The sequence below is a fragment of the Pleurodeles waltl genome, chromosome 5 (assembly GCF_031143425.1).
Source record: "Pleurodeles waltl isolate 20211129_DDA chromosome 5, aPleWal1.hap1.20221129, whole genome shotgun sequence".
Classification (NCBI taxonomy): domain Eukaryota; kingdom Metazoa; phylum Chordata; class Amphibia; order Caudata; family Salamandridae; genus Pleurodeles; species Pleurodeles waltl.
This window is the reverse complement of record NC_090444.1, coordinates 8,606,559-8,678,647: the sequence shown is the minus strand read 5'-3', so window position 1 is coordinate 8,678,647 and position 72,089 is coordinate 8,606,559. Positions and strand designations below refer to the sequence as shown.

Below are 72,089 nucleotides of genomic sequence, written 5' to 3'. Positions count from 1 at the left end.
TTAGAAACGTTCACCAAACATTTGTGAGTGTATTTTGTACCTTCATGTTTATTATTCACATTAGAAATCTTCACCAAACCTCTGAGTGCATCCTGTACCTTCATGTTTATTATTCAGTTTAGAAATGTTCACCAAACCTCTGAGTGTATCTTGTACCTTCATGTTTATTATTCAGATTAGAAATGTTCACCGAACCTCTACGAGTGCATCTTGTACCTTCATGTTTATTATTCAGATTAGAAATGCTCACCGAACCTCTACGAGTGCATCTTGTACCTTCATGTTTATTATTCAGTTTAGAAATATTTACCAAACCTCTGTGAGTGCGTCTGGTACCTTCATGTTTATTATTCAGTTTAGAAATGTTCACCGAACCTCTGTGAGTGCGTCTGGTACCTTCATGTTTATTATTCAGTTTAGAAAGGTTCACTGAACCTCTGCGAGTGCATCTTGTACCTTCATGTTTATTATTCAGATTAGAAATGTTCACCGAACCTCTGCGAGTGCGTCTTGTACCTTCATGTTTATTATTCAGATTAGAAACGATCATCAAACCTCCGCGAGTGCGTCTTGTACCTTCATGTTTATTATTCAGTTTAGAAACGTTAACCGAACCTCTACGAGTGCATCTTGTACCTTCATGTTTATTATTCAGTTTAGAAACGTTCACCAAACTTTTGTGAGTGTATTTTGTACCTTCATGTTTATTATTCAGATTAGAAATGCTCACCGAACCTCTGCGACTGCATCTTGTACCTTCATGTTTATTATTCAGATTAGAAATCTTCACCAAACCTCTGAGTGCATCGTGTACCTTCATGTTTATTATTCAGATTAGAAATGTTCACCAAACCTCTGAGTGCATCTTGCACCTTCATGTTTATTATTCAGTTTAGAAATATTTACCAAACCTCTGTGAGTGCGTCTGGTACCTTCATGTTTATTATTCAGTTTAGAAATGTTCACTGAACCTCTGCGACTACATCTTGTACCTTCATGTTTATTATTCAGTTTAGAAATATTCACTGAACTTCTGAGTGCATCTTGTACCTTCATGTTTATTATTCAGTTTAGAAATATTCACTGAACTTCTGAGTGCATCTTGTACCTTCATGTTTATTATTCAGTTTAGAAATATTTACCAAACCTCTGTGAGTGCGTCTGGTACTTTCATGTTTATTATTCAGTTTAGAAATGTTCACTGAACCTCTGCGAGAACATCTTGTACCTTCATGTTTATTATTCAGTTTAGAAACGTTCACCAGAACTCTGCCAGTGCATCTTGTACCTTCATGTTTATCATTCAGATTAGAAATGTTCATCGAACATCTGAGTGTATCTTGTACCTTCATGTTTATTATTCGGTTTAGAAATGTTCACCGAACCTCTGCGAGTGCATCTTGTACCTTCATGTTTATTATTCAGTTTAGAAATGTTCACCGAACCTCTGAATGTATCTTGTACCTTCATGTTTATTATTCGGTTTAGAAATTTTCACCGAACATCTGCGAGTGCATCTTGTGCCTTCATGTTGATAATACGGTTTAGAAATGTTCACCGAACCTCTGCGTGCAATTTGTACCTTCATGTTTATTATTCAGTTTAGAAACGTTTACCAAACTTTTGTGAGTGTATTTTGTACCTTCATGTTTATTATTCAGATTAGAAATGTTCACCGAACCTCTGAGTGCATCTTGTACCTTCATGTTTATTATTCAGATTAGAAACGTTCACCAAACCTCTATGAGTGCATCTTGTACCTTCATGTTTATTATTCAGTTTAGAAACGTTTACCAAACTTTTGTGAGTGTATTTTGTACCTTCATGTTTATTATTCCGATTAGAAATGTTCACCGAACCTCTGTGAGTGCATCTTGTACCTTTATGTTTATTATTCAGATTAGAAACGTTCACCAAACCTCTGCGACTTCATCTTGTACCTTTATGTTTATTATTCAGATTAGAAATGTTCACCGAACCTCTGCGAGTGCATCTTGTACCTTCATGTTTATTATTCAGTTTAGAAACGTTTACCAAACCTCCGCGAGTGCATCTTGTACCTTCATGTTTATTATTCAGATTAGAAATGTTCATCAAACCTCTCTGGGTGCATCTTGTACCTTAATGTTTATTATTCAGTTTAGAAACGTTCACCAAACATTTGTGAGTGTATTTTGTACCTTCATGTTTATTATTCACATTAGAAATCTTCACCAAACCTCTGAGTGCATCCTGTACCTTCATGTTTATTATTCAGTTTAGAAATTTTCACCAAACCTCTGAGTGTATCTTGTACCTTCATGTTTATTATTCAGATTAGAAATGTTCACCGAACCTCTACGAGTGCATCTTGTACCTTCATGTTTATTATTCAGATTAGAAATGCTCACCGAACCTCTACGAGTGCCTCTTGTACCTTCATGTTTATTATTCAGTTTAGAAATATTTACCAAACCTCTGTGAGTGCGTCTGGTACCTTCATGTTTATTATTCAGTTTAGAAATGTTCACCGAACCTCTGTGAGTGCGTCTGGTACCTTCATGTTTATTATTCAGTTTAGAAAGGTTCACTGAACCTCTGCGAGTGCATCTTGTACCTTCATGTTTATTATTCAGATTAGAAATGTTCACCGAACCTCTGCGAGTGCGTCTTGTACCTTCATGTTTATTATTCAGATTAGAAACGATCATCAAACCTCCGCGAGTGCGTCTTGTACCTTCATGTTTATTATTCAGTTTAGAAATATTTACCAAACCTCTGTGAGTGCGTCTGGTACCTTCATGTTTATTATTCAGTTTAGAAATGTTCACCGAACCTCTGTGAGTGCGTCTGGTACCTTCATGTTTATTATTCAGTTTAGAAAGGTTCACTGAACCTCTGCGAGTGCATCTTGTACCTTCATGTTTATTATTCAGATTAGAAATGTTCACCGAACCTCTGCGAGTGCGTCTTGTACCTTCATGTTTATTATTCAGATTAGAAACGATCATCAAACCTCCGCGAGTGCGTCTTGTACCTTCATGTTTATTATTCAGTTTAGAAACGTTAACCGAACCTCTACGAGTGCATCTTGTACCTTCATGTTTATTATTCAGTTTAGAAACGTTCACCAAACTTTTGTGAGTGTATTTTGTACCTTCATGTTTATTATTCAGATTAGAAATGCTCACCGAACCTCTGCGACTGCATCTTGTACCTTCATGTTTATTATTCAGATTAGAAATCTTCACCAAACCTCTGAGTGCATCGTGTACCTTCATGTTTATTATTCAGATTAGAAATGTTCACCAAACCTCTGAGTGCATCTTGCACCTTCATGTTTATTATTCAGTTTAGAAATATTTACCAAACCTCTGTGAGTGCGTCTGGTACCTTCATGTTTATTATTCAGTTTAGAAATGTTCACTGAACCTCTGCGACTACATCTTGTACCTTCATGTTTATTATTCAGTTTAGAAATATTCACTGAACTTCTGAGTGCATCTTGTACCTTCATGTTTATTATTCAGTTTAGAAATATTCACTGAACTTCTGAGTGCATCTTGTACCTTCATGTTTATTATTCAGTTTAGAAATATTTACCAAACCTCTGTGAGTGCGTCTGGTACTTTCATGTTTATTATTCAGTTTAGAAATGTTCACTGAACCTCTGCGAGAACATCTTGTACCTTCATGTTTATTATTCAGTTTAGAAACGTTCACCAGAACTCTGCCAGTGCATCTTGTACCTTCATGTTTATCATTCAGATTAGAAATGTTCATCGAACATCTGAGTGTATCTTGTACCTTCATGTTTATTATTCGGTTTAGAAATGTTCACCGAACCTCTGCGAGTGCATCTTGTACCTTCATGTTTATTATTCAGTTTAGAAATGTTCACCGAACCTCTGAATGTATCTTGTACCTTCATGTTTATTATTCGGTTTAGAAATTTTCACCGAACATCTGCGAGTGCATCTTGTGCCTTCATGTTGATAATACGGTTTAGAAATGTTCACCGAACCTCTGCGTGCAATTTGTACCTTCATGTTTATTATTCAGTTTAGAAACGTTTACCAAACTTTTGTGAGTGTATTTTGTACCTTCATGTTTATTATTCAGATTAGAAATGTTCACCGAACCTCTGAGTGCATCTTGTACCTTCATGTTTATTATTCAGATTAGAAACGTTCACCAAACCTCTATGAGTGCATCTTGTACCTTCATGTTTATTATTCAGTTTAGAAACGTTTACCAAACTTTTGTGAGTGTATTTTGTACCTTCATGTTTATTATTCCGATTAGAAATGTTCACCGAACCTCTGTGAGTGCATCTTGTACCTTTATGTTTATTATTCAGATTAGAAACGTTCACCAAACCTCTGCGACAGCATCTTGTACCTTTATGTTTATTATTCAGATTAGAAATGTTCACCGAACCTCTGCGAGTGCATCTTGTACCTTCATGTTTATTATTCAGTTTAGAAACGTTTATCAAACCTCCGCGAGTGCATCTTGTACCTTCATGTTTATTATTCAGATTAGAAATGTTCATCAAACCTCTCTGGGTGCATCTTGTACCTTAATGTTTATTATTCAGTTTAGAAACGTTCACCAAACATTTGTGAGTGTATTTTGTACCTTCATGTTTATTATTCACATTAGAAATCTTCACCAAACCTCTGAGTGCATCCTGTACCTTCATGTTTATTATTCAGTTTAGAAATGTTCACCAAACCTCTGAGTGTATCTTGTACCTTCATGTTTATTATTCAGATTAGAAATGTTCACCGAACCTCTACGAGTGCATCTTGTACCTTCATGTTTATTATTCAGATTAGAAATGCTCACCGAACCTCTACGAGTGCATCTTGTACCTTCATGTTTATTATTCAGTTTAGAAATATTTACCAAACCTCTGTGAGTGCGTCTGGTACCTTCATGTTTATTATTCAGTTTAGAAATGTTCACCGAACCTCTGTGAGTGCGTCTGGTACCTTCATGTTTATTATTCAGTTTAGAAAGGTTCACTGAACCTCTGCGAGTGCATCTTGTACCTTCATGTTTATTATTCAGATTAGAAATGTTCACCGAACCTCTGCGAGTGCGTCTTGTACCTTCATGTTTATTATTCAGATTAGAAACGATCATCAAACCTCCGCGAGTGCGTCTTGTACCTTCATGTTTATTATTCAGTTTAGAAACGTTAACCGAACCTCTACGAGTGCATCTTGTACCTTCATGTTTATTATTCAGTTTAGAAACGTTCACCAAACTTTTGTGAGTGTATTTTGTACCTTCATGTTTATTATTCAGATTAGAAATGCTCACCGAACCTCTGCGACTGCATCTTGTACCTTCATGTTTATTATTCAGATTAGAAATCTTCACCAAACCTCTGAGTGCATCGTGTACCTTCATGTTTATTATTCAGATTAGAAATGTTCACCAAACCTCTGAGTGCATCTTGCACCTTCATGTTTATTATTCAGTTTAGAAATATTTACCAAACCTCTGTGAGTGCGTCTGGTACCTTCATGTTTATTATTCAGTTTAGAAATGTTCACTGAACCTCTGCGACTACATCTTGTACCTTCATGTTTATTATTCAGTTTAGAAATATTCACTGAACTTCTGAGTGCATCTTGTACCTTCATGTTTATTATTCAGTTTAGAAATATTCACTGAACTTCTGAGTGCATCTTGTACCTTCATGTTTATTATTCAGTTTAGAAATATTTACCAAACCTCTGTGAGTGCGTCTGGTACTTTCATGTTTATTATTCAGTTTAGAAATGTTCACTGAACCTCTGCGAGAACATCTTGTACCTTCATGTTTATTATTCAGTTTAGAAACGTTCACCAGAACTCTGCCAGTGCATCTTGTACCTTCATGTTTATCATTCAGATTAGAAATGTTCATCGAACATCTGAGTGTATCTTGTACCTTCATGTTTATTATTCGGTTTAGAAATGTTCACCGAACCTCTGCGAGTGCATCTTGTACCTTCATGTTTATTATTCAGTTTAGAAATGTTCACCGAACCTCTGAATGTATCTTGTACCTTCATGTTTATTATTCGGTTTAGAAATTTTCACCGAACATCTGCGAGTGCATCTTGTGCCTTCATGTTGATAATACGGTTTAGAAATGTTCACCGAACCTCTGCGTGCAATTTGTACCTTCATGTTTATTATTCAGTTTAGAAACGTTTACCAAACTTTTGTGAATGTATTTTGTACCTTCATGTTTATTATTCAGATTAGAAATGTTCACCGAACCTCTGAGTGCATCTTGTACCTTCATGTTTATTATTCAGATTAGAAACGTTCACCAAACCTCTATGAGTGCATCTTGTACCTTCATGTTTATTATTCAGTTTAGAAACGTTTACCAAACTTTTGTGAGTGTATTTTGTACCTTCATGTTTATTATTCCGATTAGAAATGTTCACCGAACCTCTGTGAGTGCATCTTGTACCTTTATGTTTATTATTCAGATTAGAAACGTTCACCAAACCTCTGCGACTTCATCTTGTACCTTTATGTTTATTATTCAGATTAGAAATGTTCACCGAACCTCTGCGAGTGCATCTTGTACCTTCATGTTTATTATTCAGTTTAGAAACGTTTACCAAACCTCCGCGAGTGCATCTTGTACCTTCATGTTTATTATTCAGATTAGAAATGTTCATCAAACCTCTCTGGGTGCATCTTGTACCTTAATGTTTATTATTCAGTTTAGAAACGTTCACCAAACATTTGTGAGTGTATTTTGTACCTTCATGTTTATTATTCACATTAGAAATCTTCACCAAACCTCTGAGTGCATCCTGTACCTTCATGTTTATTATTCAGTTTAGAAATGTTCACCAAACCTCTGAGTGTATCTTGTACCTTCATGTTTATTATTCAGATTAGAAATGTTCACCGAACCTCTACGAGTGCATCTTGTACCTTCATGTTTATTATTCAGATTAGAAATGCTCACCGAACCTCTACGAGTGCCTCTTGTACCTTCATGTTTATTATTCAGTTTAGAAATATTTACCAAACCTCTGAGTGCGTCTGGTACCTTCATGTTTATTATTCAGTTTAGAAATGTTCACCGAACCTCTGTGAGTGCGTCTGGTACCTTCATGTTTATTATTCAGTTTAGAAAGGTTCACTGAACCTCTGCGAGTGCATCTTGTACCTTCATGTTTATTATTCAGATTAGAAATGTTCACCGAACCTCTGCGAGTGCGTCTTGTACCTTCATGTTTATTATTCAGATTAGAAACGATCATCAAACCTCCGCGAGTGCGTCTTGTACCTTCATGTTTATTATTCAGTTTAGAAATATTTACCAAACCTCTGTGAGTGCGTCTGGTACCTTCATGTTTATTATTCAGTTTAGAAATGTTCACCGAACCTCTGTGAGTGCGTCTGGTACCTTCATGTTTATTATTCAGTTTAGAAAGGTTCACTGAACCTCTGCGAGTGCATCTTGTACCTTCATGTTTATTATTCAGATTAGAAATGTTCACCGAACCTCTGCGAGTGCGTCTTGTACCTTCATGTTTATTATTCAGATTAGAAACGATCATCAAACCTCCGCGAATGCGTCTTGTACCTTCATGTTTATTATTCAGTTTAGAAACGTTAACCGAACCTCTACGAGTGCATCTTGTACCTTCATGTTTATTATTCAGTTTAGAAACGTTCACCAAACTTTTGTGAGTGTATTTTGTACCTTCATGTTTATTATTCAGATTAGAAATGCTCACCGAACCTCTGCGACTGCATCTTGTACCTTCATGTTTATTATTCAGATTAGAAATCTTCACCAAACCTCTGAGTGCATCGTGTACCTTCATGTTTATTATTCAGATTAGAAATGTTCACCAAACCTCTGAGTGCATCTTGCACCTTCATGTTTATTATTCAGTTTAGAAATATTTACCAAACCTCTGTGAGTGCGTCTGGTACCTTCATGTTTATTATTCAGTTTAGAAATGTTCACTGAACCTCTGCGACTACATCTTGTACCTTCATGTTTATTATTCAGTTTAGAAATATTCACTGAACTTCTGAGTGCATCTTGTACCTTCATGTTTATTATTCAGTTTAGAAATATTCACTGAACTTCTGAGTGCATCTTGTACCTTCATGTTTATTATTCAGTTTAGAAATATTTACCAAACCTCTGTGAGTGCGTCTGGTACTTTCATGTTTATTATTCAGTTTAGAAATGTTCACTGAACCTCTGCGAGAACATCTTGTACCTTCATGTTTATTATTCAGTTTAGAAACGTTCACCAGAACTCTGCCAGTGCATCTTGTACCTTCATGTTTATCATTCAGATTAGAAATGTTCATCGAACATCTGAGTGTATCTTGTACCTTCATGTTTATTATTCGGTTTAGAAATGTTCACCGAACCTCTGCGAGTGCATCTTGTACCTTCATGTTTATTATTCAGTTTAGAAATGTTCACCGAACCTCTGAATGTATCTTGTACCTTCATGTTTATTATTCGGTTTAGAAATTTTCACCGAACATCTGCGAGTGCATCTTGTGCCTTCATGTTGATAATACGGTTTAGAAATGTTCACCGAACCTCTGCGTGCAATTTGTACCTTCATGTTTATTATTCAGTTTAGAAACGTTTACCAAACTTTTGTGAGTGTATTTTGTACCTTCATGTTTATTATTCGGATTAGAAATGTTCACCGAACCTCTGAGTGCATCTTGTACCTTCATGTTTATTATTCAGATTAGAAACGTTCACCAAACCTCTATGAGTGCATCTTGTACCTTCATGTTTATTATTCAGTTTAGAAACGTTTACCAAACTTTTGTGAGTGTATTTTGTACCTTCATGTTTATTATTCCGATTAGAAATGTTCACCGAACCTCTGTGAGTGCATCTTGTACCTTTATGTTTATTATTCAGATTAGAAACGTTCACCAAACCTCTGCGACAGCATCTTGTACCTTTATGTTTATTATTCAGATTAGAAATGTTCACCGAACCTCTGCGAGTGCATCTTGTACCTTCATGTTTATTATTCAGTTTAGAAACGTTTATCAAACCTCCGCGAGTGCATCTTGTACCTTCATGTTTATTATTCAGATTAGAAATGTTCATCAAACCTCTCTGGGTGCATCTTGTACCTTAATGTTTATTATTCAGTTTAGAAACGTTCACCAAACATTTGTGAGTGTATTTTGTACCTTCATGTTTATTATTCACATTAGAAATCTTCACCAAACCTCTGAGTGCATCCTGTACCTTCATGTTTATTATTCAGTTTAGAAATGTTCACCAAACCTCTGAGTGTATCTTGTACCTTCATGTTTATTATTCAGATTAGAAATGTTCACCGAACCTCTACGAGTGCATCTTGTACCTTCATGTTTATTATTCAGATTAGAAATGCTCACCGAACCTCTACGAGTGCATCTTGTACCTTCATGTTTATTATTCAGTTTAGAAATATTTACCAAACCTCTGTGAGTGTGTCTGGTACCTTCATGTTTATTATTCAGTTTAGAAATGTTCACCGAACCTCTGTGAGTGCGTCTGGTACCTTCATGTTTATTATTCAGTTTAGAAAGGTTCACTGAACCTCTGCGAGTGCATCTTGTACCTTCATGTTTATTATTCAGATTAGAAATGTTCACCGAACCTCTGCGAGTGCGTCTTGTACCTTCATGTTTATTATTCAGATTAGAAACGATCATCAAACCTCCGCGAGTGCGTCTTGTACCTTCATGTTTATTATTCAGTTTAGAAACGTTAACCGAACCTCTACGAGTGCATCTTGTACCTTCATGTTTATTATTCAGTTTAGAAACGTTCACCAAACTTTTGTGAGTGTATTTTGTACCTTCATGTTTATTATTCAGATTAGAAATGCTCACCGAACCTCTGCGACTGCATCTTGTACCTTCATGTTTATTATTCAGATTAGAAATCTTCACCAAACCTCTGAGTGCATCGTGTACCTTCATGTTTATTATTCAGATTAGAAATGTTCACCAAACCTCTGAGTGCATCTTGCACCTTCATGTTTATTATTCAGTTTAGAAATATTTACCAAACCTCTGTGAGTGCGTCTGGTACCTTCATGTTTATTATTCAGTTTAGAAATGTTCACTGAACCTCTGCGACTACATCTTGTACCTTCATGTTTATTATTCAGTTTAGAAATATTCACTGAACTTCTGAGTGCATCTTGTACCTTCATGTTTATTATTCAGTTTAGAAATATTCACTGAACTTCTGAGTGCATCTTGTACCTTCATGTTTATTATTCAGTTTAGAAATATTTACCAAACCTCTGTGAGTGCGTCTGGTACTTTCATGTTTATTATTCAGTTTAGAAATGTTCACTGAACCTCTGCGAGAACATCTTGTACCTTCATGTTTATTATTCAGTTTAGAAACGTTCACCAGAACTCTGCCAGTGCATCTTGTACCTTCATGTTTATCATTCAGATTAGAAATGTTCATCGAACATCTGAGTGTATCTTGTACCTTCATGTTTATTATTCGGTTTAGAAATGTTCACCGAACCTCTGCGAGTGCATCTTGTACCTTCATGTTTATTATTCAGTTTAGAAATGTTCACCGAACCTCTGAATGTATCTTGTACCTTCATGTTTATTATTCGGTTTAGAAATTTTCACCGAACATCTGCGAGTGCATCTTGTGCCTTCATGTTGATAATACGGTTTAGAAATGTTCACCGAACCTCTGCGTGCAATTTGTACCTTCATGTTTATTATTCAGTTTAGAAACGTTTACCAAACTTTTGTGAGTGTATTTTGTACCTTCATGTTTATTATTCAGATTAGAAATGTTCACCGAACCTCTGAGTGCATCTTGTACCTTCATGTTTATTATTCAGATTAGAAACGTTCACCAAACCTCTATGAGTGCATCTTGTACCTTCATGTTTATTATTCAGTTTAGAAACGTTTACCAAACTTTTGTGAGTGTATTTTGTACCTTCATGTTTATTATTCCGATTAGAAATGTTCACCGAACCTCTGTGAGTGCATCTTGTACCTTTATGTTTATTATTCAGATTAGAAACGTTCACCAAACCTCTGCGACTTCATCTTGTACCTTTATGTTTATTATTCAGATTAGAAATGTTCACCGAACCTCTGCGAGTGCATCTTGTACCTTCATGTTTATTATTCAGTTTAGAAACGTTTACCAAACCTCCGCGAGTGCATCTTGTACCTTCATGTTTATTATTCAGATTAGAAATGTTCATCAAACCTCTCTGGGTGCATCTTGTACCTTAATGTTTATTATTCAGTTTAGAAACGTTCACCAAACATTTGTGAGTGTATTTTGTACCTTCATGTTTATTATTCACATTAGAAATCTTCACCAAACCTCTGAGTGCATCCTGTACCTTCATGTTTATTATTCAGTTTAGAAATGTTCACCAAACCTCTGAGTGTATCTTGTACCTTCATGTTTATTATTCAGATTAGAAATGTTCACCGAACCTCTACGAGTGCATCTTGTACCTTCATGTTTATTATTCAGATTAGAAATGCTCACCGAACCTCTACGAGTGCCTCTTGTACCTTCATGTTTATTATTCAGTTTAGAAATATTTACCAAACCTCTGTGAGTGCGTCTGGTACCTTCATGTTTATTATTCAGTTTAGAAATGTTCACCGAACCTCTGTGAGTGCGTCTGGTACCTTCATGTTTATTATTCAGTTTAGAAAGGTTCACTGAACCTCTGCGAGTGCATCTTGTACCTTCATGTTTATTATTCAGATTAGAAATGTTCACCGAACCTCTGCGAGTGCGTCTTGTACCTTCATGTTTATTATTCAGATTAGAAACGATCATCAAACCTCCGCGAGTGCGTCTTGTACCTTCATGTTTATTATTCAGTTTAGAAATATTTACCAAACCTCTGTGAGTGCGTCTGGTACCTTCATGTTTAATATTCAGTTTAGAAATGTTCACCGAACCTCTGTGAGTGCGTCTGGTACCTTCATGTTTATTATTCAGTTTAGAAAGGTTCACTGAACCTCTGCGAGTGCATCTTGTACCTTCATGTTTATTATTCAGATTAGAAATGTTCACCGAACCTCTGCGAGTGCGTCTTGTACCTTCATGTTTATTATTCAGATTAGAAACGATCATCAAACCTCCGCGAGTGCGTCTTGTACCTTCATGTTTATTATTCAGTTTAGAAACGTTAACCGAACCTCTACGAGTGCATCTTGTACCTTCATGTTTATTATTCAGTTTAGAAACGTTCACCAAACTTTTGTGAGTGTATTTTGTACCTTCATGTTTATTATTCAGATTAGAAATGCTCACCGAACCTCTGCGACTGCATCTTGTACCTTCATGTTTATTATTCAGATTAGAAATCTTCACCAAACCTCTGAGTGCATCGTGTACCTTCATGTTTATTATTCAGATTAGAAATGTTCACCAAACCTCTGAGTGCATCTTGCACCTTCATGTTTATTATTCAGTTTAGAAATATTTACCAAACCTCTGTGAGTGCGTCTGGTACCTTCATGTTTATTATTCAGTTTAGAAATGTTCACTGAACCTCTGCGACTACATCTTGTACCTTCATGTTTATTATTCAGTTTAGAAATATTCACTGAACTTCTGAGTGCATCTTGTACCTTCATGTTTATTATTCAGTTTAGAAATATTCACTGAACTTCTGAGTGCATCTTGTACCTTCATGTTTATTATTCAGTTTAGAAATATTTACCAAACCTCTGTGAGTGCGTCTGGTACTTTCATGTTTATTATTCAGTTTAGAAATGTTCACTGAACCTCTGCGAGAACATCTTGTACCTTCATGTTTATTATTCAGTTTAGAAACGTTCACCAGAACTCTGCCAGTGCATCTTGTACCTTCATGTTTATCATTCAGATTAGAAATGTTCATCGAACATCTGAGTGTATCTTGTACCTTCATGTTTATTATTCGGTTTAGAAATGTTCACCGAACCTCTGCGAGTGCATCTTGTACCTTCATGTTTATTATTCAGTTTAGAAATGTTCACCGAACCTCTGAATGTATCTTGTACCTTCATGTTTATTATTCGGTTTAGAAATTTTCACCGAACATCTGCGAGTGCATCTTGTGCCTTCATGTTGATAATACGGTTTAGAAATGTTCACCGAACCTCTGCGTGCAATTTGTACCTTCATGTTTATTATTCAGTTTAGAAACGTTTACCAAACTTTTGTGAGTGTATTTTGTACCTTCATGTTTATTATTCAGATTAGAAATGTTCACCGAACCTCTGAGTGCATCTTGTACCTTCATGTTTATTATTCAGATTAGAAACGTTCACCAAACCTCTATGAGTGCATCTTGTACCTTCATGTTTATTATTCAGTTTAGAAACGTTTACCAAACTTTTGTGAGTGTATTTTGTACCTTCATGTTTATTATTCCGATTAGAAATGTTCACCGAACCTCTGTGAGTGCATCTTGTACCTTTATGTTTATTATTCAGATTAGAAACGTTCACCAAACCTCTGCGACAGCATCTTGTACCTTTATGTTTATTATTCAGATTAGAAATGTTCACCGAACCTCTGCGAGTGCATCTTGTACCTTCATGTTTATTATTCAGTTTAGAAACGTTTATCAAACCTCCGCGAGTGCATCTTGTACCTTCATGTTTATTATTCAGATTAGAAATGTTCATCAAACCTCTCTGGGTGCATCTTGTACCTTAATGTTTATTATTCAGTTTAGAAACGTTCACCAAACATTTGTGAGTGTATTTTGTACCTTCATGTTTATTATTCACATTAGAAATCTTCACCAAACCTCTGAGTGCATCCTGTACCTTCATGTTTATTATTCAGTTTAGAAATGTTCACCAAACCTCTGAGTGTATCTTGTACCTTCATGTTTATTATTCAGATTAGAAATGTTCACCGAACCTCTACGAGTGCATCTTGTACCTTCATGTTTATTATTCAGATTAGAAATGCTCACCGAACCTCTACGAGTGCATCTTGTACCTTCATGTTTATTATTCAGTTTAGAAATATTTACCAAACCTCTGTGAGTGCGTCTGGTACCTTCATGTTTATTATTCAGTTTAGAAATGTTCACCGAACCTCTGTGAGTGCGTCTGGTACCTTCATGTTTATTATTCAGTTTAGAAAGGTTCACTGAACCTCTGCGAGTGCATCTTGTACCTTCATGTTTATTATTCAGATTAGAAATGTTCACCGAACCTCTGCGAGTGCGTCTTGTACCTTCATGTTTATTATTCAGATTAGAAACGATCATCAAACCTCCGCGAGTGCGTCTTGTACCTTCATGTTTATTATTCAGTTTAGAAACGTTAACCGAACCTCTACGAGTGCATCTTGTACCTTCATGTTTATTATTCAGTTTAGAAACGTTCACCAAACTTTTGTGAGTGTATTTTGTACCTTCATGTTTATTATTCAGATTAGAAATGCTCACCGAACCTCTGCGACTGCATCTTGTACCTTCATGTTTATTATTCAGATTAGAAATCTTCACCAAACCTCTGAGTGCATCGTGTACCTTCATGTTTATTATTCAGATTAGAAATGTTCACCAAACCTCTGAGTGCATCTTGCACCTTCATGTTTATTATTCAGTTTAGAAATATTTACCAAACCTCTGTGAGTGCGTCTGGTACCTTCATGTTTATTATTCAGTTTAGAAATGTTCACTGAACCTCTGCGACTACATCTTGTACCTTCATGTTTATTATTCAGTTTAGAAATATTCACTGAACTTCTGAGTGCATCTTGTACCTTCATGTTTATTATTCAGTTTAGAAATATTCACTGAACTTCTGAGTGCATCTTGTACCTTCATGTTTATTATTCAGTTTAGAAATATTTACCAAACCTCTGTGAGTGCGTCTGGTACTTTCATGTTTATTATTCAGTTTAGAAATGTTCACTGAACCTCTGCGAGAACATCTTGTACCTTCATGTTTATTATTCAGTTTAGAAACGTTCACCAGAACTCTGCCAGTGCATCTTGTACCTTCATGTTTATCATTCAGATTAGAAATGTTCATCGAACATCTGAGTGTATCTTGTACCTTCATGTTTATTATTCGGTTTAGAAATGTTCACCGAACCTCTGCGAGTGCATCTTGTACCTTCATGTTTATTATTCAGTTTAGAAATGTTCACCGAACCTCTGAATGTATCTTGTACCTTCATGTTTATTATTCGGTTTAGAAATTTTCACCGAACATCTGCGAGTGCATCTTGTGCCTTCATGTTGATAATACGGTTTAGAAATGTTCACCGAACCTCTGCGTGCAATTTGTACCTTCATGTTTATTATTCAGTTTAGAAACGTTTACCAAACTTTTGTGAGTGTATTTTGTACCTTCATGTTTATTATTCAGATTAGAAATGTTCACCGAACCTCTGAGTGCATCTTGTACCTTCATGTTTATTATTCAGATTAGAAACGTTCACCAAACCTCTATGAGTGCATCTTGTACCTTCATGTTTATTATTCAGTTTAGAAACGTTTACCAAACTTTTGTGAGTGTATTTTGTACCTTCATGTTTATTATTCCGATTAGAAATGTTCACCGAACCTCTGTGAGTGCATCTTGTACCTTTATGTTTATTATTCAGATTAGAAACGTTCACCAAACCTCTGCGACTTCATCTTGTACCTTTATGTTTATTATTCAGATTAGAAATGTTCACCGAACCTCTGCGAGTGCATCTTGTACCTTCATGTTTATTATTCAGTTTAGAAACGTTTACCAAACCTCCGCGAGTGCATCTTGTACCTTCATGTTTATTATTCAGATTAGAAATGTTCATCAAACCTCTCTGGGTGCATCTTGTACCTTAATGTTTATTATTCAGTTTAGAAACGTTCACCAAACATTTGTGAGTGTATTTTGTACCTTCATGTTTATTATTCACATTAGAAATCTTCACCAAACCTCTGAGTGCATCCTGTACCTTCATGTTTATTATTCAGTTTAGAAATGTTCACCAAACCTCTGAGTGTATCTTGTACCTTCATGTTTATTATTCAGATTAGAAATGTTCACCGAACCTCTACGAGTGCATCTTGTACCTTCATGTTTATTATTCAGATTAGAAATGCTCACCGAACCTCTACGAGTGCCTCTTGTACCTTCATGTTTATTATTCAGTTTAGAAATATTTACCAAACCTCTGTGAGTGCGTCTGGTACCTTCATGTTTATTATTCAGTTTAGAAATGTTCACCGAACCTCTGTGAGTGCGTCTGGTACCTTCATGTTTATTATTCAGTTTAGAAAGGTTCACTGAACCTCTGCGAGTGCATCTTGTACCTTCATGTTTATTATTCAGATTAGAAATGTTCACCGAACCTCTGCGAGTGCGTCTTGTACCTTCATGTTTATTATTCAGATTAGAAACGATCATCAAACCTCCGCGAGTGCGTCTTGTACCTTCATGTTTATTATTCAGTTTAGAAATATTTACCAAACCTCTGTGAGTGCGTCTGGTACCTTCATGTTTATTATTCAGTTTAGAAATGTTCACCGAACCTCTGTGAGTGCGTCTGGTACCTTCATGTTTATTATTCAGTTTAGAAAGGTTCACTGAACCTCTGCGAGTGCATCTTGTACCTTCATGTTTATTATTCAGATTAGAAATGTTCACCGAACCTCTGCGAGTGCGTCTTGTACCTTCATGTTTATTATTCAGATTAGAAACGATCATCAAACCTCCGCGAGTGCGTCTTGTACCTTCATGTTTATTATTCAGTTTAGAAACGTTAACCGAACCTCTACGAGTGCATCTTGTACCTTCATGTTTATTATTCAGTTTAGAAACGTTCACCAAACTTTTGTGAGTGTATTTTGTACCTTCATGTTTATTATTCAGATTAGAAATGCTCACCGAACCTCTGCGACTGCATCTTGTACCTTCATGTTTATTATTCAGATTAGAAATCTTCACCAAACCTCTGAGTGCATCGTGTACCTTCATGTTTATTATTCAGATTAGAAATGTTCACCAAACCTCTGAGTGCATCTTGCAACTTCATGTTTATTATTCAGTTTAGAAATATTTACCAAACCTCTGTGAGTGCGTCTGGTACCTTCATGTTTATTATTCAGTTTAGAAATGTTCACTGAACCTCTGCGACTACATCTTGTACCTTCATGTTTATTATTCAGTTTAGAAATATTCACTGAACTTCTGAGTGCATCTTGTACCTTCATGTTTATTATTCAGTTTAGAAATATTCACTGAACTTCTGAGTGCATCTTGTACCTTCATGTTTATTATTCAGTTTAGAAATATTTACCAAACCTCTGTGAGTGCGTCTGGTACTTTCATGTTTATTATTCAGTTTAGAAATGTTCACTGAACCTCTGCGAGAACATCTTGTACCTTCATGTTTATTATTCAGTTTAGAAACGTTCACCAGAACTCTGCCAGTGCATCTTGTACCTTCATGTTTATCATTCAGATTAGAAATGTTCATCGAACATCTGAGTGTATCTTGTACCTTCATGTTTATTATTCGGTTTAGAAATGTTCACCGAACCTCTGCGAGTGCATCTTGTACCTTCATGTTTATTATTCAGTTTAGAAATGTTCACCGAACCTCTGAATGTATCTTGTACCTTCATGTTTATTATTCGGTTTAGAAATTTTCACCGAACATCTGCGAGTGCATCTTGTGCCTTCATGTTGATAATACGGTTTAGAAATGTTCACCGAACCTCTGCGTGCAATTTGTACCTTCATGTTTATTATTCAGTTTAGAAACGTTTACCAAACTTTTGTGAGTGTATTTTGTACCTTCATGTTTATTATTCAGATTAGAAATGTTCACCGAACCTCTGAGTGCATCTTGTACCTTCATGTTTATTATTCAGATTAGAAACGTTCACCAAACCTCTATGAGTGCATCTTGTACCTTCATGTTTATTATTCAGTTTAGAAACGTTTACCAAACTTTTGTGAGTGTATTTTGTACCTTCATGTTTATTATTCCGATTAGAAATGTTCACCGAACCTCTGTGAGTGCATCTTGTACCTTTATGTTTATTATTCAGATTAGAAACGTTCACCAAACCTCTGCGACAGCATCTTGTACCTTTATGTTTATTATTCAGATTAGAAATGTTCACCGAACCTCTGCGAGTGCATCTTGTACCTTCATGTTTATTATTCAGTTTAGAAACGTTTATCAAACCTCCGCGAGTGCATCTTGTACCTTCATGTTTATTATTCAGATTAGAAATGTTCATCAAACCTCTCTGGGTGCATCTTGTACCTTAATGTTTATTATTCAGTTTAGAAACGTTCACCAAACATTTGTGAGTGTATTTTGTACCTTCATGTTTATTATTCACATTAGAAATCTTCACCAAACCTCTGAGTGCATCCTGTACCTTCATGTTTATTATTCAGTTTAGAAATGTTCACCAAACCTCTGAGTGTATCTTGTACCTTCATGTTTATTATTCAGATTAGAAATGTTCACCGAACCTCTACGAGTGCATCTTGTACCTTCATGTTTATTATTCAGATTAGAAATGCTCACCGAACCTCTACGAGTGCATCTTGTACCTTCATGTTTATTATTCAGTTTAGAAATATTTACCAAACCTCTGTGAGTGCGTCTGGTACCTTCATGTTTATTATTCAGTTTAGAAATGTTCACCGAACCTCTGTGAGTGCGTCTGGTACCTTCATGTTTATTATTCAGTTTAGAAAGGTTCACTGAACCTCTGCGAGTGCATCTTGTACCTTCATGTTTATTATTCAGATTAGAAATGTTCACCGAACCTCTGCGAGTGCGTCTTGTACCTTCATGTTTATTATTCAGATTAGAAACGATCATCAAACCTCCGCGAGTGCGTCTTGTACCTTCATGTTTATTATTCAGTTTAGAAACGTTAACCGAACCTCTACGAGTGCATCTTGTACCTTCATGTTTATTATTCAGTTTAGAAACGTTCACCAAACTTTTGTGAGTGTATTTTGTACCTTCATGTTTATTATTCAGATTAGAAATGCTCACCGAACCTCTGCGACTGCATCTTGTACCTTCATGTTTATTATTCAGATTAGAAATCTTCACCAAACCTCTGAGTGCATCGTGTACCTTCATGTTTATTATTCAGATTAGAAATGTTCACCAAACCTCTGAGTGCATCTTGCACCTTCATGTTTATTATTCAGTTTAGAAATATTTACCAAACCTCTGTGAGTGCGTCTGGTACCTTCATGTTTATTATTCAGTTTAGAAATGTTCACTGAACCTCTGCGACTACATCTTGTACCTTCATGTTTATTATTCAGTTTAGAAATATTCACTGAACTTCTGAGTGCATCTTGTACCTTCATGTTTATTATTCAGTTTAGAAATATTCACTGAACTTCTGAGTGCATCTTGTACCTTCATGTTTATTATTCAGTTTAGAAATATTTACCAAACCTCTGTGAGTGCGTCTGGTACTTTCATGTTTATTATTCAGTTTAGAAATGTTCACTGAACCTCTGCGAGAACATCTTGTACCTTCATGTTTATTATTCAGTTTAGAAACGTTCACCAGAACTCTGCCAGTGCATCTTGTACCTTCATGTTTATCATTCAGATTAGAAATGTTCATCGAACATCTGAGTGTATCTTGTACCTTCATGTTTATTATTCGGTTTAGAAATGTTCACCGAACCTCTGCGAGTGCATCTTGTACCTTCATGTTTATTATTCAGTTTAGAAATGTTCACCGAACCTCTGAATGTATCTTGTACCTTCATGTTTATTATTCGGTTTAGAAATTTTCACCGAACATCTGCGAGTGCATCTTGTGCCTTCATGTTGATAATACGGTTTAGAAATGTTCACCGAACCTCTGCGTGCAATTTGTACCTTCATGTTTATTATTCAGTTTAGAAACGTTTACCAAACTTTTGTGAGTGTATTTTGTACCTTCATGTTTATTATTCAGATTAGAAATGTTCACCGAACCTCTGAGTGCATCTTGTACCTTCATGTTTATTATTCAGATTAGAAACGTTCACCAAACCTCTATGAGTGCATCTTGTACCTTCATGTTTATTATTCAGTTTAGAAACGTTTACCAAACTTTTGTGAGTGTATTTTGTACCTTCATGTTTATTATTCCGATTAGAAATGTTCACCGAACCTCTGTGAGTGCATCTTGTACCTTTATGTTTATTATTCAGATTAGAAACGTTCACCAAACCTCTGCGACTTCATCTTGTACCTTTATGTTTATTATTCAGATTAGAAATGTTCACCGAACCTCTGCGAGTGCATCTTGTACCTTCATGTTTATTATTCAGTTTAGAAACGTTTACCAAACCTCCGCGAGTGCATCTTGTACCTTCATGTTTATTATTCAGATTAGAAATGTTCATCAAACCTCTCTGGGTGCATCTTGTACCTTAATGTTTATTATTCAGTTTAGAAACGTTCACCAAACATTTGTGAGTGTATTTTGTACCTTCATGTTTATTATTCACATTAGAAATCTTCACCAAACCTCTGAGTGCATCCTGTACCTTCATGTTTATTATTCAGTTTAGAAATGTTCACCAAACCTCTGAGTGTATCTTGTACCTTCATGTTTATTATTCAGATTAGAAATGTTCACCGAACCTCTACGAGTGCATCTTGTACCTTCATGTTTATTATTCAGATTAGAAATGCTCACCGAACCTCTACGAGTGCCTCTTGTACCTTCATGTTTATTATTCAGTTTAGAAATATTTACCAAACCTCTGTGAGTGCGTCTGGTACCTTCATGTTTATTATTCAGTTTAGAAATGTTCACCGAACCTCTGTGAGTGCGTCTGGTACCTTCATGTTTATTATTCAGTTTAGAAAGGTTCACTGAACCTCTGCGAGTGCATCTTGTACCTTCATGTTTATTATTCAGATTAGAAATGTTCACCGAACCTCTGCGAGTGCGTCTTGTACCTTCATGTTTATTATTCAGATTAGAAACGATCATCAAACCTCTGCGAGTGCGTCTTGTACCTTCATGTTTATTATTCAGATTAGAAATGTTCACCGAACCTCTGCGAGTTCATCTTGTACCTTCATGTTTATTATTCAGATTAGAAATGTTCACCGAACCTCTGCGAGTGCATCTCATACCTTAATGTTTATTATTCAGATTAGAAATGTTCATCAACTCTGCGAGTGCATCTTGTACCTTCATGTTTATTATTGAGATAAGAAACGTTCACCGAACCTCTACGAGTGCATCTAGTACCTTCATGTTTATTATTCACATTAGAAATGTTCACCGAACCTCTGCGAGTGCATCTTGTACCTTCATGTTTATTATTCAGATTAGAAATGTTCACCAAACCTCTGCGAGTGCGTCTTGTACCTTCATGTTTATTATTCAGTTTAGAAATGTTCACTGAAACTCTGCGAGTGCATCTAGTACCTTCATGTTTATTATTCAGATAAGAAACGTTCACCGAACCTCTACAAGTGCATCTTGTACCTTCATGTTTATTATTCAGTTTAGAAATGTTCACTGAACCTCTGCGACTACATCTTGTACCTTCATGTTTATTATTCAGTTTAGAAAGGTTCACCAAACCTCTGAGTGCATCTTGTACCTTCATGTTTATAATTCAGTTTAGAAATATTTACCAAACCTCTGTGAGTGCGTCTGGTACTTTCATGTTTATTATTCAGTTTAGAAATGTTCACTGAACCTCTGCGAGTACATCTTGTACCTTCATGTTTATTATTCAGTTTAGAAAGGTTCACCAGACCTCCGAGTGTATCTTGTACCTTCATGTTTATTATTCAATTTAGAAATGTTCATCGAACATCTGAGTGTATCTTGTACCTTCATGTTTATTATTTGGTTTAGAAATGTTCACTGAACCTCTGCGAGTGCGTCTTGTACCATCATGTTTATTATTCAGTTTAGAAATGTTCACCGAACCTCTGAATGTATCTTGTACCTTCATGTTTATTATTCGGTTTAGAAATTTTCACCGAACATCTGCGAGTGCATCTTGTACCTTCATGTTTATTATTCAGATTAGAAACGTTCACCGAACATCTACGAGTGCATCTTGTACCTTCATGTTTATTATTCAGATTAGAAACGTTCACCGAACATCTACGAGTGCATCTTGTGCCTTCATGTTGATAATACGGTTTAGAAATGTTCACCAAACCTCTGCGAGAGCGTCTTGTACCATCATGGTTATTCAGATTAGAAATTTTCACCAAACCTCTGCGAGTGCATCTTGTACCTTCATGTTTATTATTCAGTTTAGAAAGGTTCACCAAACCTCTGAGTGTATCTTGTACCTTCATGTTTATTATTCAGATTAGAAATGTTGACCGAACCTCTGCGAGTGCATCTTGTACCTTCATGTCTATTATTCAGTTTAGAAACGTTCACCGAACCTCTGCGAGTGCATCTTGTACCTTCATGTTTTATTGTTCAGTTTTGAAACGTTCACCAAACCTCTGAGTGCATCTTGTACCTTCATGTTTATTATTCAGTTTAGAAATGTTCATCGAACCTCTGAATGCATCTTGTACCTTCATGTTTATTATTCAGTTTAGAAATGTTCACCAAACCTCCGCGAGTGCGTCTTGTACCTTCATGTTTATTTTTCAGACTAGAAATGTTCACCGAACCTCTACGAGTGCATCTTGTACCTTCATGTTTATTATTCAGATTAGAAATGTTCACCAAACTCTGCGAGTGCATCTTGTACCTTCATGTTTATTATTCAGATTAGAAACGTTCATCAAACCTCTGCGAGTGCATCTTGTACCTTCATGTTTATTATTCAGATTAGAAATGTTCACCAAACTCTGCGAGTGCATCTTGTACCTTCATGTTTATTATTCACATTAGAAATGTTCACCAAACTCTGCGAGTGCATCTTGTACCTTCATGTTTATTATTCAGATTAGAAATGTTCACCAAACTCTGCGAGTGCATCTTGTACCTTCATGTTTATTATTCAGATTAGAAATGTTCACCAAACCTCTGCGAGTGCATCTTGTACCTTCATGTTTATTATTCAGTTTAGAAATGTTCACTGAACCTCTGCGACTACATCTTGTACCTTCATGTTTATTATTCAGATTAGAAACGTTCATCAAACCTCTGCGAGTGCATCTTGTACCTTCATGTTTATTATTCAGTCTAGAAACATTCACCGAACCTCTGAGTGCATCTTGTACCTTCATGTTTATTATTCAGTTTAGAAACGTTCACCGAACCTCTACGAGTGCATCTTGTACTTTCATGTTTATTATTCACATTAGAAATGTTCACCAAACTCTGCGAGTGCATCATGTACCTTCATGTTTATTATTCAGTTTAGAAATGTTCACCAAACCTCTGCGAGTGCATCTTGTACCTTCATGTTTATTATTCAGATTAGAAATGTTCCCCGAACCTCTGCGAGTGCATCTTGTACCTTCATGTTTATTATTCAGATTAGAAACGTTCACCGAACCTCTGCGAGTGCATCTAGTACCTTCATGTTTATTATTCAGATTAGAAACGTTCACCGAACCTCTGCGAGTGCATCTTGTACCTTCATGTTTATTATTCACATTAGAAATGTTCACCAAACTCTGCGAGTGCATCTTGTACCTTGATGCTCATTATTCACATTAGAAATGTTCACCAAACTCTGCGAGTGCATCATGTACCTTCATGTTTATTATTCAGTTTAGAAACGTTCACCGAACCTCTGCGAGTGCATCTTGTACCTTCATGTTTATTATTCAGTTTAGAAACGTTCACCGAACCTCTGAGTGCATCTTGCCTTCTTGTGTTTATTATTTGGTTTAACAATATTCAACAAATCTGTGGGATCAGTACACCCACTCATGTTTAATATTTATTTAAAAAAATATTCCACAAGACCTCTGACCAGTGATATAAAATCCAGACTCAGAAAGCCACAGCACAGAGAGGACCTTCGTCTGTGATATCCAGAGGCACAAATGCAGCACCGACCCTAACAGAACTTTTTGTGCAATGGGTAGCCTTTGCAAGGTGACAGTGGGTGGCCTTCGCAAGGTGACAATGGGTGGTCTTCATAAGATAACAATGGGTGGCCTTCGCAAGGTGACAATGGGTGGCCTTCGCAAGGTGACTCATGGGCTGCATTTTTCAGCTGTTGACCAAGATAGCAGGCTTGTTATCTAGATGGAAGAATAGGGACTTATTGTTCTGGTAAAGGAAACGTTTCACATTTATGTCCTGGTTCTTACTACTTTCTGAACACTTTTTGATTGAGAGGAAATAGGACACCACCTCTATGATGGATCTCAGGACCCCCAGGCAACTCTACAAGGTGCTGCATGCCAATCGCCTCAAACCACACTTTGAGAGGTCTGAACTCACCATGCTGTTGGTGACAGACAGAGATAAGGAAGAGAAGAGGGAACCTCGCATTGACCTCTTGGACTCCAAGGAGAAGGATGGGTCTGTGGAAGGAGTAATCCTTTCCCCAACTCTAACTCCTGAGCAGCAGAGAAACTGCCACCAAGTGTTGAGACAGTACTCTGTTCTCTGTTATCCCTGGGACTATTCACAGGATGTGGACACAAGGGACAACCTCCCTGTTAAGAATAAGGGCCTGATAATCATCTTGGCAGATGGGATACTCCAGTACAAAAATGACATGTCCGCCGTATTACATGTTTCGTTGTTTACTATGGAACTTGTAATACGGTGGATGTGATACCCGTCATGTTAGTGGCGGAGTATATTATCCGCCAATATCGCAATCAGGCCCTAAGTCTTACAGGTTGTCGCATAAGGTGAGGTCCAGCATCAAGGCTGAAGTGTCTACGATGCTGCATGTGGGGGTGATAGAACCCTCCACTAGCCCTGGTCCAGTATTTTGGTTCTGGTACCAAAAGCTGCCCCAACAGGCACCACACCTGAACCAAGGTTCTTTGTGGATTACAGAGGGCTGAACTCAGTAACAAAGACAGATGCTCATTCCATCCCCGGGGGGTGAGCTGATTGACATGTTGGGGGCTGCCAAGTATTTAAGTAACTTTGATCTTACATAAGGGTAATCACATATCACCCTAACAGAACGAGCCAAGGAGAGGTCAGCCTTCTGAGGGTAATGCCTTTTGGTCTGCCACCTTTCAGAGGTTGGTGAACCAGGTACTTGCTGATATGGTGGCCTTCTCAGCTGCCTATCTGGATGACATAGCTGTCTAGAGTAGCTGCTAGAAGGACCACCTCTTTCACCTTCAGGAAGAACTTCAGGCCCTGCAAAAGGCAGGCCTGACTATCAAGGCAAGTAAGTGCCAGATAGGACATGGGTCTGCGTTGTACTTGGGACACCCGGTGGGCTGGGGTAAGGTGACGCCCTCCAGACCAAGATCAAAACACTTATGGCCTGGGAGCCACCCAAAACTTAGATTGAAGTCAGAGCATTCTTGAGCCTCATTGGGTAGTATATGAGGCTTATCAAGGAATATATCACCAATGCTGCCCCCTTGGCTGCACTGACTTCTAAGAAGCAGCACAGAAATGCGATGATTTGAACAGAGGTGTGCCAAACTGCATTTAACTCCCTCATACAGGCCATGTGCACAGCTCCTGTGCTCAGGGCCTCTGACTTCTCCGAGGAGTTTATCATTCAGACAGATGCCTTAGAACATGGCATAGAGGTAGTACTCTCTCATCTTAATGAGGAGGGCCTACACCAGTCTGTAGCCTTCATCTCCAGGAAGTTACTCCCTAGGAAACAAAGGTGGAGTGCTATTGGAAGAGAAACGTTTTCTGTGGTCTAGGCTTTGAAGAAGTTGAGGCCATACCTGTTTGGCACGCACTTCCTGATTCAGCCAGACCACAGTCCATTCAGGGGTGAAAATCCAAAATTGTTGAGGTGGTCCATTTTCCTACAGGGTGTGGACTTCAGGGTTAAACATACACCAGGGGTAAACCATGCCAATGCTGATGGTCTATTAGCTTCTTCCGCTCTAGTGATCAAAACTCCCTAGAGGTTGAGTAGTCGCCCCACTTTCAGCTGGGGGTACATGTGGTAGACCTGGCATCCTTAGGGTGGTGTTTCCCCAGACGTTTTGCCCTTTACCCCGTTTTTCTGATTCTCTTTTTGTTGGCCTTTTAACTCTGTATACTTTACCACTGCTACCCAGGTCTAAGGTGCATGCACTTCTCCCTATACATGATGACATTGGTGCATACCTGGCATATATCAGTGGTTCTCAACCTGTAGTCCAGGGACATTGTGGGTCCACGAATGCTTAGAAAACTTAATAATATTAACAGATTAGGTCCCCAGCTTTCAGTAGTGACTCAGAGGAGGGTCCCCAGATTCCAATAATGATTCAGTGGGGGTCTCCGGGTTCCAGTATTGATAAAGTGGGGGTCCACAGAAGTCAAAAGGATCAGAACCATTGGCATATATGATTACCTGGAATGCCCCTTGTAGACTGGTATACCATATACCCAGGGCTTGTATTTCAAATGCTACTGGAGGGTTGCAGCACTGTTTGTGCCACCCACATAAGTAGCCTTTCACACCTGTCTCAGGCCTGTCATTGCAGGGCCTATCTGTGCACTTTACTGCCACTTCGACTTGGTATTTAAAACTCCCCTTTTATTACATATAAGCCCCACCTTAGGTAGGCCCTAAGTGACCCTAAAATAGGTACCAAGCCCCTCAATCAGGAGACCACTGTGCTTGCAGCACCCGTTGGCCACGCCAGTGCAGCCAGTGCCAGTAACGCCACAACTATTAATCCTCACACTCCAACAAGTGTGACAATACATACAAATCCATGTTTCCAAAGCTATAAGAACAGCTTAGGCAGCATTTACAAGTTGTTTTTAATGTATGTTGAACTAATAAACAACTGTTGTTGTTCTCATCTCCAAATTACACAAACAGCTCCACCATGTGGCAGGCTATCATAAGAGTCATGTTTGACAATTAACATTGGTGCTAAGTACCGGAAACCACTGTCTCAAATTTAAGCACTGGTGCTATGTAAGCTAAAGGTAGGAGATTCACCTGAATGTTTTACATGTCCTGGTAACGAAAAACAGCCAAAGTCGTTTTTCACTACTGTGAGGCCTGCTCCTCTCATAGGCTAACATTGGGAATTCCTTAATACACTTTTAAGCTGTAATTTTCGATTGAAGAGGAGTAGCTGAATTATGTTTTATATTCTTGGATTGGAAATGACAAATTCTCTTTAATGGTAAAGTTGGATTTGATATTACTCGTTTAGGAGTGCCACTTTTAGAAAGTGGGCATTTCTCTGCTCTTAGCTCTTTGTGTGCCTTACAGGCTGTCTCCAGTACACGCCTGGGGGTGGATGACAGCTACACTATGTGCATTCCCTCTAGACAGCCACAAACACAGGAAACTCAGCTGCATCTACATATATGCGCATACTGATGGGTCTTCCTGGGCAGGAGGCAAGGGCGGAGCTGACACCTACAATTCAATAGGTAGGGTCCTGTCCTCACACTGAGAACTGGTTTACCCCCAACAGATAGACTGGCAGACAAGACTGGGGTGAAAGGGGGGCTGTGCACTTCAAACAGTTTGCTTTGAAGACGCCTCCACTTCAAAGTCACTTTTGGTTATAAGTACTGGGTTTCTGACCCCTTCAAATCAGACACTTTTTGGACCTGTAATCAGACACTGCTGAATTACATCTGCAGAAGGACTGCTGTTCTACCTAAATTACTCATCTTTGGAATGCTGACCTGCAAGGCCAGCCTTTCTCTGTTGTTGCCCTGCTACCTGCTGCTCGCTGCCTGTGCTGAAGTAGAGCTGGACTCTGACTTTTACTCCAAGTTACTCCAAGGGCTTGTTGGCTTGCCTCCTGTTGCTTGAGACTCAGGGAAATCAAAGTCTCTATCCCTGCTTCTGTGCCTGGTTCACTGGAAGTAGACCCAGATACATGCAACACAGATTTTGCCACATCTACTGTCTGCATGTAGCAGAACTGGCACATCTACCCAGTTGCAGGAGTAAAATTAGTGCATCACTCTCTGAACCAATTTGACACGATTAGAGCGATATGCATCAAAACCTTGCATCCCCACTGCAGCAGCTCGTCGAGAGCGATGCATCCCTCAACTGCGTGGAGAAAACAAGTGCATCACTTTCACTGAACCAAAGCATCACGGCTCCAGCTTCTCATCTATGGAGCTGATGCGTCGTCTCCCCTACGGGCCTGGCACTGACGCATCTCTTGACTGTGCCCGCATCTCACAACGCATCTCGGAATTCCGACCAGGAAAATACTTTGTTCACCAGTGCCTGTGTGGGTCCTGTAGCTGGCCTGTGCTCCATTGCGGTCAGCCTGAACCTTGAATTTGTCCCAGTCCAGCATGATCTAAAGTAACCCTTTTTAGAGCTACTTGCTTCTAAACGTTTTCCAGCATTTTATTTGTTTTAATTCAATAGCTCAAGTTCTACTTGTTGGATTTTTGTTGTTTTGGTCTTGTTTTGTTTATAATAACCTAATTTTATAAACCTGTGTGAAGTCTTTTTGTGGTGTATTCATTGTGTTACTGTGTGTGAGTTGCACAAATTCTTTACACATTGCCTTTGTAGATACGTCTGACTGCTCTGTGTCAAGCTACCAGAGGGTGAGTACGGATTATCTTATTGTGTATCTAGCTTACCCTGACTAGAGTGGTGGTTCCTGCCTGGCCTGGATGCATACGTCAGACAACCAAGAATCCCATTTCTAACACTTGTATAATGCATTCAGTTGTTATAGGAAACCTCAGGACTACTGAGACATGGAGTCACTTGGTACCCTTATCCCAGTAGCAGGCATCTCTCGAGGTTGGCATATATTTGGTGATCATATATAAGTGCCGCAGTGAGGGTGTTATTGTACTCGTGAGCAGGGGGACTTGTGACCAGTTACGCCTTTTAGTGCTACCGGCTGTTTCTTATGATCATAGTCCACTTAGCTAGTTACTGTAGTATTGGGGATCGCACTAAGAGATGGAGCAGGGCGGCGGGAGGTAACTGCGACCCTGCATGGTGGTGCCACATGGAGGCATCCCAGGTGACGCAGTTAAACAAATAAAGGACCTGTCAGACAGGAGTTACTGAAACAGAGACCTTACTGTTGCCCCGTCGCCTGTGACCTGGTCTCATGTGCACCTTCTCCAGTGCCCTTGCCTTCAGTTCCCTCTCTGTTGTGTTCTGCCTCCTGTGCTATCCTTCCCTGCCCTCCCCTGTGCCCTCCTCTCCTGCCTTCTGTGCCCCTGACTCCAATGGCCCAGCCATGTGCTCCTTTCTCTTGTATCAGTTCTAGTGTACCCTGCCTCCTATGCCCTCCTCTCCTGTGCCCCTCCGTGCTGTGCCCTGACTCCTGTGCACTGCTTCTGCGCCTTATTCTCCTGTGTCCTGTGCCCTGCCCTCTATGCCTTTGCTTTCCGTGCTCTTGTGCTCAGTGCTCCTCTCTGCTGTGTTTCTCCTTCTGGGTCCGTGTCTCGTATGCCCTTTCTCATGTGCCCTTCCCAGCTGTGCCATCTTCTCCTGCCCCCACTTCCTTCTCTCCTCATGTACAGCACATAGAACAGCAGAATGTCTGTGGTTCAGTGCTGCACACTCACTGCACAGTGTCTTCCTCAAGTCACACTACCTCAATTTCAAGTTGTGGAGGGTCCCTTTCTCCCTCCTCACTTGAGCTGTCCTGATCCTGAGTTACAGGATCATTGGCCCCATCAGAAGGATGGGCCTGATCATACTGTGCCAGTAGCTCCTGGAGCCTGGAGCCTTGCACTGGTAGGGGTTGAGACTGTTTTTATCCTTTAGAAAGGGTCCTGAACTGCTTGTGGGAAAGCTGCAGGTAGGAGGTGATGTTGAGCTCCGCCGCCCTGTCCTCTGAGGTACTCATTATTTTACTAAAGTGGGGAACTTTTTAAACTAGAGAAAAAAATCCTAACAAAAGTTTTTGCAGTCCTAATACAGTAAGTTTTTACGTTTTACTGTTAAGCTGCAGGGCCCTAACCCTGGCCCTAACAGTACTTTTAGGAATTTAGAAAAATTACCCAATTCCAAAAATGCAATTTAACTAAAGGCAAATGTTGGATTTACCCGTGTAATCACTTATTGACCAAGTGGTAGCAACAAATGCAAAGTCACAGATTCCACCCGTGCCACCAATGTAGGAAGCCAGCTCTCTATATCGAGCACTAGAATGAAGTGCACTGTGCAGAGTCCAGTGGATCCCCAGAGGCTTGCAGAGGCAGAAATAGATAGATCTTGTGCTCTTTTTGTGGTTGTGTGGGCAAGCAGTTAAGCTTATCAAGGAGTCGTGTTAAGCATTTGTTGTTCTCACAGAGGTAATAAATGAGACACTCAAAGAATAAATCCGAGACCAACTTAGAAAAATAAGTTGCTTTTAGAAATGGTTTGAAACACAGAACTTCGTTATAAGTTTTTAAATTAAAAATACTTTGCTGTTTCAAAAATCGACGCTGCAATTTTCAGAGTCTTCAATATTAACCTATGAGAGGATAACAAGAATGCAGTTTAGCAGGTAAGTACACAACTTACAATCCCAGTCTTCAGGGTTTTAGACTAGCACCGGGCAAGGTTCGGGTTGGTAGCATAAGAGCACCCACAGCGGCACAGGGGCGACTGGGTGCAGAGGTCAAAGTTGGAGTCAGGTACCCAATGTTAATCAATAAAGACTGGGGTGAATGATGACGCGCTGCTCACAGGTAAGTAGAAGTGGTGTCAGAGGTTGGTCTCTGGGGGTTGGGGTAAGCACTGGGGGGTCCAGATGGCAGCTCCAAACTTACACCCTCAATGGCACAGAGGCGGCAGAGTGCACAGTGCCAACTCAGCGTCAGGCACCCAATGCTATCCAATGGAGACATGGGGTTTTCGCTGAAGCGCTGCTTACAGGTGAGTAAAGTGGAGTCAGGGGGTCAATCTCCTGGAGTTGAGGTAAGTACCAGGGGGGGGCCACACAGCGACCCCAAACTTACACCCTCAGTGGCACAGGGGCAGCCGTGCACAGAGTGCTAACACAGAGTGTAGAGTCCATTCTTATTCAATGGAGGATGCAGGCTCTGGCCAGGAGACCGGGTGAGGTCAACCCTCTGCTGCCCAGGTATGCAGAGATGCCAAGGGTCGTAGGGATGCCAATGGTCCAGCTCCCCAAGGCCCAGGGGCTCCAGGTGCAGGTGTGTCTTTTGGCATCAAACACAGCTTACTGGGCAGGTCACGGTCAGGGGGAGTCCTCAGATTTAGGCTGCAGGCGTCATTTTGGAGTCTGGCAGGGGTCAGCCCACAGTGGACTCTTGCTTAGAAGCAACGGGGAACCTTCACAGGACTGGTGGGCCACTTGACCCGGGCTGTAGGCCTCAAGTGCATAGGTAGTTCTAGGGGGTGGTTTTGTGGCTTCTCAAGCAGACTCCTTCTTTAGAGATGGTTTCATTTGGACAAATCCGCTGTCCATAGGAGTTCTTGGTCTTTATCAAAGACAGGCAGTCTTCCCAAGGCTTTGGCGGTTGCTGGGCTGCAGGACAAGTCATTTTCTGGGTCCAGGATCATTGAAGGCTGCAGACAGGCTGGCAGGGCTGGGGCAAAGTCAGTTGGTGTCTTCAGTCTTCTCTGCTGGGCGACTTCTGTGCTGTCCGGTTCTTCTTAGGTCAGCAGGAATCTGATTCTAGGATTCAGAGTTGCCATCTAAATAATGAATTTAGGGGCGTTACAGGGAGTGCCAGATGTTAGCTAACGGGCTACTCACCCTTAGGGTGACTACACCCTTCTTATGCCCACTTCCTTTGGGAAGTGGGCATAGCTCTAACCCTATTGTCCTAATTCCTTCCACACAAGATGGAGCAATTTAAAAAAGCAGTATCCACTTCAGCTCGTCCACCCAAAAGTGGGGTCAGGAACTGGGGGTCAGGCCTTCTCTACCATTTGGAGAGGCCTGGATCGCATTTCAAAGGTGGCAAGATCTTTGAAGCTCCCCGCCCTAGAATGTCCATCCTGCTTGGGAGAGGTGGTCACACCTCCCTCTGCCCAGAGCCGCCTTTTGTTGTGAGCCCTCGAGAGCATGGGCTCTCACCTCAGGGGGTCAGACCTATGTCTAAGGTGGCTGTACTGGTTTTGACCAGTGAGTGCCCACGCTAGGAGTTGGTAGGTTTTCATGGGGCATTTCTAAAGTGCCCTCTAAGTGCATGTATTAATAAATCCATCAGTGGATTCAGTGAGGGTTTATAAATACAAGATGTTTGATACCAAGCATCCCTATTGTCAGTGAAGCCATTATGTAGCTTGGGAACTCGTAATGACCAGTGTCCAGCATATATACTTAAAATTGTTCACTTACTATGTATGAGGATCAATGAAGACAAAGCAGGGGCATATCTGCCCATGTAGGTATGTCCTCACATGCAATGTTATGCACCCTGCCTTTAGGGCTGGAAGGGCTGCTATAGGGGTGACTTACATATATTGCATGCCGTGTAAAGGGGACAGGGCACACAGGTTATGTACCATGTCATGTTTTCATTTTAGTTCTGCACCAAGGCTCGCAGCATGGGAAAGCAGCACTGTGTGCACATAGTGAAGGGGTCTCTGATGGTGACACAATTTGTGCTGCAGCCCTTAGGGGCCTTCCTTTAGTACCCCATGTCTCAGGTACCAGGGGTACCATTTACTAGGGACTTATAGTGGTAGATAAAGGTTTGTCAATTGGGAAAAACTACTGTGAAGCTTTGGGGAAAGAGATCTGGCATTGGGGACCTGTTTCGCAGGGACCTAGTGCACTTTCAGATGACATTGCACCTGAAACCAGGCAAAAAGTCAGGGGTGATCATTTCAAAAGAGGCACTACACCCTCCCTTCTGTGGCCTCTTCTTCTGTGCCCTTCTCTCCTTCCCCCTACTTCTGTCCTTGTGTATGGCACACAGGACAGCAGCACATGTGTAGTTCAGTGCTGCATACTCAATGTACAGTGTCTTACTGCATGTCAGGCTCCTGTGCCTCTCCCTGCTGTTCCTTTTTCTCTGGTGTCATGGGTTTCGCAAATAGTTGTTGTACCAAAAAAAGACAGGAACTGAGAGGTGCGCATTTGTGTTGATATGCACTAGGCAAACAAAGCAATTGAGAGGGAAAGACACCCTGGTCCCCATATAGTAGATATGATCATGCAAATGAAGGGAACCAAAATCTTTTCCTGTCCTGACCTAAATAAGGGATACCATAAACTTGAGCTAGAACTGCCAGTACATTACTACCTACTTTTTTTAACACATGTTGGTTTGTTCAGATATAAGAGACTGAGTTTTGGACTGTCTTCGGCTGCTGAGATGTTTTATGATGTCATTTGCAAATAATTCAACCTGTCACGCATGCTTTCAACTACGTTGACAACATATTGTTTTTGGCAGAACACAGAAAGAACACAAGGCCCTTACCCAAGTGTGCCAGTTACTTGCTGAAGCAGGTCTCACTCTGAATGCAGCAAAGTATGAGTTTCACAAAAACACACCTAAGTGGCTTGGGCATATATTCTCTGATGTGGGAATAACTCTAGACCCAGATAAGGTACAAGTACTGTCATCTGCGCGCCCCGCCCAAAATGTTACCATGCTTCAATCCTTCTTTGGCATGGCCAGTTGTTGCTCAAGATACATTTGCAACTTTGCTACACTGAGTGCCCCATTGAGAGACTTGACCATGTGAAATGTCCCATTTCAGTGGTCTCCTGAATTCAACCAAAACTTCAAAGACATAAAGCATTCAATTGAAAATGATACCGAAATGGCATACTTTGACCCCAAGTTGCATACTGAAATCACAGTAGATGTGAATCTGGCGTAGCTGGGAGCAATCCTTGCTCAACATAACGTCCACCTAAAAGCACACAGAGACATTGTGGCCTGTGCCAGTCGAAGCCTATCTGAAACAGAATGTGTCGAAGCCTAGCTGAAGAAGGAGAGCTTGGCTGTGGTGTGCACCTGTGAATATTTTCATGTAGTTCTCTATGGGAAGCGTTTACTGTAATCAGAGACCATCACGCATTGCTCACTATTTTTGGAAACCCGAATGCCAAGATGCCCCCTCACATCGAGAGGTGGGGGTTGAGGTTGCAAGAGTACAACTATGAGATTGTACACAAACTGGGGAAAGATCAAAATCCAGCAGACTCTTTTTCAGGAGAACCGCTGCATCGTCACAGTTGGACATCCAAGATTGCTCAAGATTATCTGAATTTTATTGAGGTCCAGCACAACAGCGGATCTGTCTGTGGAACAAATCATTGCTGCTACCAATATGGGCAAAGACATGAGTATCCTCAAAGACCTCATTGTAACACAATTGGGGAGAAAAAGTATTTAGCCTCTTGTAGATAATCTAGAATTCTAAAAGTTCAATAATGTACAGGATGTGCTATCAGTCACCCAGGAGGCTTGTGAATCATCATACTGAGAGCCTAAGACAGGAGATCATCAAACTGGTCCATGAAGAACACTGTGGTATTGTTCCCACAAGAAAGCCTCGAGAGATTGAGTGTGGTACCCTCGACTAGACAAGTGAGTTAGGAAGGAATTAAAAACCTGTCACATTTGCAATTGCTTGTCCCCCAAGCTCAGGCAGCACCCAGTGACAGTATCTGTTCTTCCTGCACATGTCTCAGAGAGAGCTGCTCTTGATTTCTTTGGGCCACTAGGAAATAGGCATCATTTCATGGTAGTCGTTGACAAATAGTACAATTTTCCTCTAGTGGAAGACCTATCATCGACAACCCATGACAACGCCATAGAAGGCTTGACGGCATCTTTGCAGCGTGGGGCATCCCCGAGATCCTCAAATCCCATAATAGCCCACCCTTCAATAGCAAAGAGTTAAAAGAATTTCCTGTCAAACACCAAAAGAGTACCCCCCTCTTGCCCCAAGCCAATGGTGGAGTTGAATGATTTATGGGCACCGTCAAGAGGGTAATTCAGCGAGCATTAATGGAAGGAATTGATTTGAACCAAGCTTTGTGTCAGGCCCTCTGGGCCTATCGATCAACTCCTCGCTCCACGACTGGTGAGGTTCCAGCTACCTTGCTAGTTGGGAGAAGCATCAGAACAAAACTAACTCAATGGACACCGGGTCGATCAGTAGATGCTGGTAAAGTTCATAACACTGACATCACTCAGAACTGCAAAATAAAAATGTATGTAGATCAGCGCAGATGCGCCCAGGAAATATTCTTTGACAAAGGAGACCCAGTACTGGTTAAACACAGACAGAAACAGAAAACAGACACTCCTTTTGAAGCTGATCCATTGCGGTTTGTGCCGTGCAAGGGTCACATGGTGACAACACATTGCCCCGGAAACTCCATCACTCTGCACACATCACACTACAAACATCTACCTCAACATTTGTTGAGTCCTGAAAGCACGTGTGAGGTGAGCTCGCCTGCAGGTCTGGTTCAAGTGCTTTAGCTTGTGCTGCTATTGCCCGATCAGGGTGGACCTCAATCACTTCGGATCACCCGTGCCAGCTGACAAGTGCGAGCTTCTCCCAGAATAAGTGAGGAGATATGATTCTTATCAATGTCTGCCATCTTTTTATTTAACAGAGGGGGAGATGTACTGTACGCAGTAGGACCCATGTGGTTCTGGGTGAACTATTATCAGGAATTACATAACATGCTGGGAGGTGTTAGGCTGTGTTTATGGGAATAATAAACCTCAGTTCCTGCAGCAGAATAGTTAAAGACTCAAAATAAGAAACAGGTGAGTTCCACGTACAGGGGGCTTTTTAAATTACTTTCTTTCCCATGGAAATCTGTTTTGGACCAGAAAGTGTAGTAGGTCTTGGAAATAATATCCACTGAGCAGTATATATGAACCCTATGGAAAGCACTGTAGGTGTCTGACGTGGTGTTAGACCTGGCATCCTTGGCATGGTTTCCCCTTTTTTGCATTTGCTTCCTGTGATTTTGACTGTGTGCTGGACTTTGTTTTTGCTGATTTTGGTACTCTGGGCACTTTACCACTGCTGATCAGTGCTACAGTGCAAGGGCTCTCTGTGGAAACTGTAAGTGCAATTACCTTTTCCATGGCTGGCATATTTATTTACTACTAAGTCCCACGTAGAGTGCACTAGAGGTGCCCAGGGCCTGTACATCAAATGCTACCAGAGGGCATGCTGCACTGATGAGTAGCCCTGTACACATGGCTCAGACCTGCCACTGCAGTGTCTGTGTGTGCAGTTTTAAACTGCCAATTCGACCTGGCAAGTTTAGCCTCTTGCCAGACTCAAACCTTCCCTTTTTGTACATGTAAGGCACCCCTAAGGTAGGCCCTAGGTAGCCCCATGGGCAGGGTGCAGTGTATGGTAAAGGTAGGACATGTACCGATGTGTTGTACATGTCCTGACAGTGAAATACTGCCAAATTCGTTTTTCACTGTTGCAAGGCCTATCCCTCTCATTGGTTAACATGGGGACTGCCTTTTAATATAGTGCAGTTTCACATTTGGAGCAGACAGAGATATGGAGTTTCGGGTCTCTGAACTCACAATTTAAAAGTACATCTTTTGGTAAAGTTGGTTTCTAGACTGTCAGTTTGAAAATGTCACTTTTACAAAGTAGGCATTTTCTTGCTTAACCATTCTGTGCCTCTGCCTGCTTGTGTATTCCACATCTGGGTCAGACTGACAGTTAGGCTGTTGTGAATTCCCACCAGACAGTGACACAAAGGGAGCTCGAGTGTAGTGTGCATATCCTGATGAGTCTCCTGGGCTAGAGTGGGAGGAAGGAGCTGACACTTACACCTGAAAGGGCTGTGCCTGTCCTCACACAATGCAGTCTCCAACCCCCTGGTGTGTGTCTGGGGCCTGGCCTGGGCAAGGCAGAATCCTGTAAACAACAGAGACTTTCCTTTGACGTTTGCCTACTTCAAAGGCATAAATGGGTATAAGTAGTTAACCCAAAACCCCAGACTTTAAGATCACTTCTGGATCAAGAGGAACCTCTGCTAAGAAGAAGAGTTGAAGAGCTGGAGGATGAGTACTGCCTATTTGTCTGTGAGTGTGCTTTGCTGGCTTGGCCTGCAGTTGCTGCTTCTGCCTGAGAGGACAAAGACTGGACTTCACTGTGTTTCCCTGCTTGTGAAGTGTCTCCAAGGGCTTGGACTGAGCTTGTCCCCTGTTTTGAAGTCTCAGGGCCATCAAAGACTTCCTCTGCCAACACCTGGGCTCTTTTGCTGAGACTCCTACCCTGCCAAGTGGTGCCTAATCCAGTCCAGGGTCCTTGAAAGGTGAAGCTGGTGGAACCAAGGCTGAAATCCACATCCAGGAATTATGTGGGAGAAAAATCGATGCATCACCTGCTTCACGGCTGGGAAATCGACGCAACAACCGTGTGCGGCTGCCAAAATTGACGCATCAGGCACGCAGTGTGGCTGTTCAACACCGGGCGCCGGAATTTTGCACTCATTGTCGTAGGCCTCTAAATCATCATGAACCTGCGCGGACCCGAGGTTGCTCATCTGTAAATCAATGCAACGCTCTTCTGCAGGAGAGAAAAACGACATATCACCTACCTGACCGAAGAAGAAACGATGCACGGCCTCACTTGAGAGTAAGGAATTGAGGCATCGCTGACTTTTCCGACGCGCGCTCGTGCAGCTTTATCTGTGACTCAAACCAGGTACTTTGTGTAAAAACAGTGCATCCATTGATTTCTATGGATTTAAAATGTCATAACTTTGCTTGTTTATGTTGGATATTAGTCATTTTGGTTTTGTTTGATTTAGATAAATAGTGGCTATTTTTTTTAACTGGTGTATCCCTTTTGTAGTATTTTCATCGTTTTACTGTGTGTGTTTGTACAAATACTTTACACTTTGCCTTTGAGATAAGCCTGACTGCTTGTGCCAAGCTACCAAGGGGGTGAGCAGGGGTTGTCTTAGGAGTGTAACTCCCTTACCCTGACTAGAGTGAGGGTCCCTGCTTGGACAGAGTGAAACTGGCTGCCAACCAGAGACCCCATTTCAAACATGTGGATATATAAGTATATCAGAACCCTACTAAAGCACTACAGGTGTCTGACATAGATATCACTGTATACCAGAACCCCATGGAAAGCACTGCAGGTGTCTGACATAGATATCCCAGTATATCAAAACACTATGAAAAGCACTGCAGGTGCCTGACAGATATGTAAGTATATCAGACTCCTATGGAAAGCACTGCAGGTGTCTGACATAGATATGGCAGTATATCAGAACCCTATTAAAGCACTTCAGGTGTCTGGCATAGATATCCCAGTATATCAAAACCCCATGGAAAGCATTGCAGGTGCCTGACATAGATATGGCAGTATATCAGAACCCTATCAAACGCAGTACAGGTGTCTGACGCCGATACGTAAGTTTATTAGAACATAATAGAAAGCATTACAGGTGCCTGACGTAGATATGCTGATTTATCTGAACCCTATGGAAGGCACTGTAGGTGCCTGATAGATATGTAAGTATATCAGACTCCTATGGAAAGCACTGCAGGTGTCGGACATAGATATGTAAGTATATCAGACTCCTATGGAAAGCACTGCAGGTGCCTGACATAGATATGGCAGTATATCAGAACCCTATCAAACGCAGTACAGGTGTCTGACGCCGATACGTAAGTTTATTAGAACACAATAGAAAGCATTACAGGTGCCTGACGTAGATATGCTGATTTATCTGAACCCCATGGAAGGCACTGCAGGTGCCTGACATAGATATGCCAGTATATCAGACTCCTATGGAAAGCACTGCCGGTGCCTGGTGTAGATATGTCAGTTACTGTAATCACAGAACTTCCTGCTTGCTCAGCCTCTGCATTAATTGTGGGTGATCCCCCCCCTTCAGACTCCAGATACAGTTTATATTTGTACAGGTCTTTAATGTGAAAGCTCCGTATTTGCAGATTGTAACTGGATGTAACTTGATTCCTTCGGTCCCCCTTGGAGTGCTGGGCAGTCACTCATGTAACTGAGGTCACTATGTATTCCAACTCAGCAGGAGATCCATGGAATAAACTGACTATAATCTAATGCAGATTTATTGTCTGGCACTGAATGAATGCACAGTCCTGCGGGGCTCAGTCCTGTTTGTACAGCGCCTTTTTAATCACAGTTCCAGGGCTTGAAAGACTCGTTTTTTATTCCTGTCTCACAGCCAGGAGTATTGCACCGCTGCGGTTCTGAGATGCTAAAATAACTGGCGACGAAAACCCGTCTTTATTGTCTATTTTCAGCTTTTCTTGTTTCTCTTCTCGCCGAACTGCAGCTGAACACATCTGTGTTTTCTCTTTTAGAAATGAACGGCGCTCAGTCCTGTCAGTCAGTGTTTGTGGAAGAGTCTGGGTCAGCATGTTAAAAGATCTCCATTAATGTAGAAAATGTGTCTATAAAGATGCCTGAACGCTTATTCCTGGATTGTTTTTAAGAAAGACAAGCATTTCTCTTTGTAGGCTCCGCCCCTAGCCCTTCCTCCTCATCCTTTCACCATCCCTCGGGTGGGGGTGACTGGGGGGTGCTGACCACCCCCACTGGATGAAGCACTTCCGAGGTCACTGGTAATGGCAGGGGTGGGAGGGAGCACCCAAGCCCTGGATGCAAGGCACAGACAGTGAATTATTATCATGCAGAAGTGCCGTGTGAAGGGAGCGCGCCGTGTGATCTGCTGCAGGTGAGTTGGGGCCGTGTGATCTGCTGTGGGTGGGTGAGTTGTGCCGTGTGATCTGCTGCGGGTGAGTGAGTTGTCGTCGTGTGCTCTGCTGCAGGTGAGTGAGTTGTGGCCGTGTGATCTGCAGGTGAGTGAGTTGTGGCCGTGTGATCTGCTGCGGGTGAGTGAGTTGTCGCCGTGTGATCTGCTGCAGGTGAGTGAGTTGTTGACGTGTGATCTGCTGCGGGTGAGTTGTGGCCGTGTGATCTGCTGCGGGTGAGTTGTCACCGTGTGATCCGCTGCAGGTGAGTGAGTTGTGCCGTGTGATCTGCTGCGGGTGAGTGAGTTGTCGCTGTGTGATCTGCTGCAGGTGAGTGAGTTGTCGGGTGGGAGGGTGAGCGAGGGGGTTTGTTCCTGCCTCCTGTTTGGATGTAATTGTGGTTTAAGGACCTGAGCTGACGAGTCTGCAGCTGAGAAACCAGGCTCGAGTCTCAGCGTCTGTTCCACATCCTGTGATTCTGGGCAACTCACTTACCCTCCCCGGCCCTACAAAACATGAATATATCTGTGAGTAAAGCCCTCTAATACCTCTGGCTTGAGTTCGCGCTAGATAAAGTTGCAAAAATAATTTATAACTGTGAACTTTTTCCATGACCCCTTCCCTGGGGGTCTCAGGGCTGTGACTGGTGAAAATGGGCTATACTGGTATAAATGTGACGCCTTCAACCTTTGACCCCCAGCAGGGCTGTCTCAGCCTCTCATCCTTGTGAGGTGGATATTAGTAGCTGCCATGATGAGGTATTGGGTGTGATGTCATCTTACAGTGGATTTGATGGAATATGATGGTTGTTTAACACACATTTACCACTGATGTGTTGTCTTCGTGCTCTGGTGTTAGCTTGTCTGTGGTTTTGGCACACAGGGGTATTGTGGGCGGGGGTCCATGCCTGGCCTGTGCACTCGTCTGGTGAGTAAATGTGGTTTAAGCGTCCCTTTGGGTGGGATCTGGGCAATGATGGGGGGGAGGGATCCAGTTGTCCGTGTTTATTGTTTCTGATTGAGGTGGTGAGTATCCTGAGTTCTATAACTCTTGAATATCAGTTTTTTCCCATTGTTCAAAAAGCTGCGCCTGTACAAGACATATAACACTGTATTTCAGTGTTTACTTTGCATGTTTTCATTGCATGTGCAGCACCAAACAACCAAGAATGGGAAAAACAAAAGCAGGTGGAGCTGAGGGTGAGTTGTGGGGGATCAGACAAGTGTCAGGGTGGACTGTAGTGGAAAAGGTAGAATCATTCTTCAAACCTCTCCCAGTGTTGAGGTCTGTGAGTTGTACACAAAGAGGCTGAGAAGCTGTCAATGAACAGGTGAGTGGAGCCCTTGCCATAAACTGTCACCTGCAGGTTCCACAGTCCAGTGCCCCTGAGAGGTCAGGAAGTCCAGTGCCTGCTGGGGTGGTCTGTAGATAACAAGCAGGTCACTTGTGCTAAAGCCAGTAGGATAGCCTGGTTGGTTTATGCACCTGCTGAACATGTGTATGAGGGAGTCTGGTTGAAATCACACTATGGTCAACATGTTTCTGCCTCCCAATAGGTGTTGCGGCATTCATCAGGACCAATATTGATAGTGCTTCTGCTCAAAATGCGTGCTCAGAATAATGTTATTAAAATAATCATGCAAAACCGTCCAGTGGCACTCTGGAAATTCAAGGGAGATATCCCATGGCAGACACCCGCAGTGGTCCTCCTACCTGGCAGTGGAAGCAGCTGGATTTAGGCTATTAAAATGATAGAGAGTACCCTGAGCTCCTCACCAGGGGCTGAGTCGAGGCACCACACCCAACAACGTTTCTGATAGGCACAAACGTGTTGACCTATGTTGTTGACGCACCTCATTAGGATTAATCTTTCCTCAGTGCCCTGTTTTTTAATCTTGAGCAGGGGAAGCACGAATGAAAAGTTGTTTGAATTCTCTGTAGCCAGTTTTAACCACTACACGTTTTCTCTAAATGCTCTGCGTGCTCTTTTACCCACAGCTTTTAAAAGGGTACTTCTCTTACCTCTAAAACATCTGTTGTGCTCCTCTTTCATACTTAGGGGGTTGTAGCCCACACTGTGACTAGGATTCGTGGAGCAAGGAGGTTCCCTATGATAAAGCATGCCACCTTTGGTGGGTGAGGGAAACCGTCCTTCAAAAGGTGCATTTTCTTCTCCTCACGGTTATTCTGTTTATAAAAACATTTGGCTTTTAGTTTAGACCCAGGATTTCTATTGTGTTTAATAGTATTATATTGGGGAGTCAATTCCTGCTGGTGTGTAAATCTCCTCTAGCCCTCATTTTGTGTTGCAAGTCAAGGAGAAAAGTTCAGCAAACTGTCTAAGCAAGTTGAAACAGCCTTTCTGCTGCTAGCTTGTTAGGATGAAAGAGAGAACTACTCCCTCCTCTGAACCATCTTCGTTATTGGTTGACATCAGGTCTGGGAGTGGTTTACGTTCTTTCTCTTCTCCACCATCTGTCACCATGAACATTGTGATATCTGCTATGTCATGATGTAACTTGATCCTATTCAAATGTATCACCTTATGAGGGTTCCTTGGAGTACCTAAGTCCACCAAGTATGTGACTTCCCCCTTCTTCTCCAAGATGGGGTAAGGCCCATTCATTTGTCTTGGAGGGCTCTGTGTGCCACAGCCTCTAACACCCACACCAATTGTCCAAGATGGTACTCAACAGTAGCAGTCCTTTGGTCATACCAGTGCTTGACAAGCCCCTGGCTGGTTTCAAGTTTTTGTTTGCCTTTATGTATTCTACCATCCTGAAACGGAGGCCTAATACATAATCTAAGATGTCCTTTTTGGACTCCTTGAGAGGTCTCTCACAACCTTCTCTGACCAAACTTAAGTAAGCCCTGAGAGTGTCCAAAGAGTTGCTCAAAAGGCCTGAAACGTACTCAGGTCGGAGGAACCTCCCTGTAGGAAAACAGTAGGCATGGGAGAAAAACATCCCGTCTTCTTTGGAGTTATTCAGGTAAACCCATTATCATGCCATTCATGGTCTTGTTAAATCTTTCAACACAGCCATTTTCTTGTGGATGGTAAGGTGTGGTAAACTTAAGTCACCCCACAGTCATCCTACAGTGCTTTCAGATAGAGCCACAAACCTCATGTCTGCCTATCTGAAATAACCTCCTAAGGAAAATCCACTCTGGTAAAAATACCAAGTAGTGCTCTTTGCTACTGCAGAGGCAGTAACTGTCCTAAGGGGAATTGCTTCAGGATCTCTGGTGGCATGGTCCACAACCACCAGAATAAACCTATGCATAGAGGTGGCAGGTGGGTCTAGGGGACCAACAGTGTCAATCCCCACCCTCTCAAAGGGAGTCCCTACCACAGCAAGTGATATCAGGGGAGCCTTTGGCTTGCCACCAGCCCTGCCACTGGCTTGGCAGGTGACACAGGAGCAACAAAAACCCTTCACCTTCTAAGACATTTGAGGTCAATAAAAATGGCTACCAACCTGTCCCATGTTTTGGTCCGTCCCAAATGTTCAGCTAAAGGGATGTCATGGGCCATGTTAAGGGGGAACTTTCTTTACTGTTGGGGGACCACCACTCTGCTGGCTGCCTCTGGTTTGAGGTCCCTTGCCTTACTATACAGGAATCCCTCCTCCAAGTATACATTATGGACACTGCTGACATCTCCTTCCTCCTGTCTGACAGCCAACTGTATCAGCCCTTCAAGAGTTGGATGCTTCTTCTGTCCCTGGTTCAAGTCCTCTTTGGAGGGACCACCTTCTTACTGGAGTTCTGACAAGTCTCTCAAGGCAGCAATCTCCTCTTCAGAGACCAGGCCCTCCTCCTGAGGGTTAGGCTCCTTCTGGCTCTGTGGACTTTTTGAAGAAGCCTTGCCAAACTTACTGCCTTTCTTCTTGGTACCACAGACCAGGTCCACTGTTTCAAGATCCACAATACCTTGACTTTCCCTTAAGGCCTTCTGTGCTGCTCTAGTGGAGATACAAACCCACTCAGGAAGACCCAGCATTGCTGCTTGAGTCCTTTTCTCCACCTCTGCCCAGGCAGATGTTTTAAGGTTGTTGCCCAATAGACACTTAACTTGGATGGCAGTGGACACAGCTACTTTCTTAGCGTGAGTAACCCCCCCCCCCACACTCAAACTTTACCAAATCTATGGGTTGGAACTTTGTCTTGAACTCTCCCACCCCCATCTGATGTTCGGCCACTGCCTGTACTTTACCATACTGACAGGCTAGTAGGCCAAAGGTTCAACTTCCTCACCACCCAGGGAAACGAATGTGGCTTCTTTGTTCCCTTTGCAATCTCCAGGGACAACCTCCACCCCAATCCCTACACTGGCTATCCCTTTGGGAATGTCCCCAATGGGTAACTTTCTGGTGCATGCACAATCACACCCCTTGTGTCCTGGCAACCTACAGTCAAAGCATACCCCAGCTTTAAAAGGGTCAAATTTATTTTCTGGATACCCCCACCATTTCATTGAAATGTGTCTCTGAGCTCCCCGCCTCAATCCAGAACCACCCCCTTGGGCTTGAGTACTCTTGCCCCATCGTTCCTCTGAAGTAGTGCTTATCCTCCCTTTTTGTGTTCACCACCTAAGGACTTAGGTTCTCTAGAGTGTGCCCACTCATCAGCTATCTTTACTAGTTCTCTGGCACTAGATACCTTGGAATCTACCAGATGCTGGTGAAACTTCTCTGAGGAACAGTTGGTAAGTATGTGTTCTTTAAGCATTAAATTGTGCAAGCCATCACAGGCATCTACCTTGTTACCTTTAAACCAGCCATCCAGTGACTTCAAAGAGACATCTACAGAATCTACCCATGTCTGCATGCTCCTGAGTGTCTGTCTGTACTCCTCTGGGGTGAGACTAAAGAGCTCAATGAGTGCATCCTTCAATTGAGTGTAAGACTCTGCCAGCTCATCCTCAAGTGTCAGGAGCCTCTCTCTTTCTCTCTACGGTTGGAATGAGTCCCCACAGTAAGGACCCCCAAGTGTGTGCACCCACCCTTCTCACCTTAGGAGCCCTCTCATAGAATGCCAGCTGCTTATCAATGTCACCCCTCTGCATATTTAGGCACAATTCCCTTGGGCAATCTGGGATCACAGGCACCCTGTGCAGTTACTTCTGCTTCTTTACTTCTTACTGTTGTCACCATGTCCTTAGGTTTGATCCCCTGCTTGACCTCTTCTCCTCCAGGGCCAGCTTCCTGTCCTGGGTGTCCAGGAGGCTAAGCTGAGCCTGTAGGTTTCTTGGTCTCCTCACCAGTGTGGAGCTCCTTTCACTCCCAGACATGGAGTGGTTTCTTGATTCTGAACACATACATGCAACCAGGTCTCAACTGGTGCACATTCCTTTGAACAAATTAAAAAAAGATTTTGAAATAGACTTCACCCACAACTTATCTTGGCTTGCTTCATCATGTGTGTCTATCCACACCATGGTAGGTAGATACCACCATGGCGGACCCAACCTTTCGTGGGAGTTCTTAGATAAATTACTACTGAATTTGGAGCAGGGACCCAGAAAGTCAAAAATGTCTTATGGTACCTGTGGAAATGTCCTTTTATTTTTTTGGGTACCAGTGAAATGATTAAAAATGTAATTTATATGGCGTATAGGAGGAACAGTGGTTCAGCCACCCTGATCAGATTGCCAACATGTTTCGGCCTTCATTGGATCTGAGGCGTTAGTCGGGGTTAAATGCATCCCTACCTAGTAACTCATTCATACTATGCATGAAAATGAGGCCTAAGGCTCCTACCTAATGTGCCTCCTCTTGGAGGGAATCCTATAGTGAAGTTGAGATACATATGGAGACATCATTAGGAAACAACATGACCATATGTAATAAATGTTTCAATAAAGTTTCTTTGATTTTTACCTCTCTGGCTTGGAAAATTCCAGCTACCCTTAAATAGCATCTCTATTATGTCAGTCTCAACATCTAACTATAAATAAAATAAAATGCTTGAATATGGCAGACTTTTTTGTGACTCAGCAAACCACTGCAAACTTAGACTGCACGCGTGGGCATGCATACCTGTGTGTATTCATGCAAGATATCCAATCATACTGCTTACCCTTATGCATGGGTGATTCAGGAGTCATGCAAGTCAATGGGAGAGGCTCACCCCTGTAGTCACACACTGTACACAACATAAAGGAATTCGGTTATCTTGAACGATCCCCACATACAGCTCGTTGTATTCTTTGGGTGAGAGCTGTTAGTTGTATTATAGCCATTGGTACTATGACAAGGAAGTACGCTGACAGTGGAAGAGGGCTTTCTGCGTGGTGTCGTTACTGGGCGATATTGATGCACTGCTTATGATAACAAGGGCCACGTGAATAGAGAGACCATTGCTTTGAGTGGTTTAAGTGAGCCAGCCCCCACAGGTGGGTGTACCTGCCTTCAGGCCTGAATGCTCCCTCCATACCCACCGCCGAATAGTTCACGTGGCCATGTGTTTTTTAACGGGGAGAATGTGGCAGGTGGAAGCTAATTGTAACGAGATGATGTGGAAGCATGTAGCCGCGTCATACCTTGATCGCTTGGCTCATGGGAGTTGTAGTCTTCCCAGTCATCCAGGTGTGCTTCTGGTAGTCCACTGATCCACTCTCGCAATTAGCCTGTATTGGGAGATGTGTGTCATATGTTGTGTGTGCATTTCTAGAAAAGTATTTTGCCTTGGAATTTGGTTCATTTTGGACTCATTGTTCAAACAGCCCCCTTAATGATAGCTAATCATTATTTTACCCCACTATTCCCACATCAGTGTGGAGCTAATTCAATTTTTTTCGCAAGGCTTTTGGGGAATGGAGTCTTTTTATTTGTTCTAGGCAGTGATGTAATGCCTAACTACTATTGATATTCCTGCATTTCTTTGAGATGTGTGTCCCATAATATGTTCGATAATGTGTGAGGATCCTGTCAGTTAGTGCACTGTACACCTGCAGTTAATGGTTATTGGTGCTGCCGTGCACAGTGGGTATTGTCTGCGGGCTTGGTTGTACATCCACACTGTCTGGGTTCAATATGGGGTTTTATAGCAAAAAGGGCAACATATTTTTCTGAACCCGATAGAGACTGGATAGCCCAGGTTCTTTTTGTATATCATTCGCATGTATGGTCTTCTATGTGTGTGATTATCTATGTCTTCCTGGGATTTGGGACTAGTGGACATCCTCGTTCAGGCCTTTCTCAGAACTCCTGAGCTGATAGATCCAGCATCTATGGAACAGTGTTTTTTCTGGCCCATGGGCTGATAATTTATCAATCACAGTCCATGTGAAATCATTTTCGGAGTGTCTCATTTCAACAAGTGACGTATTAGTTTTTTTTTGCACCTGAATGTGCTTCTCTGCTCATTGATTCGGGTACAAATCTTCCTTATGGTCATGCCCACTTACTGCAATCCACAAGGGCAGACCCACATCTAGACTACATTAATCGAATGACAATTGGTGTGTTGCTTCGGTGTCCAGTGTGTTTTTAATCCTAGATCTAAGTCTTTTACCTGCTTTCGTCTGCTTAGTGAGGGAGTAGATGTTGCAGTGGTCACACGGGTACTGTCCCAGTACTGGGGGCAGATTCCATATATACTGTATCGTGGTTGTTAGGTCGAGCCTAGGCAGCACGCATGTGCTGTCTGCAAGACATGCCATATTCCATCCATGGGCTTTTAACCATGCCCACTGTTGCCATTTGTTCTTTGTTGTGCTTGTCTTAAATGCTTCCTTTTTATTGCTGCATTTTTCAAAATGTTCCTCCCTTTGTGTGCTTAGTTGGCTCCAAGATGATTCCACTAAGGGAGCATTAGTGTTGGCCATCACACTACGTTCACGCTTCCTCCTGTTACAGCATGTGATGGCCCCTTCTCCGATCTGGTTTCAGTTTTCCCCTTTAATCCCAGCCACAATCCTGTCTCCACCTGGCTCATTCTGCTTTGCGTCCTGCATGTGCCTGCTCCTCTCTTCTACTTTCTCAAGAGCGTGCTTATCTGTGTGATGTCGAACTTCACCCATTGTTCAAAATATGGAGTTGCATTCATGTCATCAGCTCTGTAATAAAAAACAAGAATTTTCAATGCAATGGGTCTCACATTTTCTGGAGGTAGAGCTATTAGCATTGTAAATTCCTAACTGGACTTTTCTTGTCACATAAAATCAAAAGTAAAACAGTTGACATAAGCGAGCCGATTCAAAGTGCCACGGCCACCATGAGTGCGAAGGAGAGACACACAAGGAAAAAAGAAGTTTGCTTGCAGTCAAACGTATTGGCAAACATGCAATTATCCATGTAACAGGGTCAATGGCCAAGGATGTAACAAAACTGCCCCGAGTAGGGAGAAACGTGAAGCATTTGCCAATGATAACAAAGGATTTTTGAAAGGCAGGCCCATAAACGGATGATAGTGATGGCCGCGCGGTGGGCGTGGTTAAAAGCCCACAGATAGATTACAACACATAGGAGCGCTTGCACGCTCGACCTAAAAATGACTTACATGGAAAATGAAGTTGAAATGCCTGAATAGCCTAAAATATTTCCCCCAGAAATCAAACCAAGGAGCTGATACATGAGTTAATTAACTAATTAGGTTTTACAGCGGAATGTTAATTGTCACCGTGCTATATGCTCTATACCATGTCTGTGCAGGGCCAGGCACTCTCAGTCTGAGAGGCCCTTAGAAGTTTCTTCCATGTGTCTTGCTAAATCTGTATTCTTAACTTTACGTTTTATCTCAATGATGGAAGACAGAAAAAAGCGGAAGGATTTTTAAATGTAATTCATGGAGGTTTAGAATAATTCGAGTAACGTGGGGACTTTTGGTCAACACGGTAATAACTTCACTGATCTGCACTAATACACACCTTCTCCCTGGCCTCCGAGTTTGGGTGCAGGTTACAGTTAAGGGCATATAGTTTGTCATGGAATTATGGAAAATAATGGCTTAGCGCCTAGAACGTGCCCTTACTGAAATATGAGGTGCACTTGTTTCCTACTGCAGCCCTCAGCTCGCCTCCATGAGTGTTAATATCTGCTGCTGTAGACTTGCCAGTGCAAACTTTCATCTTTTGCTGACTTTCTCTCGAAGAATGCGGTTAGTGTTTGGTTGTGCTTTTTTTAAAGACCATGCACACCACAATGATTTTATTAAAGAAAATGTTTTCCCACCTGTTTGTCTCATGCCTGCTTTATTTCAAGTACTTTTACTCTAAAACATGCAAGTGGAGGAGTCGTATTTGAAAGGGACTTTACTGCTCCTTTTTCAGAAACACTTTGAATGTCAAATGTTACTTATTTTTCAGGCGCACTTAGGGCCAGATGTAGCAAGCAGTTTTGCCCATTCTGTGTCTATGGGAAAATGTGTTCGTACATATGGCCCTTAGTTTGAAAGCAGTGATATGGTTCTCACTTGCTGTAGACCCCTATGTTCAAACCTGCAAATCTCATGTCCAAACCCCGGTAAACCCAGCTGAACGAGATTTCTTTTCTCCCAAGGACGTTGCAATAAGATTTGTATTGACTGCATTTTCAAGCTGTGACACTTTAGCAGATAATACTGTTTTCTAAACTGTGGCAGCGCGTCAGCTGCTTCGCTCTAAAATGTGAGGGGTACTTGTGGGACCCAGTACATGACCACCACCCACATGTGTCTCTAGCATGGTACATTAGCCTTTCATCTGTGTTACCACTGTAAAGTATTGCAGTCCTATCTTTTATAATCGAAATCTCTACCTCTTGTAAACATCTCTAATCAACTCATGCATGTGCCTCTCTTTATCATGGCACACCAAACTTGCAACTCCTTCACCCTCCCAGCCAGTCTCCTCCCTATCTCCAGTCTGCCATCTACCAATCTCTAATGTACATCATCACCCACAGAAAAGCTCTACTTCCTGTTGGTCTTTCTCATCCAGACCACCATCTGAAAATGTCACTTCCAACTGATTCATCACTGCTAGCCAATAACTGCGTGGGTACTTCACAGCCTCCAGCCCTTTCATTTTGCACATACATCCCTATCTGTTCACCACGCCACACAATTCCACTCCACATACACACTATACACCACAGAATTCCACAACTAACAATTCCAATCAAACCCACATAATTCCACTCCACATCCACTCCACTCCAAACAAAAACAAATATGTAAAAGACATTGTCATTTATAATGCCAGTAGCTCAAATTCTTGCGAATGTGAGATCTATTGTATTGCACATGCTTGTTTGGTTTGCGACGGTTTTGGTCTTGCATGTACAAGTGAATCCCGTAATGATGTACCAAGTGTAAATGAAAATTAAGGGAACCAGACGTGAGGATTCTCCAGTGCTTATTAATTGTTTTTTCATTTGGGTGGAATGTGTGCCGTTAGTGGTGATACAAGTGAGGCGTTCATTCTTTGGTTTTTTTCCAGTTTGTAGGAGAGATTGTCTGGCAATAATAACGGCTCCTTTTCTGCCCTTCTTTATAAGGTTCAAAGGATACTTTTTTGCCTCTTGTTTACTGGTCAATAATCTTGCGTGCTGTCCATAGTCATTCTTCTTGGTGCAGTTCCTCCTTAATCATAGGAACTGGCCTACTGGTGAATTATCCCTTAGTGATTTGGCGTGGAAACTATCATATCTTAGAAGGTTGTTACAGTCTGTGGGTTTATAATACACCTTGGTTTTTAGGCTGGCCCCTTGTGCTTGTATGAGCATATCAAGGAAAGACAGACTTCTTGCCCAGTGTTATAGTGATTCTTAAGAATTTATCTCTTGTGTTAATCCATCTGGTGAATTCTGAGGCTTCTTGCTTCATTCCCCTTCCAGGTGACAAAAATATAATTGTATACCATTTCCAGAGTTTTGTGTTCGTATTGAATAGGTTGCCACTATTAGGGATATGTATGGTTTCAAAATTGTGTAGATAGAGACATGCTATGGTTGTGGTGAAGTTGCTGCCCATTGATGTCCCGTGTGTCTGTAGGTAGATTTGTTCCTTCAATTGAAAGTAGTAAGGGCCATATGTGCACAATCAAGTCTATGGGTGTGATGGAGTCCCATGCTACCTTGTTCAGTAAAGTCTCTTAACCTTTAGGGATGCCTCCTGAGGAATGCTTGTGTACAAGGCCTCTCCAGCCAGAGTCATGAGTAAATCTGTATTTGGATCAAAATCAATCTCTTGAATAATGTTTAATATGTCCATAATGTCTCCTTCACGTATGTTTATTGATCTCACTGAGGCGGCCACACTCTCAGGTTCTGCCTGTGGGCCAGAATGGATGCTGCTCTATTCCTCATTCTTACTCAGGGGTGATTACTTCCTCCAGTTCAGCATGATTTTATTTCTGGCTTCTTCTGAGGCTCTCAGGGCTTTCTCCAGCCCCTCATTCTTGACAGAAACACCTGGAAAAATGTACTTCTCCTTGCACAGTGCTAATTGATTCTCAATGTAGACAAGGTAGCCAAGTGGACTCCCTGGCTCTCCATCTTTAAAGTCTTTGGCAAAATAATTTTCTTCTTGGAGACCAGGCAGTCTCAGAAAAAAACTTTTTCTCAATGTCGACTTTTTTCAGTGGTCACTGACTTATTTGATTCGCTTTTGTAAAGCGTGACGAATGCCCGAGGGCATTATGGCAATAATGTCCACAATGAGTATTCTGCTGAGGGAACATAATCCAAAGTGACTATAGTTGGAGAGAAAACAGCCATGTTTTTAGATGTTTTCTAAAGATCAGCAGATTTGGTTGGCCTCTCAGGTTGGCATCTTATTAATAGTAATGTACAGCTAAACACAAGTTGTGGATCAATCAATTAATCGGTGATTTCAAAAGCATGACTAATCACCCATAGAGTCTCAACGCGCTGTTAGCCGGGTATGCTGCTCAATCGAAGAGCCAGATCTTGTGTCCTTCCTGAACTGCTTCAGTGATGCGGTCTGCCTGAGTTTGAGAGGTAGCGTGTTCCATGTCCTGGCTGCGAGGTAGGAGAAGGATCTTCCTCCTGCTGTGCATTTCCAGATTTTGGGACCAGCTGCGAGGGCGAGCTGAGAGGAATGGAGACGTCTGTTGGGTGCGTAGAAGGCGAGGCAGTGGTTGCCGGTCCTATGTTGTGTAGTGCCTTGTAGGTGTGGATCAGGAGTTTGTATGAGATGCGGTTGTTGACTAGGAGCCAGTGTTGGTCTCTGAGGTGTAAGGAGATGTGGCTGTATCAGGGGATGTCCAGGATGAGTCTGACTGCTGCATTCTGGATTCATGGATAGAGAGGAGTCCAGTATGATGCCCAGATTGCGTGTGTAGTCCGTGGGAGTGGGGGTGTTTCCCAGTACAATGGCCCACTAGGAGTAATTCCAGGTGGAAGGGATGGAGCTCATTACGAGGATCCCCTGTATTGTCCAAGTTGAGTTTGAGGCAGCTGGCTTACATCCAGGCGGCGACTGCTCTCATCCCTTTGTGGAAATTTCTGCTGGCCTTTACAGGGTCATCGGACAGGGAGAGGATCAGATGGGTATTGTTGGCATAGGACACTATGTTTAGCCCATGTTGTATGATGATCTTGGCTAGCGGGCTATGTAGATGTTGGAAAGCGTCGGGCTAAGTGATCATCCTTGGGGCACTCCGTAGCATGTGTCTTTGGGTTCTGACATGAACAGTGGTAGTCTGACACTCTGTGTTCTTCCGGTGAGGAAGGACGTGATCCATTCCAGTGCTTTATCTCGGATGCAGGGGTCATGTAGTCTGGAGCAGAGGGTGGAGTGGGAGACTGTGTCAAACACAGTGGAGAGGTCGAGGAGGATGAGTGCGGCCTTCCCTCCGTGGTCTAGTATGGCGTGTATGTCATCTGTGGCTGCTAGGAGTGCTGTTTCGGTGCGGTGATTGCTTCTAAATCTGGATTGGGATGGGTCTAGGATTAGGTGTGTCTCAAGGAATTCGATAATGCCACTGCTGCCACCAATGTGAGGATTTGGGTGTACCATATGATATGGCTGTAGGGCCTTATCATTCAGTACACTCACAAGTACCATCTTGGATCCACTCAGGCTCGTTTACTTAAACTTAAACTCAAGCCCAACCGTGGGTAGTCGTGCCTGAGAGAAGTAAGGCGTAGCAAAGGAACTATGTGTAAAGCATTTAACAGCACATGGGATGAGAAAGTAATGACACATGAAAGACAGAAGACACCAATTTGTAAAAATCAATTATATTTTTATGAATTTTTAGAGACCACCTTCAAAACAGCACTCAGCCACTACCACCACTTCCTTAGTGAAACAAATAAAGCTCTAGCATGGAAGCCAGCGTAGACCACAGCAAGGAGCTCTTCACCATCGTGAAGGAGTTCGCCAAATCCGCAGGCAAAGGGAACGACATCACACGCTCCCAAAAACTATATGACACCCTGGCAGACTTCTTCCATGACAAAATCTCAGTCATTTAGGAGAACTTCAAACCCTAAACGCCCACTGCTGACAGCATCAGTCTACTCACACACATGAACACTAACCCTGAAGACCTGCTCACCGGTTGAGAACATCTCATAACTCAAGCCACAATTTCCATCATGAACTCCGTACACTCAGGAGCACCCACCGACCCATGTCTCCACCACATCTTCGACCTCAGTAGCAAGACGATGGGCGACGAGCTCAAAGTCCTGAATGCCTCCATCACCATGGCCTCCTTCCCTAGGACTGGATACATGCTGAAGTGACACTCCTCCTGAAGAAACCATTTGTTGACCCAGCAGATCCGAAGAACTACCGGCCCTTCTCCCTGCTCTCCTTTCCGTCAGAGTTTCTTGAAAAGGCAATCAACCAGCAAATCACTAAACATTTGAAAACTACAACCTTCTGGACCCCTCTCAATTCAGATTCTGGGCCAACCACAGCATAGAGACAGCCCTGATAGCAGCCAACAACCACATCAGGGCTTTCCTAGAGCACGGTGAAACAGCAGCCCTCATCCTTCTGCACCTATCAACTGCCTTCAAAACCCTCTTCCACCACATCTTGATCAACAGACTTCACCAAATCAGAATACAGAGAGACACCCTCAAATGTATCGCCTCATTCCTCACCGGAAGAACCCAGAGAATCCATCTCCCACAAATCACCTCGGAACCAGAGGAGATCATTTGCGGCATCCAGAAAGGATCATCGCTCAGCCAACTCTCTTCACCATGTATATGATTCCCTCTTCCCCAGCCAACACCGTCAGATCGCATGGACTACACAACATCGCCTATGCCATCGACACCCAGCTCATACTCACACTGTCAGAAGACCCCTCCACCAACAGAACCAACTTACACAGATGTATGAAGAACGTCGCTGACTGAATGAAGGACAACTCTCTCAAGCTCAACACTGACAAGACTGAAGTCCTCATCTTTGGTAACAACACCTCACCATGGAACAACACTTGGTGGCCTGTTGAACTCAGCCCTTCCCCCGCACCGACAGACCACGCCTGCAACCTCAGTATCATCTCGGACAGCAAGTTGTCTATGCAGAAATGGGTAAACACAGTCTCATCCACCTGCTTCCACAACCTGTCCATGCTCTATAAGATCTTGAGGTAGCTCCCAATCAACACTAGAAGGACCATCACTCAAGCCCTCATCTCCAGGAGGCCGGACTACGTTAACACACTTTACGTGGGAATAACTGCACGTCTCCTGAAGAGATTACAGACAATACAAAACTCAGCGGCGAGACTCATCTTTGACCTCCCCAGACTCACATCACCGCACCTGAAGAAGCTGCACTGGCTCCGGATCCAAAAGAGATGGTAGTTCAAGATGCTGACCCATGCGTACAGAGCCCTGCACAACAAAGGGCCAGAATACATCAACAAACGAATGGCCTTCCACCAACCGACCAGACACCTGCGATCCACCTCCTTTTTCCTCGTGGATACCCCCCCCCCCCCCCCCCCAATCCAACAGCAGAGATGCTCCTTCTCTCATCTGGCAGCCAAAGCCTGAAACGACTTTCCCCTGCATCTCAGGAATGCACAAAGTACCAGGAATTTAGAAAAGGGCTCAAGACATGGAGCACCTTGAAGAAGCTAGAAACTCCATTGCCTTGAGACCCTCACGGATGATTTACTGCACTTTATAAATCCTGATTGATTGATGATTAAATCCCACCAGAGGGTTGTGGAGCTACAGATTTTAGAAGATATCATAATTTTTAGAAGCAAGCATTGATCTACAAAAACTCAGAAAATTATTGGAAAGTTTGAAACAGTTAGTTTGGCTACTTCAGCCCAGGTTGGGTGGCTGGTTCTAGCAGGACAGAGATTTAGAAGGCCAGAGTAAACAGTTTGGACAGTTACCTGGCCACTAGAGTGTTTTTGAAGCACAAGCCAAACTTTACAGGGCAGCCACTGTAGATATCAATGGAAATGTGCTGATGCTGAGGGGTGCAGGCAAAAGATATTTAAAGGATGCTCTGGTTGTGGTGCGGTTGACGGTCAGGTGCAACTTTTGGCTGTCTCGGATTTGTCCTCTTGGGTACCTGGCCACCGCAAGTGGAAAAACGTTTGTGGTGGCTACCATCTCTCGTGTCCCAGGAGCTGGTTCCGGGAGATCAGCCGACTGATCCTTGGAGTCACTGTTGTAGGTCTGGGTTGGGAAACAACTTTTCCCCAAGCCGGGAGCTGCAGACACAGTCCAGTCTTTTCTACCAGAAAGTGCAGCAGGTGCAGTCCTTCTATCGGTGCAGCCTCTCTTTGTGCAGTTCCAAGGGCAGCTGGGCTGTCCTTCTTCTGTCCTTTCTCCAATTCTAGCATGATCTGATGGTCAGAGTGCCAGGAGTGCCAGTATATTGCCCTGAGGGGAATCACATGGTCACTAGCCAATGGGCTACTGGGTGCCCCCCTACCTAGTGACTAAGTTCCTGTGATGTGTGGCGTATGACTATCTCAGAGAGCTGCATTCTTCCTCCTGTCACCATGGCCCGAACCTTCCTCGGTCATTGGGAGCTTGATAGCCCACCCTAGAGGTGAGGCTACCAGTGGGCTACACATCCACGGTAGGACTAATTTGTGGACAACTTCTCCCTCCTTGACCCTGTCTCCACCTTGTCTTCAGGAACAAAAGGAATCCTGTTGAGGGGTGTTGGCGCTACTTCCTTCACAAAGGTGGCTTCCTGGGAGAAGAGGTGACACGTCATTCTGCAGCAACAACCTTTGTTCCTGTGCTGGGGAGCCATTCACACATCTCTCCAGGCAGTCATAAAGCTGTCTGTATGCCAGGGCCTTAGCGAGGCCACCGGGCTAGTTGGAGTACAGAGAGGGCAACTTTACAAAAGGTACTTAACATAAGTAGTCTTATAAAATTCGAACTGGGCATCAGGTCGGGTTTAATGCCCTGAATACTTTGATACCTTAAACGACCACGTTAGGTACTTTCATTCGGGAGTTAGCCAGCTTGGGGTGCCAACCGCTAGCCCTGTGTTAACCAATGGGGCTACTAACTTTATCCAAGGAAAATGACAACTTGGAAATGTTGCTGTTAAAATGTTAAAAATATGCCTCACTTAAGAAAATACAGCTCCCTGCTATAGAGCTCTATAGGCCTTCCTTAGGGGAGACTTATATACACTGTTAAGGGCTTTGGCATTGGTGTGAATGGCAAAGTCGAACTGGCAGTGAAAGCACTACCCTTCCAGCCTGCAGTGGCAGACTGGGAGCCATTGTGTGACTTGCCACTCACAGGGTGGTACCAACAGTGCTGCAGCCCTGGGTGGACACTCGGCATTACATGCCCTGGGCACCATATACTAAAGACTTATAAGTAAATCACACCTTGCCAATTGAGGGTATCCAGTTCAATATGCATTTTGTAAGGGGTCAGAACACTGGCACTGGGGGTCTGGTTAGCAGGTCTCAGTGCACTCTCAGTCAAAAAAACACATCAGTCACAAAATGTGGGGTGAACATGTAAAAAGACTAATTTACCTTGCAGAAATGTATTGCAAGTAATGGGCACAGTGCCGTAGACAATGAATGGAAGAGACAGGCAGTGAACAAGGGTGCAGAAGATGGGGACATGAGAGAGGTGTGGGTGTAAGAGACGGGTACACAAGAGAGGTGTGGGTGCAAGAGATATGGATACGAGAGGTGTGGATGCAAGAGATAGGGACACGAGGTGTGGGTATGTGAGATGGAGAGGTGTGGGTGCAAGATATGGGGACACGAGAGGCGCTAGACAGAAGTCATGGGCACCTCTAAGGCCTCTTGTACTCTGCTGCGACTCCTCACTAACAGATCTGGAAGCATGTAGGACACAGGTATTATACACCGCATTTAAGAAGAAGGTGCTGTGAATCCACAGCTGTAAAGAGTCTTGTTCTCACACTTAATTGTGTCAAATTCTCAGTAGAAAAATGTAATGGGCGGCAACATAGCAAATTATATTACATGGCACCTCACCCATAGTGTCATTAAATAAAAGCACAACACAGCCCCTAAATCCATTATCCCTGAAATGACAGAATAAGGGCCAGAAGTAGTAAAGGGTTTGCGCCTCGCAAACGGCGAAAAACGCCGTTTGCGAGGTGCAAAATCCTCTCTGCTATGCAGAAATGCATTTTGCGAGTCGGATCCGACTCGCAAATAGGAAGGGGTATTCCCTTCCTATTTGCGACTCGCAATGCTATTCAATTTCATTTGCGACCGCGAAAGCGGTCGCAAATGAAATCGCAGTTACCATCCACTTGAAGTGGATGGTAACCCAGTCGCAAACGGGAAGGGGTCCCCATGGGACCCCTTTCCCTTTGTGAATGGAAAAAAATATATTTTTTCAGAGCAGGTAGTGGTACTGAAAAAAAACGAAACTTAAGGTTTCGGTTTTTTTTTCCAAGTGCAGCTCGTTTTCCTTTAAGGAAAACGGGCTGCAGATGGAGAAAAAAAACTGCTTTATTAAAAAGCAGTCACGGACATGGTGGTCTGCTGTCTCCAGCAGGCCACCATCCCCGTGAGTGCAGGGACTCGCTATGGGGTCGCAAAATGCGACCCACCTCATTAATATTAATGAGGTGGGTCTTTGCGACCCCATTGCGAGTTGCAGAAGGTGTCTGAGACACCTTTCTGCATACCAAATTGCGACTCGTAATTTGCGAGTCGCACTGACTCGCAAATTGCAAGTCGCAATTTGCTTTGTTGCTACATCTGGCCCCTAAGTCCTATAATTTGCAGGTAATGTAGTTGATTTTACTTGGTGTTTCAGAATTTTGGACACAGCGCCCCTCAGCGTAAGGCCACTCAATTTATTGTTCAGTCCCACTTTACTCATCCATTACTAATAATGCTGCGATGACTCTTGGATCTTGAGAATTAATGTCTTGATTAATCTTATTCCTGATGACATTTAAGGTCACTCAGTTCATGTGCACACTCATTCAATATAATATTGATAGCGCCTAGACACTGCCACAGTCCTTCTTCTAATAACAGCCACTCTATTACAGCCGTACAGTCCACACACGGCCTCATTGATATCCTTGCCACTCTCTCTGTTCTGAATTGTTCCCAGACTCACTCTGCTGGAGGTAGCACCTAGACCCACTGTGTTCTCCTTAGCTCCTGCACTTGCTCCACTACAGGTAGCGCCTAGACCCCACTGTGCTCCACTCTAGGTAGCGCCTAGACCTGCTGCTCTTGATAGCATCTACATTTGTTCTGTACAGGTTCATCCCTTAATGTGCCCATAATATTCCTATATCAGCTCTCCTATAGATAGTGCCTAGATCTTCTATGCTGTGCATAGCGCCTGCACTTTCTGTGCTATGGACTAGTGCCTAGACCCGCCCCTCTGGATAGCGTCCTCACATGCTCTAGGTCCTTCCTTATTGTTCCCTTAATATTCTTGTTGTCTCTGCTATAGATCGCTCCCACACCCTCCCTGCTTGGGTTCTCCGTGGTGTCGCTCTGCTCTCCATAGCACCTAGATCCACTGTGAATATTTCCCAGAATCATAAACCACAGTCAAGGGTCAGTCAAGATGCGTGATCTTTGAAAGATTGCAAATTAATTTTCCCACTAATAATGGGGTTACATTTGCTGTGCACCATGTACTCTTTAAGTTAGTAACTCTTATTGTACAGACAATTTAAACAACATTTTAGGCCATTCTGAGCTGCAGGAGCACACATAGTAAAATCTAATACCCATCTAAAGCCAAACTAAAAAAATAAATGCCACACTTGTTTCCCATGAGGCCTGCTATTTGGTGCTAACTGAAGTTATGATTTGTGGTTGGTTATAAGATCTTAATATATATTTTTTTAAATGAGAAGTTTACTTATAGACCATGGAGGATGGACTACCTCCATCCTGGTGGCGGAGGACTTAATTATCACTAGATAAGTGCACTGTTCCACAATTTCTGATCCTTCATTCAAACTCGGGGAAAGGATATGATCACATAAAGCTGCGGTTCCCAATCTTTTTACTTCTGTGGACCCCCACTTTATCATTACTGGAACCTGGGGACCCCGCTGAATCATTATTGGAATCTGGGGACCCCCCACTGAGTCATCACTGAAAGCTGGAGTCCTAATCTGTTAATATTATTTAATTTTCTAAGTAGTTGCGGACCCCCTGAGGAGGCTTGACGGACCTCCAGTGTTCCCCAGACCACGGGTTGGGAACCACTGACCTAAAGCATTTGTTTAGTAGCAGAAGTTTCCTTTCCCACCTTTGGGTGTCATGCTTCATCATCGGGCCTGCCCATCATCCCGGCGCTGCAGTGCCCGACAGGACCCACGAGTGGTTCCTTTGCCAGAGATCTTTTGGATATGTGCCAAAGTGAAAATGGGAATAAATATTAAAATAAAAGTGGATTCTAAAAATGACTATAGGTACTACAAGTGGTTTTAATGAAGCTGCTAGTACCTATGTCAAGATTAAAAGCAGGAAGAGAATGTTCTGAAGTTAATATTCCAAACTTCTCCTCAGTCTAATAATGTGTGTCTGATTGAAAACACTACAGAGTGAAGGTCAACGTGTTTCACACCCAATAAGTCCCAAAGGATCCATTGATGTTTCATCAGGACCTTAAAAACATGCACCTAATCCTCACTCAGAAGAGAGTAAGAATGCTCTCACTGGAAATATTCCTATAGACTAATGAGGCTCTCACTGGTGTCTGTACTTCTGTGTCTGGTGGCCTGTAGAATAAAATAATAAAAAAACAATAGTTAATCACATGAAGGGACTAGCCCATGCCGAGTCACAAGGGGTGCCCTCATTCACACACATTGAGAATTAAAGACTGTGCTGATAAAATCAGGCCAAACTCATGCAGAGAGCTGATCTTACGCTCCTATAGTAAGAAAAGGGCCCCTTGGATTGGCGTGGATGTAACAGTTCCTGCAGTGAAAATGGGACACAGACTGTATGACTGCAGTTGAGAAAGTTTTGAAAAATATTAGCGTATAAGTCATAGTGAGCCGTATATATATATATATATATGTATATATATATATATATCTATATATATATATATATATTTTTTTTTTTTAATGGGGTCTCTAGTTGGCAGAGGTATACACTCTTGTCCAAGTAGGGACCACAATCCTAGTCGGGGTAAATCACACGCAATCAAAATTATCCTGTGCCCACCTTATGGTAGCTTGGCACTGAGCAGTCAGGATTAACTTAGAAGGCAATGTGTAAAGTATTTGTGCTATAACCCATATAGTAATATAGTGAAAATACCACACATGTTTAGAAAAATAGATAGTATTTATCTGAATAAAATAAGGTTGATACGATGAAAATCCAATGCACACAAGCAGAGTTATGATTTTTTAAAGATTTAATCTCACTAAAGCGCTTAGAAACACAATAGCTCCAACTGGGGGTATCACGCCGTCGTTGCCAAGTCAAAGTGGCAGTGAAACTGCACACACAAGCCTTGCAATGGCAGGCCTGAGGCATGGTTAATGGGCTACTTACGTGGGTGGCACAACCAGTGCTGCAGGCCCACTAGTAGCATTTAATCTACAGGCCCTGGGCACATGTAGTGCACTTTACTGGGGACTTACAAGTAGATTCAATAAGCCAATTGGGTATGAGTCAATGTGACCATGGTGGTCATTACAACCCTAGCGGTCTTTGACCGCCAGGGCTGTTTTGACGGAAGCACCACCAACAGTCTGGCGGTGCTTCCTGGGGAACTACGACTGCAGCAGAAGTGCCGCAGTTGCACCGCCGGGACCGACGGTTTCTCGACACTTTAGTCCCGGCGGTTTCCCGACACTTTAGTCCCGGTGGTTTAAATCCCCCAGGGCATCGCTGCTTGCAGCGCTGCCCAGGGGATTACGAGTCCCCCTCCCGCCAGCCTTTTCATGGTGGTTTGAACTGCCATGAAAAGGCTGGCGGAAAGGGGAGTTGCGGGGCCCCTGCACTGCCCATGCCACTGGCATGGGCAATGCAGGGGACCCTTGCCACGGCCCCATTGAGATACACAGGCAAACTGAATCCTTGTTTCGTTGTCACTCTAGTGGATGGCACTATAAATGCTGCAGTCCAGGCCTGAAGCCACGTTTCATTGTCACTCTTGTGGACGGCATTATAAATTCTGCAGTCCAGGCCTGAAGCCACATTTCGGTGTCACTCTAGTGGATGGCACTGTAAATGCTGCAGTCCAGGCCTGAAGCCACGTTTTGTTGTCACTCTTGTGGATGGCACTGTAAATGCTGCAGTCCAGGCCTTAAGCCACGTTTTTTTGTCACTCTAGTGGATGGCACTATAAATGCTGTAGTCCAGGCCTGAGGTCACGTTTCTTTGTCACTCTAGTGGATGGCACTATATATGCTGTAGTTCAGGCCTGAAGCCACGTTTCGTTGTCACTCTAGTGGATGCACTATAAATGCTTCAGTCCAGGCCTGAGGCCACGTTTCTTTGTCACTCTAGTGGATGGCACTACAAATGCTGCAGTCTAGGCCTGAAGCCATGTTTCTTGTCACTCTAATGGATGGCACTATAAATGCAGCAGTCCAGGCCTGAAGCCACGTTTCGTTGTCACTCTTGTGGCTGGCACTATAAATGCTGCAGTCTAGGCCTGAGGCCACGTTTTGTGTCACTCTAGTGGATGGCACTATAAATGCTGTAGTCCAGGCCTGAGGCCACGTTTTATTGTCACGCTAGTGGATGGCACTATCAGTGCTGCAGTCCAGGCCTGAGGCCATGTTTTGTTGTCACTCTAGTGGATTTCACTATAAAGGCTGCAGTCCAGGCCAACAGATCTGGCTGCCATCCTTTTGACTTTGGCAATGCTTGATTCATTCTGTCATAGTTTTCGCAAAATGTTATTGTTGGGTAACCTGCCGGGCCCTCATCAATTAAAAAAAATATAGATTAAAGGAAAAATACTAAAATGTGAATGACACAACAGACTTATGGATGAAGTCTGACTGAAAGCCACTAGAAATACCTATATTTTACACATACATTTGGTAAAATCAAAGGGTCAAATTAACACCCAACCTAAAAAGCCAATTGATCTGGTATTGGATACCAACCGCTTGCCTTTGCTAATGTTTTTTTAAATGTTTTTTGTGAATCTTTTTTTACAAATAGATAAGGCTGAAAAGAAAGATAAATGGAGAGGCTTGACAGGGTTGGATAGATAGATTGATAGATATAACCTTGCAGATAGAGATAGATACACTTGAAAAGATCGATACATTGATAGATTTGCAAAGATGGAAGTCACATAGATAGAGGGACAGACAGGTGGTTAGAGGGACAGTAGATAAATAGATAGGTTGACTGACAGACATATAGCTATGTATGTAAAGAGACAGATAGATAGACGGGTAGATAGGATTGCAAAGAAAGATTGATGGCACAGCGCAGATTCAATTAGTAATATAGTTTACCTAAATAAGCACGACAAACAAGCACTGAAAGCAAAGTAGAAAGACAAACAAGCAGGACATACACATTTAGTTGGTTTACAAACATAGCTGTAGTCCTCAATTAAAATACATACAGGAGTGCAGTTAAAAATGTATTTCAATGTGTGCATTCTAAAAAATAGATTCAAATGGACACCATCTGGTATACTCTAATATAGCAGCAATCAGATAAACAAATGCAGCTCCAAAAGGAATTTACAACATCACTAGCACGAGGCAGGAACTGATAAAGCTGGAATGTGTCCTGTGCTGTGAAGAGCTGCAGTAAGTGTCCTGCTATCACATGAGCCTCCAAACACACAGGCAATGCTAACGTAATTATTAAGTACAAATAAAAACACTGGCACTTAAGGGAGCTACCTCCTTGTGAAAGAGTAAAATGCAGTCATTCAGAGTGGCACTAGCCAGTGGCTGAAATAAGCAGACTCACTGCCCTATGGTGTATTCTGTAGTGGGCGTAAGCAAAATCTAAATGGCACAACAACAGACCAATGGATGGAGAGCTGAAAGCTCCTTTAAGTAAATATATTATGCATGTATTTTTTGTAAAATAAAAGCTCTTGGCTAATGCCAGACCATAGACAGAAAAATAGTGAACGTGTCCTTCTGTAGGCTCCATCTTGTATTATTTGTTAGGCCGAGTGATAATAGGAAGCATTCCCTGGATAAGAAGGGAGGCGCCTTGTCGCTATGGATTTAATATTTTACTGTGTCATATAGGAGAGGGTCTCACTCATTGAACAAGGAATCTTCTCTGGTGTCTTGGTTACTCCTTGAGTCCACACTCCTTGATAGAAGGTGATCAATGATGGATCGTATGCCCTTACTGTGGCTATTGCATATTTACAGTGAAAGTGTAATCTAGAATTTCTTCATTGCACATGTCTATATGGACAATTAAATGTCTTATTAAATGTCAATAGGTTTTTGTGATGGATTCTGCGTTTCAGCTTCTTCTGTGTTTCTTTTTGTTCATCTAATAGGTGAAATGGATGCAGTAATAAATGAAAAAAAAAGTGATGTAAAAACAGTATACCTCAAAATCTCTTCTCTTGAAGGATAATGCCTCTAGAGCAGGAAACCCAACCTGCCCAACGAGGTCAGTACTTGGCATCAGATGATAGTCGTTGAAGACATAGCACATTGACATACTGAAGCAAGTCTGGTGAGCTGCTCATTACGAAGGAAGAGCTAATCTGGTATCGGAAAGAACACACAGGAGAGAAACCGTATGAATATCTAGAATGTAGCAACACATTTATTAGACAGAGAAAGAGCCAGTGTGACAAAAGAAACTTCAATGTGGGGAAAAAGCATATCGAAATACTGACTGTGGAAAGGTGTTCTTTACAATGAAAGACGTAATGCAGCATCAGTGTGTCCACGTAGAGGAGAAACCATACAAATGTACAGAATGTAATAAAGTGTTCGAAAAGAAGAAGAATCTAAAGCATCATCAAAAAATCCACAACAGGGAGAAACCATATAAATGTACAGAATGTAATAAAGTGTTCGGATGGAAGAAGAATTTAAGGCAGCATCAACAAATCCACGCTGGCAAGAAACCGTATGAATGCACAGAATGCAACAAGGCATTTATTACCAAAGGAAATCTAATGAAACATCAGAAAGTTCACACTGGGGAAAAACCTTATAAATGCAATGAATGTGACAAAGCATTTAAAACAAATAGAGAGCTAAAACGACATCAGAAAATCCACACTGGGGAGAAACCATATCAGTGTATAGCATGTGACAAAGCATTTATAACAAACGCAGAGCTGAAGCAACATCAGAAAGTCCACAATGGGGAGAAACCATATAAATGTACTGAATGTAATAAAGTGTTTAGTTGGAAGAATAATCTAAAGCTACATAGGAAAGTCCACAATGGGGAGAACCTGCATGGATGTACAGAATGTAATAAAGTATTCCAAAGCAAGACAAACCTAAAGCAGCATCAACCAATCCACACTGGGGAGAAACCGTATAAATGCACTGAATGTGACAAGGGATTTATTGCACAGAAAACATTAATACACCACCTGAAAGTTCACACAGGAGAGAGACCATATCAATGTGCTGATTGTGACAAGGCATTTATTACAAATGGGGATCTGAAGCGACATCAAATAGCCCACACTGGAGAGAGACCATATCATTGTACAGAATGTAATAAAGTGTTCCTAAGGAAGAAGTATCTAAAACAGCATAAAAAAATACACATCGGTGAGAAACCTTATAAATGTACTGAATGCGACAAGGCTTATATTATCAATGCACACCTAACGCTACATCAGAAAGTCCACACAGGAGAGAAACCATATCAATGTACAGAATGTGACAAGGGATTTATAACAAATGGAAAGCTAAAGCAACATCACAAAGTCCACACTGGAGAGAGACCATTCAACTGCACTGATTGCAAGAAGACATTTATTAGAAAGTCACATTTAACAGAACATCTGAAATTCCACCTAGGAGAGAAACCCTATGAATGTACAGAATGTGATAAGGCATTTATTAGAAAGTCACATCTAATGCGACATCAGAATGTCCACACCGGGGAGAAACCATATGAATGCACTGAATGTGACAAGGCATTTATTACACGCGAAAGCCTAACGCAACATCAGAAAATCCACACAGGGGAGAAGCCATATAAATGCACTGAATGTGACAAGATATTTATTGCAAAGCAAACATTAATACACCACCTGAAAGTTCACATAGGAGAGAAACCATATGAATGTACTGAATGTGACAAGGCATTTATTGTAAAACAAAGCTTAATAGTACATCAGAGAGTCCACACAGGGGAGAAACCTTATGAATGTACAGAATGCAATAAGGCATTTATTACAAGGCAAAGGTTAGTAGTGCATCAGATAGTCCACACTGGGGAAAAACCATATAAATGTACACAATGTGACAAAACATTTATTGCAAAGCAAAATTTAACACACCATCTGAAAATACATACTGGAGAGAGACTGTTAAACTGCACTGAATTTGAGAAGGCATTTATTACAAAGGCACAATTAATGCAACATCAGCGTGTCTGCACTAGGGACCTATTACAAGGCAAAGGTTAACACAACATCAAAAAGTCCACATTGGGGAGAAACCATATAAATTCACAGAGTGTGACAAAACATTTAATGAAAAGCAAAAATTAATACACCACCTGAAAGTTCACACAGGTGAGAGACCATATCAATGTGCTGAATGTGACAAGGCATTTATTGTAAAGCATAGTTTAATCCAACATCCGAAAGTTCACACAGGATAGAAACCATAATCAACGTACAGAATGTACTAAAGTGTTCCGAAGGAAGACCAACCTAAAGCAGCATCAACAAATCTATCCTGAGGGGAAACCGAATAAAGGTACTGAATGAGACAATTCATTTATTGGCAGGGCTTAGCTGATACAATAACAGAAAGTCAGCACAGAGGCACTGAAGAATGCATATCACTTCACTCAATGTGGCAAGGCATCCTTTACAAAGGCAAAGATAATGCAACATCAGAAAGTTAATAGTGCGACACCATAGCAGCCTTCAAAATCTACTCAGCCACTCGCTATGGCGAGTCAGATTTTATCAGGCCGGGCTATTTTTAGGATATCCTGGTCTGTTCTGGCGAGTGAACTTCAGCTGGAAAGGAACAGGTGTTCTGTTTATTCAGAAAGTGAATGAGCAATAAAGATCCCTTTAAATCTTGTTTTTATCTTGACACATTTGCTGTGTGTTCAAGGACAGAGGTCAGAGTCAGGTTGTCTTTTTACTAACTGCTGCTTATCTTGGAAAACTGTGTTTATTTTTCTTTCTCTTACTACAGTAAGAGTTTTTTGCCAACTGAGCTGTCGAACAATCGTTGTGAACCAAAAGGCTGTAGGTGGTACATTTTTTCTAGCAACATTTTAATAGCTTGCAAATTAATAGTACAAATATTCAAAATATGTCAGGAATTATGAAAGCACATTTCTTTGAAAATAAGTATTATGCAAACAAAGATTTAAATAGGAGCAAAATAAATCAGAACACTTTACTTGGAGATGTGCAAATGACAATTATTTGCAGAAACTCAATTTCCAAGCATTATTTTTTGTACACTCTATATTATTATCAGTAAAACTGCATGTCAGTGGAAAATGTTGTGGTCATTTCAGTGGAAAATCTGCTGACTGCAAAAGACAGTGTGCTACCACTTCATGCTTTAGTTATGTATTTATTAAAAGTGATAGTTTTTTAATATGATTTGAGAAACATTCCTGCCCGCCCTGATGACAATGCTGTTAATGAGCAAATAAGCAAGTCCGGGATCAGGTGTATCCTACATGGGGCTAAATTTGTATTGTATGTGGAGAAAAAGTTTAGTCTATTAAATAAATAAAAACATTGTTTGTTTTTTATACAGCAGGCATGCTGAGCTCACGTATTTGAAGGTGCTCTCATATGTGACAACAAAGAAAATGGCAGCTTAGTGAATTAAAATACTGGCTCAGGATCACATAATGTGAAAGCAGTTTAAGGGTCAAGAGCATCACAATTACATTGAGTAGATTATTTAAGTCAACAGTCCTGCAGGTCTAGTGACATTTTTATCTTTTTTTGAGGCCTCCATAGGAATATACTGACTGTACTAAAGCCATCATTACAAATGGACTATTCATGCAACATCTAAAAATCCACGCTGTAATTCAATAGAGACAATAAATGTGATCCGGTGCTGATCAGATAGTCTATATTGGCAGAAACATATTTTTTTTGCAAAGTGTTTTTTTCACAGGAGGACCCAAATGTGTCAAAATGCATTCCACGAAGAAACTGTATTTGTCTTCAGTGTGACAAGTCATTCATTACAAAGGAATAGTGAAGTCTTGATCAGAAATTATACACTGTGGAGAAGGCATGTAAATATTATAAACATGAAAGAGCCTTTCTTATCAAACGCTCTCTGATGAGGCATCAAAAAGGCACCCGGGTTTAAGATGTACTGATTGTGAAGTCTTTCATTTGAAAGAGTCATCAGTTGCTACGTCAAAAAATCCACAGCTGCTCACAGAGATATAGGGGGGCGAAATACCTGAACACAATGTGGAACAAAGGAACAGAAATAATGGCAGTCATCGTAGGTGCCAAAGGTTTAGTCAAGAAAAGGTCCCAGGACAACTTAGATCTTTCCCACAGAGGTGACAATGTGCAAACCCCAGAGAGCATCAAACTTCAACAGAATGCAGATGTTACACAAAGCAACAGTTACATTTCTTTCCAGTCTACTGTGGTGTAAGAACTATTTTTTGTCTTTCTAGTGATAAGACCTGGCTCTGCCCAGTTACTCAGTGATGTGAGATTTGTTCTGCAAGGCTTTGTAGGGCTCGTATCTATAGTTTTGGGGACATTTGTGACAATATTTAGAGTTTGTTATTATGTTCATGCTGTTTATCATTGACAGTTTGTTTCTTTCAGTAACAATACTGCCTGGGGGAGGGAAAGTGGAGTTTTGGGGTTGGTTGGAAGTCAGATGCCACAGGCCTTAGAGGATTGTAGCCCCCTAGGTTTGTGTGCATCAAATTTATGGTTTCATGCGGGACAGGAGCTGCCAACATTTTTACAGACTTTGCAGGACAGTTTGCTGGACAACCTGTGAATAAGAGACCTCTGGTTAGAGCAGTGATTACAATCTCCTATATCACATGTAGGCAACAATTGTATTCATTCTGCTTCCGGGCAGTGTATTTCTTTAACATGCTGATTTGTAATAAAATGAACATCTGCTGAAAGTACCAATTACAATCCTAAATGTTCGAAAACTGTAACATTTGTTATACAGTGCAGTATATATAGTTATTTACTTTTCTAGAGCAGTCTAAGGTCCATTCAAGCAATGCCCGTACATTAGAAAAGAACACAAATAAATCTGTTTGCCTGAATAGGGAAAGACAAAGCAAAGCTCTTACCTCTCCACGGGCAGTGTTCCAAAAGAATAAATTCTGTGGTCACCATTGGGGAAAAATGGGAGGGGTTTAATGACGAGACTCAAACGGAGGATTTATGTTTAGAGACCATGGAGAGGGAATCAAAATGTCTGCAATGTGTACCCCACCCCTTAGCCACATAAAATGTGAGCATCTGGTCAATGGACCTCCTTAGTTTCTTCCAATGCTAGTAAATGGTCTAGTACCCCACTCGGGTGTCTTGCAATGATGCAAATGTGGTAGAAATTCATTCAATTCTGATCTTTTCTATAATTATTTGCTAATTTTTAGGGGTGAGCGCAAAGCACTCCATCCCGTATTGTAATCTCTCTTTGGGCTTGAAATCGCGCCCATGGCAAGTCGGTCTCTTTCATTGGCTTGTGGGTTTGCCTTTTTAAAATCTGCTTGCTTTCATTAGTGAAAGGCATGCATAAGTCATGCCTTTTCCAGATGCTTTTTCCAGTGTTTAGCCCTCCTCGAACGCAGCGACCAAGTACTGCAAAACATATGAGGCTCCATGTTTTCCATCCGGTTTCTGGACTACTTTTTCTCTTTTTTTTGCAGGGCGGTCTCGCTGAGCATAAGTCGAGCGCTTTGCATGACATCGAACCTGTTACATAGTTAGTTGCACATTTGCTGGTTACGTAGATAATTGCACTTTTGCCGGTTACATGGATATTTGCACTTTTATTTCCCTTTGTGTGTCTGCTTTGCACTGATGCACTGATGGCGGCCGTCAGCTCGCTTATGTGAAACGTTTACTTTTCAGTTTATATGGCAAGAAAAGTCCAGTTAGTTATGTGAAACTGCTTTACAGTATTTCCATTTTCAAATTATGTGGCAAGAAACATCCGATCAGGAGTTTACAATGCTAATTGCTCTACCTCAAGCGAGACCCATTGCATTGCAAATGCTTGTTATTTAGAGGGCTTTATAAAGCTAAAGCATGACCCAGCACTGTACGTAGGAAAATATTGTGTTGGTTACATGTATAAGCGCAATACAACTTTTAAACCATCAACACAACGCAAGAGAGACATTGTATGAATTTTATAAGCTCTATGCCTGCAGGTGGTCTACGCTGTCACAGCTAGTTGTGCTGATGGGATAACACGTCCAGTGATGTGCCCTAGTTTACAAAGCCAACTCATGGTCACAAAGCAGATTGACAAAGCCCTTTTCCTGTTTCCGGTCCCAGAGCCTACTGTAATAAGCTGTAAGGACAAATGCAACAGGGCTGTACCACACTCCAGTCCGATCTGGATTCCCACCTAGTAAGAATGATAAAAAAATATATAATGTTACTGAACTGGATTGGCCAATTTGGTGAACGAAGAGCTACAGTGGGAAGAATATGAAGATGAATCCTCAGTCCTTGAATGGACAGAAGGGGCAATTGATAGGTCATTATTTCACCATCCTGAAGACATTGATACTTGCATAGAGACTATTAAAAACCCTGGAAGCTTCTCTTATTGTTTATGAAAGGCTAATTGTTGTTAATTCCACAGTGAACAAGGCTTACTCTCATGCTCTAAAGATTGTAAAGAGGGAGGCATTCAGACATTGTGTGAGCTAGAAAAGGTCTCCCCTGCCCACAGTTCACCAGCTACTAATCCTCGAATAACCACCTACAGTCTCAAAACAAGTTACATCTTTCATCGATTATAGAAGAATGACAAGCTTTTAACACTACTGTTGTATCTAACGCTGCAGAGCATCACATACTACTGGACAACGATGTGAGTGATACCAGTTTATCCACCCCGAGGCTAGACCGTAATGCTCTGCTAAGGTTACTCATGCAATGTAGGTATGATGTTTTTTTTTATCTGTTTGGGTGACTTTCACTAGAACAGAGGTGGCACAGGGTTTTGATGTCAGAAATACTTCTGATTTTACAGAAAAACTTAGCATAAAGAGAGGGTTAAGATTGAAGACAGCACATATGACTGGGACAAGCCCCAAACGTAAGATTAGGCTGCTCGCCTGTAATGTGAGAGAGGGTCAGTGACCACCACAAGGCTCGACTGGTGACTGAATACCTCAATATACCTAAGGTGGATGTTGCATTAGTTCTGGAGATGCATGCTGCTTCTGTGGGGTTTAATCATTTTACCAAAATCTGGAGCTCGTCCCTCTATGTCTATTCCTCAATCTCTAGGTAAGTGGCCATATTGATTAAATGATCCTGCTTTTTTCACTAAAGTTAGAAACAGAATTGTGTCCTCTTCTCCTTGCTCTGTAATATGCTGAGAATATTTTATTGCTGCAAGCTGATTTGGATAGCACTGGCAGCGGGTACATTTGACACACTCAAGCACAGGAAGATCTATGGGATCTTACGAACCAGTACGAACTGCTTGACTTATACCGTGTTGAATGCCTCAACTCCATAGTGTATTCATTTCAATCCGCAGTACGTGGAATATCTTCCAGGGTCGGTAATTGGTTAGGATCTAGAGATGAGATGGGCTGGGTTGAAGATATAACACATTTACTTAGGACTTTGCAAGACCATTATCCAGTCCTGACAGCTTTGAACATCTCCATCTAAGTGGTGATACATAGAATGTATCAGCTGCGACCATCTGAGCTGTCGGACCCAGTTGTTAAACTGTCAGTCAGTCAGTCAGTCAGTCAGTCAAAGTACTTTATTTCGATAAATAAATATCATAAAAAGGCATAAAAGAGTACAATCAAATATTACAGGCAATCAACAATTCATATTATCTACAATGTTTAAAAAGGGGGGGGTCAGTAAAGTAAAACATCCTAAAAACAACATTTAACGTAAAACATTAATATTAATATTCTCCCAGATTCGCAGAAATTACGTTTCCTATAAAAAGTTAATTAATCACTCAATTTATTACAATAAAATAATCGGGTTGATAGCAAACTTCTTTTTCTTAACCCTAACAGCTCCCACTAAAAAACTAGCAACATGGAACATAATCCTAGGAGTCTGTAATAACTGTAAGAACAAGAGGGCAGGTTTAACCTGTATAAACCCCTCCTCCTTTAAAATTGGGAACAAGTATTTCTTTCTTAAGGCCGCGTAATGGTCACAGAATAACAGAAAATGCATTGTGTTCTGGATCGAAAAATTATCACAATTACACGGCGTTCCTTTTTCCGGGGGAGACCAGGTTTGAAACTGGCCAAGAGTTAGATGGATCAGGTTAAACCGAAAGCGTGTGAGTAGAAACCGGTGAAAGGGTTGATTTACAATAGACAAATATAATTCAGGGCCCACATAGGTGCTCAAAATGATACTGGCCCGCACCGATGGCTTCTCATATTCAACTTGTTCTCTTTCTAGACATAACAGATCTTTCATCATGCTTTTAATCAGTCCAATATCTTTAACAGTTATTGATTCCGGGGAATAAAAAAGATCCGCTCTCCCTAATCTAACAAGACAATTTTTGATA

General features: G+C 41.8%; 1 protein-coding gene across 1 annotated transcript; it reads left to right on the top strand.

Moving 5' to 3' along the window:
* Positions 1-39,606: 39,606 nt before the first annotated feature.
* Positions 39,607-68,457, top strand: LOC138295244 (zinc finger protein 420-like). Its single transcript, XM_069233438.1, has 2 exons — positions 39,607-39,730; positions 63,653-68,457. Exon 2 carries the CDS (start codon positions 64,022-64,024, stop codon positions 65,762-65,764), a length of 1,743 nt encoding a protein of 580 aa, XP_069089539.1. The 5' UTR covers positions 39,607-39,730; positions 63,653-64,021; the 3' UTR covers positions 65,765-68,457.
* Positions 68,458-72,089: the final 3,632 nt, after the last annotated feature.

Bases quoted from the DNA above. Each gene is read 5' to 3' on its own strand.
- LOC138295244 (XM_069233438.1), top strand. From the start codon at position 64,022: ATGAAAGACGTAATGCAGCATCAGTGTGTCCACGTAGAGGAGAAACCA.